General features: G+C 47.1%; 2 protein-coding genes across 7 annotated transcripts; both read left to right on the top strand.

Moving 5' to 3' along the window:
* Positions 1-8,307: 8,307 nt before the first annotated feature.
* LOC134352643 (gastrula zinc finger protein XlCGF8.2DB-like) lies at positions 8,308-27,469 on the top strand. Of its 3 annotated transcripts, XM_063059975.1 has the most exons (4): positions 8,328-8,345; positions 14,546-14,870; positions 20,744-25,510; positions 25,992-27,469. In XM_063059975.1, exon 3 carries the CDS (start codon positions 21,573-21,575, stop codon positions 22,629-22,631), a length of 1,059 nt encoding a protein of 352 aa, XP_062916045.1. In that variant the 5' UTR covers positions 8,328-8,345; positions 14,546-14,870; positions 20,744-21,572; the 3' UTR covers positions 22,632-25,510; positions 25,992-27,469. The 3 variants fall into 3 exon arrangements, with proteins under 3 accessions (XP_062916043.1, XP_062916044.1, XP_062916045.1); XM_063059973.1 differs by lacking the exon at positions 14,546-14,870 and having other exon boundaries at positions 8,308-8,345; XM_063059974.1 differs by lacking the exon at positions 14,546-14,870 and having other exon boundaries at positions 8,308-8,345; positions 26,304-27,469.
* A 23,807-nt stretch (positions 27,470-51,276) lies between these two features.
* Positions 51,277-71,692, top strand: LOC134352647 (zinc finger protein 420-like). Of its 4 annotated transcripts, none has more exons than XR_010019430.1 (3): positions 53,097-53,136; positions 62,291-70,434; positions 70,911-71,692. XR_010019430.1 is itself a non-coding variant. In XM_063059980.1 (2 exons), exon 2 carries the CDS (start codon positions 62,843-62,845, stop codon positions 64,451-64,453), a length of 1,611 nt encoding a protein of 536 aa, XP_062916050.1. In that variant the 5' UTR covers positions 51,277-51,620; positions 62,291-62,842; the 3' UTR covers positions 64,454-71,692. The 4 variants fall into 4 exon arrangements, 2 of the variants coding, with proteins under 2 accessions (XP_062916050.1, XP_062916049.1); XR_010019431.1 differs by having other exon boundaries at positions 62,291-65,684; XM_063059980.1 differs by lacking the exon at positions 53,097-53,136 and adding an exon at positions 51,277-51,620 and having other exon boundaries at positions 62,291-71,692.
* The last annotated feature ends 120 nt before the right edge of the window (positions 71,693-71,812 follow it).

Consider the following 71,812-nt stretch of genomic DNA (forward strand, 5'->3'; position numbering starts at 1 on the left):
GTGACCTGTCACAGGAATACCGTCTTCAAAGGGGGTTACCACACAACATACCCAGGCAAGGGTTAACACAAGCGGTCCCCCAAGATATTCCAAAATCCGCTCCTATGGATTATCCGAAGTAACAGCCACACACATTCGTTGCAGTTCCGTGATCAACTCACCCTTGTGGGTATGGGAGAGTTCCAAGCCCCAGCTGCGACAAACTGAAGCTATCAGCTTTTCTTCTCTCCCTCTCTCTCTCTCTCTCCGTCTGTCTCTCTCTCTCTCTCTCTCTCGCGCGCGCTTTCTCTCTCTCGCGCGCTTTCTCTCTCTCTCCCTCTCTCTTTCTCCCTCTCTCCCCCTCTCTCTCTCTGTCTCTCTCTCTGTCTCTCTCTCCCCCCTCTCTCCTCGCTCTCTCTCTCTCTCTCGCTCTCTCTCCCTCTCTCTCTGTCTCTGTCTGTCTCTCTCTCTCTCCCTCTCCCTCTCTCTCAGTCTTTCTCTCTTTGTCTCTCTCTCTCTCTCTCCCTCTCTGTCTCTCTCTCCCTCTCTGTCTCTCTCTCTCTCCCTCTCTCTCTCTGTCTCTCTCTCTCCCCTCTCTCTCTCTCTCTCTCTCTCTCTCTCTGTTAAAAATCAGAAGTGAGCCGAGAAAGCTGGCGCCTGACGTCACAGTAAGTCCCGCCTCCCTCAGCCGCTCTTAAAGAAACAGTCACGGGACGACCGCAGGCTTGGAACAGCTGATAGGTGAGAGTGGGAGAGGGGGAATGGTGAAATAAAGAGCTGGGAAGTTGACTGGTGAATGAGATAAAGGGCTGGAGAAGGGGGAATCTAATAAGAGAGGATAGAAGGCCATGGAAGAAAGGGAAATGGGAGGAGAACCAGAGGGAGGCGATAGGCAGCTAAGGAAATAATGTGAGAGAGGGAGACAGGAATGGGGAATTACGAAGGGGCAATTACCGGAAGCTCAGGAAATCGATGTTCATACCATCAGGTCGGAGGCTACCCAGACAGAATATAAGGCTTTGCTCTTCCAACTTGAGGAGGCCATGGCCTGACATGTCGGAATGGGAATGGGAAGTAAAATTAAAATGGAGGGCTACTGGGAAATCCTAGTTTTTCTGGTGGACGGAGTGTAGGTACTCGGCGAGGCGGTCTCCCAATCTACATCAGTTCTCACCGATATACAGGAGGCCACACCAGGTGTACCAGACACAGTATATGACCCCAACATACTCACGGGTCAGGTGTTGCCTCACCTGGAAGGACTGTTTGGGGCCCTGAGTGGTGGTGAGGGAGGACGTGTAGGGGCAGGGCTTGCACGGATCAGTGCCAAGAGGGAGATCAGGGGGGAGGGTTGAGTGGACAAGAAATTCACGGAGGGAGCGTAAAACGGGGCGGGGGGAAGGGATGGAGAGATGGTAAATTGGAGACCAAGAGATGGGATTGATGGGGGGTTAGGGGGAGGAAGGGTCTCAGCCGGATAAATAGGCATCCGTTAGTCTCGTGAGACCATGGGTTTGCGCCTTGGAAAGTTTTCAGGGCGCAGTCCTGGGCAAGGTTGTATGGAAGACCGGCAGTTGCCCATACTGCCTGCAAGTCTCCCCTCTCCACACCACCGATGTTGTCCAAGGGAAGGGCATTAGGACCCATACAGCTTGGCACCAGTGTCGTCGCAGAGCAATGTGTGATTAAGTGCCTTGCTCAAGGACACAACACGTTCCCTCGGCTGGGGCTCGAACTCACGACCTTCAGGTCACTATTCCGACACCTTAACCACCTGACCACGCGCTAAATCTGAGCCGAAAATATCAATGATTTATACCCCTCCACAGATGCTGCATGACTTCGTGTGTATAAATAGCATGCAGTCCTGTTGGTTGTGAATACTTGTAAGAATGTCACACAATTATATTCTATATATGCAAATAAGGGGTTCAAAGCTGCACAAGATTTCAATTGGTCAATCTCTATAAAAAATTGACAGTTCTGAGCAGAGGTTTCAGAGCAGCTCCCCGAGGGGCTATACTGTTGGCCTTGTGCACAAATAAATAAAGTTTAAGGGAAGAACGAGTTGACAGAGACCAGTCGGTTGGCGACGTCGCTTCTTCATCCCGAGTGGTGTCCATTTGGAACCCGTCACTCGAGGGGCAGCCGACGGGGATGGATTTAGGAGGAAGCTGAGTGAACAGCGATAGAGAAAAGAACATCACGACAGGGTGATGGGAGGAGATGGAACAGAAACACCGGTAGGGACCAGAGGGGCGGAATAGCCTCACTACTGTACACAGAGTCAGAATAATGTACTTGTGAGGTATTCTTTGGTACGACAGAACATGTAGGGTTTATGACTGGGGGAGCCTGTGTCTGACCAGAGTGGTAAGAGCAGGAAGGCAGATTACTATCTGAATGATGTCAAGTTAGGAAAAGGGGAAGTACAACGAGATCTGGGTGTCCTTGTTCATCAGTCACTGAAAGTAAGCATACAGGTACAGCAGGCAGTGAAGAAAGCTAATGGCATGTTGGCCTTCATAACAAGGGGAGTTGAGTATGGGAGCAAAGGGGTCCTTCTGCAGTTGTACACGGCCCTGGTGAGACCATACCTGGAATATTGTGTACAGTTTTGGTCTCCAAATTTGAGGAAGGACATTCTTGCTATTGAGGGAGTGCAGCTTAGGTTCACGAGGTTAATTCCCGGGATGGCGGGACTGTCATATGTCGAAAGATTGGAGCGACTGGGCTTGTATACACTGGAATTTAGAAGGATGAGAGGGGATCTGATTGAAACATATAAGATTATTAAGGGATTGGACACGCTAGAGGCAGGAAATATGTTCCCGATGTTGGGGGAGTCCAGAACCAGAGGCCACAGTTTAAGAATAAGGGGTAGACAATTTAGAACGGAGTTGAGGAAAAACTTTTTCACACAGAGGGTTGTGGTTCTGTGGAATGCTCTGCCCCAGAAGACGTTGGAGGCCAATTCTCTGGATTCTTTCAAGAAAGAGTTAGATAGAGCTCTTAAAGATAGCGGAGTGAAGGGATATGGGGATAAGGCAGGAACTGGATACTGATTGTAGATGATCAGCCATGATCACAGTGAATGGTGGTGCTGGCTCGAAGGGCTGAATGGCCTACTCCTGCACCTATTGTCTATTCTCTATTATCTCGAGCCCTGTAGCCGGCTGATTCAGAACAAAGAGACTTTAGTTGCAAACTCTAATCTGCAAGAAGGGCGAGAAATCGATGCTGAGTTGGACAGAGCCAAAGGGGAGCTGACACATGTTAGTCCAATAGACCACAGCCAGCAAGATCGAGAAGCAACATTTAAACTGATGAGGGGTGTATAAAAGCGAGGGGCTTTGAATACAAAGCAGCGAGAACTCCGAAGACTAACACCACCACCCCCCAACTCCCAAGGGCTGGGAGAAAAAGGATCAATCATTTGGCCAACGGGAGATCCTCTGTTTCGGTGTTGTGAATTGGAGAAGTGACTTGAATGAGTATCAGTACAGAGACAATAAAGTGTGAGCTTCGATTAATTACGAGTTGCGTAGTGAATTGCCTAACCTAGATTAATTATTAATAGTCAACATTCACCGACCTTCCGCTGAGGTACGCTGCCTTCCCCTTTCCCCTTCACTCACTCCGTCCGCATCTCTGCGAGGCCCCTTCCCCTCCACGCATCGCTTGGGCGCCCACGCACACTCTCCTTTGACCCTGCGTCGCCCACTTCCCTACACTCAACTCCCCCGCCACCACCGGGCCCGCCACTCTCACACCCTCGCCCCCGTCGCTGAGACACCCCTCCACTCGTCCCAGGGACCTGCCCTACCCCCTTCCCCCAACTCCGAAACGGCCTCTCGCACTTCCCCCTTCCCCTCCTCACTCCTCACCCTCAATCTGGGAATGCTTCCCAGCTCGAGGACGCTTCCTTTATTTTCCTGTCTCTCCCCCACTCTCTCTGGGACGCGCCCCTCCGCCAACAGCCCGCCTCCCCACCGTCTGGGACACCCCGTTCTCCTACCCTTCCATGATACCAGGTGTACAGGGGACTGTCTTGTCTCCCTTTCTCTTCACCATTTACACCTCGGACTTCAACTACTGCACAGAGTCTTGTCATCTTCAGAAGTTTTCTGATGACTCTGCCATAGTTGGATGCATCAGCAAGGGAGATGAGGCTGAGTACAGGGCTACGGTAGGAAACTTTGTCACATGGTGTGAGCAGAATTATCTGCAGCTTAATGTGAAAAAGACTAAGGAGCTGGTGGTGGACCTGAGGAGAGCTAAGGTACCGGTGACCCCTGTTTCCATCCAGGGGGTCAGTGTGGACATGGTGGAGGATTACAAATACCTGGGGATACGAATTGACAATAAACTGGACTGGTCAAAGAACACTGAGGCTGTCTACAAGAAGGGTCAGAGCCGTCTCTATTTCCTGAGGAGACTGAGGTCCTTTAACATCTGCCGGACGATGCTGAGGATGTTCTACGAGTCTGTGGTGGCCAGTGCGATCATGTTTGCTGTTGTGTGCTGGGGCAGCAGGCTGAGGGTAGCAGACACCAACAGAATCAACAAACTCTTTTGTAAGGCCAGTGATGTTGTGGGGATGGAACTGGACTCTCTGACGGTGGTGTCTGAAAAGAGGATGCTGTCAAAGTTGCATGCCATCTTGGACAATGTCTCCCATCCACTACATAATGTACTGGTTGGGCACAGGAGTACATTCAGCCAGAGACTCATTCCACCGAGATGCAACACAGAGCGTCATAGGAAGTCATTCCTGCCTGTGGCCATCAAACTTTACAACTCCTCCCTTGGAGGGTCAGACGCCCTGAGCCAATAGGCTGGTCCTGGACTTATTTCCTGGCATAATTTACATATTACTATTTAATTATTTATGGTCTTATTACTATTTAATTATTTATGGTGCAACTGTAACGAAAACCAATTTCCCCCGTGATCAATAAAGTATGACTATGACTACGACCTCCTTCCAACTAACACACACAAAGCTCCGGAGAAACTCGGCCGGCCAGGTTGCATCTACGGGGAGGGGAGACAGAAACGCAAGGAGAGTCGGGAGGCCGCAGAGATCCCAGAGGGGGAGCAGTGAGAGAGGGATTCACCGAAATCCCGTCGGAGGAGAGATTTAAACTTCTTCAGGGTAGGCATCCCTGGAAGAGACTTCGCAGTGTAGTAGTCCGATCACAAACAGGAGAAAATCTGCAGAATTTCTAGCACAAGAGATTCTGCAAAAACACACGTAAAGTGCTGGAGGAACTCAGCAGGTCAGGCAGATGGAAAAGAGTGGACAGTCGACGTTTCGGGCCGAGACCTTTCAACGGGACGCTTTTATCCGTTTCTGGGACAACCCATAAACCACCCCCTCCCTCCCCCCAGTCCCCGGGACATGTCTCAGGTGCTTACTGTCTGTATCACGCACGCAATAAAGGCAGCCTCAAGTGACTCTTCCAGTAGGGAGGCCACTGTGTCCTGCTGGTCCCTGTTTGTGTCGCTTTTTTCGCACACCAGCTCTATTAAACCCACTCCTGTAGTTCACGTCTCTCTCTCCCTGCGGTGATGGGTTCCGAACAGTCGCCAAAGTGCGAGTGAAGAGGTTTCCCTTGACGTTTCGACAGGACCCTCTGCAGACCATAGAAGACGTTTTTTTTAAACTTCTTTCCCTACATATTCCTTAGGGCTCCAGGCCGAGGAAGTTGTCTCTTTTTTCCCTGCTGCTTTCAAAATTATGGTTCATTTTCACTATTTCCAACGGTCTGAATTCCACACAGCTGGCTCGTTCCAGTAAATGTGAGGAGAGAGTGGGTAATTGTTAGGAAGATTTCGATGGAGCAGCGTCAGAAACCAAAGCTGGTGTTGGAGGGGGCGGGGAGACAGCGCAGGGAAGCGCTTTAAGGCTACGTCTACACTGGACCGGATAATTTAGAAAACGCCGGTTTCTTTTTTTTTGTAATTTATTTTTTAATTGAAGTTCATCATCAAACAAAACTTTCCATAAGATATATTTCAGATACTGTACATGCCGGTTTCGCGTAAAAACGATTGGCGTCCCACACCAGGCGTTTTTGAAAATACCTCCGTCCGTATTAAAACGGGTATTTGGGCGAATCTCCTCCTACTGGGCATGCGCAGGACACATCTACAGAAAACAAGCGAAGAGAAAACGGTATACTTGGTGCGTGTTTGTCCAGTTACAGACTAGAAAAACTTAAAAAGGAAATTGTCAAACGACGGACAGCTGTTGGCTCTCGCTCAGGAGGACTTAAAACTGAAAAAACAAATACTGAAGCGCATGGAGGCAACCAACAGAGAGTTCACGGACAGTATGACCCGGCTGACGACGAACCTTGAAAGACTGACTAACTCTGTTGCAGAGGGATTTGCAATGATGGCTCCCCCCAGGACTTTTCACTGCCACAATACCAGCCTCACAGCCACTACAATAGCTACACATACAGACACACAGACCCCCGGGTGACCCCACCAGCATCTTCTCCACTCCCACAGAGGGGTCACCCTGGAAACATTTCCTACAGCCATAGTCTCTTCACCGATGAAAGGGACGACAGCTACAACTAATTGTAATAAGGCTTGTTACTGGGCAAAAGTGAAATTTGCTGCTACCTTATTTGTTACCTCAAAGCAGCTGATTGGGCAATCGAAAATTGAAAAACTTAAACAAATAAAAAGGGCGAGGGGGGGTTGCTCAAGTGGAGTGGCCATTGAGTGAGTGGGGCCAGTGAAGGAGTGGAGCTTTGAGGCTTTGGCTGAGGCATCTTCGGCGAGAAGAGGCGGAGGACGAGCAGTGAAGTAAGGCCGGGTAAGTTTCTTTAATTAATTTAATTAACTTAGGAGTAGTTAATGAGGGCAGTAGATAGGGCAGTCCAGTGCTCCGATTGTAGGATGACTACACAGCAAAAGGTGCATCCAGCTGCAGCTCCTGACAAACCGAGTTAGGGAACTGGAGCTGAATGAATTTTGGATCATTCGGGAGGCAGAGGCAGTAATAGACAGGAGTTACAGGGAGACAGTCACCCCTAAAAGTCAGGGGACAGGTAGCTGGGTGACTGTCAGGCGAGGGAAGGGGAATAGACAGAATGTGCAGAGCACTCCTGTGGCCGTACCCACCAATAATAAGTATACCATTTTGGATACTGTTGGTGCGGACGACCTACCAGGGACAAGTTGCGGTGGTTGCGTCTCTGGCACCGAGACTGGGCCCTCAACTCAGAAGGGAAGGAGGGAAAAGAGGAGAGCAGTAGTGATAGGGGATTCGATAGTTAGGGGGACAGATAAGAGGCTCTGTGGAAGAGATCGAGGATCCTGGATGGTCTGTTGCCTCCCTGGTGCCAGGGTCCGCGACACCTCGGATCGAGTTCTCGGTATTCTCAGGAGAGAGGGTGAGCAGCCGGATGTTGTGATCCACATGGGGACCAATGACGTAGATAGGAGTAGGGATGAGATCCTGAAGAAGAAATATAGGGAGTTAGGAAAGAAATTAAAAAGCAGGACCTCAAACGTGGACGTAGTCTTAGATTCTTTCCGACACTGCTTTCTGGCGACTGAGTGTCGGAAGGGGGAATTAGACCGGGAGGACGTGGGAACGAATGGCGGATCAGCGACATTTGGAAACTGGGGGGGGGGGGGGGTGACTGTTGTATTATCGCTGCAAAATGCTGGAGGAACTCGCCAGGTCAGATAGCATCGTGAAAAGTCTCGGCCTGAAACGTTATTCGCCTCCACAGAGGCTGCCCGACCTGCTGAGTTCTTCCTGCAACACTCACGACACGCTGGAGGAACTCAGCAGGTCGGGCAGCATTCGTGGGAACGATGAGTCGACGTTTCGGGCCGGAACCCTTCGTCCGGACACAGGTCTTCCTGCATTGTGTGTGTGTGTTGCTCTGGATTTCCAGCATCTGCAGACTATCTTGTTCGTTTGTTTTTTCCCTGTGAGTATGTTGGGCTTTGACTATTAAAGCACTGCGTGACTGTTGTTAATTATAGTATTTTGGATCTTGCTGTGTTAAATTAAGCGCTAAGTTCTCCACATTTAAACATTGACGGATTTGAGGCGAGTGGCAGAGGGGAGCCGGTGCTGGCAGACACGGTTAATTCATTTTCACAGCAACTCACACAAACTGCTGGAGGAACGTTTCATACCAAGACTCTTCATGCAATTCAGTTTCAACCCCCATTAGCTAGAAATTAAGGCGCTTCAGAACTCGCCTTTGGGGCGGGGGGGGGGGGGGAGCCGGCTGCCGATCAGGCGCGCATGCGCCGAGTGTAGCAGTTTGTGCCAGAAAGTCGCGCATGCGCTCGGCTAACAAAAAGCTCCGGAGGATCGGCGGCAGGTAGGAGCGGGGCTCTGGGTCGGGGTTTGAGATCGGGAGCGGCGTCCGCACCCCGACTGGGGGCAATTGCTGCGAGTTCCGGACAGGCAACCATTACCCTACACCCTAGACCCAGTCTTTTCCCACCCGCTCTACCCTACATTCCACACCCGGGCCCTGGGGAATGTTCGACTGATAGAGCCAAGTGCTGGTGCTGGGTCCGGGGCGGAGAGACGATTCCCTGGCTTGTGGGCATTTTTGGGGGGTGTAAAGGCACCCATGAGTGACTCTTCCAGCTCTCCCCGACCCCCTCAGCTCCGCAGGGGTTTTTTGGAAGCACAGGCGGAGGGATCTCCCAAACACTGTCGAGCTTCAGGTATCTAAGTGCAAGGATTTGGAACTCGGAGTAAAGATACAATTCCGATCTAATCCCGGATGGAGAACTTCTGACTGTCTGCCGGTTACGCCGGTAGTGTTTAGGGCAGCAGTGAAGGTCCCTCCATATCTGGCGGTGTCCGGGGCTTCCAAAACAGGTTCAAAGTTTCATTTATTAAAGTATACAACTCTGAAATTCTTCTCCGGGTAGCCATGAAACCAAGAAAGAAAAGAAAGGCAGCACGATCATCAACCCCAAAAATCCACCCTCCTCCACGCACAAAAACCCGAACAAAAGCGCAACAGGCATTTCAAATACAAGATTCCTCCTCCCACACAAAAAAAAATATGGAACAGGCACATCGACCCCCAAATCCCCCTACCCCACAAAAAAACAAGAAAGCTTGGGTGAAAAAATGCAGAATATAAAGAACGTTTAAGACTGGAAAAAAAAAGTCTACAGTACAAGTCCACATCCAAAACGTAGAAAACCTGGGGAACACTCTCCGGGCACGGCAGCAAGCTCTCCCCTGTCCGGTAGCTGGCGTTCACCCTCTGCATCGCCTCGATGCTTCACTCTCCCCCGTCACTTTAATTGGCGAAATGGAGTCAAACATCTGCTCGCGCCCCATCTCGCAGTCCGCCCACCACAAGGTTTGCGTATGCTGCCCTGTCTCACGGGATCCCCTCGGAGACTGTAGAGCGCTGAAGCACCCAAACGATCTCCGAGCGTCTGCATTCGCCTTCTGTGTTTCAATCTCCCTTGTCGCTTTAATCGGCGAAATGGAGACGAAGAGCATCTTGCACCCCGTGCTGCAGCCTGCCCAACATGAGGTTCCTTCATCGAAGCTTCCCCTCGGTATCCACTACTGTCAGTCACACAAATCCCGGGTGGAGACTCAGGAATACCGTCACACTCAGATGTAGAAGGATTCTTCGTTGTCGTTTCCGTAACAGTTTTGTTTTGCCAGTCAGGGTTGTTAGCCCTGAGCCGAACCCCCGAACCTGGTGGACCACTCTTGGTCTGGCCTCTACCCTTTGACCTGTTTAGCATGGGTGACCCTACCAAGAGCTAAAGCCTGGACTCCAGCCAACGGCTCTCCGGGTTGTTGAGGCAAGCAAGCCTCCAAACCTTCAACAAGGTTGTGGTCCTCTTGGAGAATGGAGAACTTCTAACACAAGAGACTCTGCAGGTGCTGGAAATCCAGAGCAATACACACACACACACACAAAACACTGGAGAAACTCAGCAGGTGAGGAAGTGTGTATGGAAATGAGTAAGCAGTCGACGTTTTGGGACGAGACCCTTCAGGACTGGAAAGGAAGGGGGAAAAAGCCACAGTAAGAAGGTGGCGGAGCAGGAGAAGTAGAAACTAGAAAGTGATGGGTGAGTCATGAAGAATCCCGAAACGTCGACTGTTTGTTCATTTCCACAGATGCTGCCTGACCTGCTGAGTTCCTCCAGCATTTTGTCTGTGGTGCCATGTAATAGGTGAGTTGGGAGGCGATAGGCGGAAAAGGTAAAGGGTTGGAGAAGAAGGAATCTGATAGGAGAGAAGAGTGGACCATTGGAGGAGGAGAGGAACCAGAGGCAGGTGATAGGAAGGAGAGAAGAAGAGAAGTGGCCACGGGCCAGAGTGGGGAATTGTCGAAGAGGGTTAAGTGAGGGGGAATAGTCAGTGGACCTTGGAGAAGTCGACGTTCGTTCCATCAGAATATGAGCGGTTGCTCCTCCATCCAGAGAGAGGCCTCATAGTAGCATTAGGAGAGAGTGGACTGTCATGTTGGAATGGGAGCGGGGATAGGAATTAAAATGGTTGGTCACTGGTAGATCTTGCTTTTTGTGGGTGAGGTAAAGGTACTTGACAAAGCAGTCCCCCAATCTGCAACGGTCTCATCGGTGTCAGAATCATAATCAGTTTTAGACCAGAAGGTATAGGAGCAGAATTAGGCCATTTGGCCCATCGAGTCTGCACTACCATTTCATCATGGCTGATCCAACTTTCCTCTCAGCCCCGCTCTCCTGGCTTCTCCCCGTATCCCTTCATGGCCTGAACAATCAAGAATCTGTCAACCTCTGCCTTAAATATACATAAAGACTTTGCCGCCACAGCGGCCTGTGGCAAAGAATTCCACAGATTCACCACCTTTTGACTGAAGGAATTCTTCTGCATCTCCCTTCTGAAAGGACACCCGTCTATTCTGAGGTTGTGTCCCCGGTCTTAGACTCTCCCACCACAGAGAACATCCTCTCCACATCCACTCTATCGAGGCCTTTCACCATTCGATAGGTTTCATTGAGGGCACCCCTCATTCTTCTGAATTCCAGTGAATACAGGACCAGAGCAATTAGATGCTCTCTATATGACAAGCCTTTAAATCCCAGAATCATTTCTGTGAACCTCCTTTGAACCCTCTCCAGTTTCAGAACATCCTTTCTAAGATCAGTTGCCCGGACCAGCTCACAATACTCCAAGTGAGGCCTCGCCAGTGCTTTGTAAAGTTTCAACATTACACCCTTGCGTTTACATTCCAGTTCTGTTGAAAAGACTTAACCTGTAAATTAACCTTTGGGAATCCTGCACAAATTCCAAATTCCTTTGCGCCTTAGACTTTTGTATTTTCTGTCCATTTAGAAAATAGTCAACTCTTTCATTTCTTCTACCAAAATGCATGACCATACACTTCCCAACACTGTTTTCAATCTGCCATTTCTTTGTCCATTCTCCTAATCCTGTAGCTTCTCTACTTCCTCAGAACTACCTACCCCTCCACCTATTTTCATATCGTCTGCAAACTTTGCAACAAAACCATCAATTCCATCATCAAATCATTGACATATAATGTTAAAAGAATCGATCTGAACGCAGACCCCTGTGGAACACCAATAGTCCCCGGCAGCCAACCAGAAAATACTACCTTTATTCCCACTCTTTGCCTCCTGCCAATCAGCCACTGCCTTATCCTTACTACAATCTTTCCTGTAATACCATGGGCTTAGTAGCTTGTTAAGCAGTCTCATGTGTGGCACCTTGTCAAAGGCCTTCGAAAATCCAAGTACACAACATCAACCAGTTTTCTTTTGTTTATCCTGATTGTTACTTCTTCAAAGAATTCCAGCAGAATTGTCAGGCAAGATTTTCCCTTGAAGAAACCATGCCTACCACCTATTTTATCATGTGACTTCAAGTACACTGAGACCTCATCCTTAATAATCGACACCAACATCTTCCCAACCTCTGAGGTTAGACTGACTGGCCTATAGTTTCCTCTCTTCTGCCCCTCTTGAACAGTTTAATGTCACTGACATATGTTGTGAAGTATTTTGTTTTGCAGCAGCAATACATAGTAAAAAAAAGAGCTATAAATTACAATAAAGTATATAAATAAAATAAGAGAGCAAAAAAAAAGGAAAATTCAAACTGAGGTAGTCTATAAGGATTCATTGTTGGTGGTAGGGGAGCTGTTCCTAAAACTTTTGAGTGTGTGACTCCAGACTCTTGTACCTCCTCCTCAGTGGTAGCAGTGAGAAGAGGGCAGGTCCTGGGTGACTGGGGGTCCACAGGCATGGATGCTGTCTTTTTGAGGCATCGCCTTTTGAAGGTGTCCTCAATGTTGGGGAGGCTGGAGCCCATGATGGAGCTGGCTGAGTTTACAACTTTCTGATCCTGTGCAGTGGCCCCTCCATACCAGAAGGTGATGCAGCAGTTAGAATTATCTCCATGGTACATCTGTAGAAATTGTAGAGTTCTCACCAGTGAAGGGGCACCTCTCCTGATGTTCCTCCTCCTTCCCTTTCTTCCACGGTCCACTGTCCTCTCCTATCAGGCTCCTTCTTCTCCAGCCCTTCACCTTCACCACCTATCACCTCCCAGCTTCTTACTTCATCCCTCCTCTCCCACCCACCTGGCTTCACCTAGCTCCTTCGAGCTTGTCCTCCCTCCCCTTCCCCCAACTTTCTTATCCTGGCTTCTTCCCCACACTTCTTTTCCAATCCTGATGAACAGTGTCGACCAAGGGTTTCACTCATTTATGCATTTCAGTAGATGCTGCCTGACCTGCTGAGTTCCACCAGCAGTTTGTGTGTGTTGCTGAAGAACCTTGAAGGCTCCTTTGGGCAAGTGGGTTCGCAGTTTTACACCAACTGAATCACAAACTGAACACTGCACTGAGATCAGGTTTGGTGATCAGAATTAGCTGATTACCAAACCTTGGTAGTTAACTCAGTCGTAATTTTCACTGCACGTACTTCATTTCCCTAACACTCTTGAACGTCCAGTAAACTGCAGATGTCTTCCACTGTGAAGACTGATGAAAAATACGCATTCAATTCCTCTGCCATCTCTGCGTCTATCATTACAATATCTCCAGCTTCATTTTCTATTGGTCCTATATCTACCATCAACTTTCTTTTACCCTGTATATACTTAAAAAAAGCTTCTAGTATCTTCTTTGATATTAGTTTCCAGCTTCCTTTCATAATTCATCTTTTCCTTCCTAATGACCTTCTTAGTTTCCTTCTGTAAGTTTTTAAAAGCTTCCCAATCCTCTAACTTCCCACTAGCTTTGGCTTCCTTGTATGCCCTCTCTTTTGCTTTTACTTTGACTCTGACTTCACTTGTCAGCCACGTAGTGTCCGTCTTCCATTCAAAAATTTCTTCTTGTATGGAATATATCTATCTTGCACTTCCCTCATTTTTCGCAGAAACTCCAGCCATTGCTGCTCTGTTGTCCTTCCTGCTAGTGTCCCTTTCCAGTCAACTTTGGCCAGTTCCCCTCTCATGCCATTGTGATTTCCTTTATTCCATTAGCATTTAGTTCCTTCTCAAATTTCAAAGTGAACTTGATCATATTGTGATCACTGTTCCTTAAGGGTTCCTTAACCTTCAGCTCTCTTCTCACCTCCAGATCATTGCACAACACCTAGGCCAGCACAGCTGATCCCCTAGTGGGCTGAACAACAAGCTGTTCTGAAAAGCCATCCCTTAGACATTCTACAAATTCTCTCTCTTGAGGTCCAGTACTGGCCTGGTTTTCCCAATCCACTTTTAGGAGCCAAGAGGTAATGTTGCAGCTATATAGGACCCTGTTCAGACCCCACTTGGAGTACTGTGCTCAGTTCTGGTCGCCTCACTACAGGAAGAATGTGGAAGCCATAGAAAGGGTGCAGAGGAGATTTACAAGGATGTTACCTGGATTGGGGAGCATGTCTTATGAGAATAGGTTGAGTGAACTCGGCCTTTACTCCTTGGAGTGACGGAGATGAGAGGTGACCTGATAGAGGTGTATAAGATGATGAGAGGCATTGATCATGTGGATAGTCAGAGGCTTTTTCCCAGGGCTGAAATGGTTGCCACAAGAGGACACAGGTTTAAGGTGCTGGGGAGTAGGGACAGAGGAGATGTTGGGAGTAAGTTTTTTACTCAGAGAGTGGTCGTGCATTGAATGGGCTGCTGGCAACGGTGGTGGAGGTGGATACGATAGGGTCTTTTAAGAGTCTTTGGATAGGTACATGGAGCTTAGAAAAATAGACGGCTATAGGTAAGCCTAGTAATTTCTAAGGTAGGGACATGTTCGGCACAACTTTGTGGGCTGAAGGGCCTGTATTGTGCTGTAGGTTTTCTATGTTTCTATGTTAAAATCCTCAAACGATTATCGTGACATTGCCCTTCTGACATGATTTTTCTATCTGCTGCTGTAATTTGGCTGCTGTTTGGAAGCCTGTATACAACTGCCATTAGGGTCCTTTTACCCTTGCCATTTCTTAACTCAACCCACAGAGACTCTACACCTTCCGATCCTATGTCATCCTTTTCTAATGCTTTACATTTATCTCTTATACACAGGGCCACAGCACCCCCTCTGCCTGCTAACCTATCTTTCCGATGCACCGTATATCCTTGGCCACTCAGCTCCCAATGGCAGCCATCCTGTAGCCAAGTTTCAGAGATCAGGTCGATCAAGATTTGAATAGCTCAGACTCAGCAGAAAGCAGCTGATTGGGCAGTCGAGGTCAGGTGACCAAGCAGTTTGATTGAGCAATTGAAAATTGAAAAGCTCAAACAAATAAAAAGAGGGATAACTCAAACAGGGAAGGAGTGCAGCTTTGACTTGAGAGGCTTTGGTGAGCAGAAGCTGAGGACGAGCTTGCTCCCAGTGAGGTAAGGCTGGGTAAGTTTATTTAATTAATTTGATTAACTTAGGAGCTGGTAATGGAGGCAGTGGATAGGGCAGTCCAGTGCTCTGATTGTAGGATGTGGGAAGTCAGGGACAGCACAATCGTCCCTGATGACTACACCTGTAAAAGGTGCATCCAGTGGCAGCTCCCGTCAAACCGAGTTAGGGAACTGGAGCTGGATGAACTTCAGATCATTTGGGAGGCAGAGGCAGAAATAGAGAGGAGTTTCAGGGAGATAGACACCCCTAAAAGTCAGGAGACAGGTAGCTGGGTGACTGTCAGGAGAGGGAAGGGGAGTAGACAGAAAGAGCAGAGCACCCCTGTGGCCGTTTCCATCAATAATAAGTATACTGTTGGTGTGGATGACCTACCAGGGACAAGTTGCAGTGGTCACGTCTCTGGCACCGAGACTGGACCCTCAGCTCAGAAAGGAAGGAGGGAAAAGAGGAGAACAGTAGCGATAGGGGATTCGATAGTTAGTGGGACAGATAAGAGGTTCTGTGGGAGAGATCGAGAATCCCGGATGGTCTGTTGCCTCCCTGGTGCCAGGGTCAGCGATATCTCTTACTGAGTTCTCGGTATTCTCAGGAGAGAGGGTGATCAACCAGATGTCGTGGTCCACGTGGGGACCAATGACATAGATAGGAGTAGGGATGAGGCCCTGAAGAAGGAATATAGGGAGTTAGGAAAGAAGTTAAAAAGCAGGACCTCAAGGGTGGTAATCTCGGGATTGCTGCCTGTGCCATGAGACAGAGAGGGTAGGAACGGGAAGTCATGGCAGATGAATGTGTGGCTGAAGGGTTGGTGCAGGGGGCAGGGGTTCAGATTTCTGGATCATTGGGATCTCTTCTGGGGAAGGTCTGACCTGTACAAAAAGGACGGGCTGCACCCGAATTGGAAAAGTACCAATATCCTGGCGGGCAGGTTTGCTAGAGCTGTTGGGGAGGGTTTAAACTAGTTTGGCGGTGGGGGGTGGGAATCAGAATGTGAGTGCAGAGACTAGGGTAGAAGGACAAGGGCATGATGCTATGTGTTCTGAGTTGGTGAGGAAGGACAGGCAGGGGACAAAACATAAATGTAGCTAGTTTCAGGGGTTGAAATGTGTCAATTTCAATGCTAGGAGTATTAGGAATAAAGGGGATGAACTTTGAGAATGGATCAGTACGTGAAACTACGATGTTGTGGCCATTGCTGAAACTTGGCTGGAGGAAGGGCAGGATTGGCTGATGCAGGTACCGGGGTTTAGGTGTTTTAAAAGGAATAGGATGGGAGGTAGAAAGGGGGTGGGGGAGAGTAGCATTACTGGTCAGGGATAGTATCACAGCTATAGAAAGGGAGGACGCTGCAGAGGGAGTGTCCACTGAGTCGGTGTGGGTGGAAGTCAGAAATAGGAAGGGATCAATCACTGTGCTGGGAGTAGTCCATAGGCCCCCAAATAGCCCTCGGGACACCGAGGAGCAGATAAGCAGGCAGATTTTAGAATGGTGCAGGAAATACAGGGTTGTAGTTATGGGTGATTTCAATTTCCCTCATATTGACTGGCACCTCCTGACTGCAAGGGGGATAGATGGGACTGAATTTGTCAGGTGTGTTCAAGAAGGATTCCTGACACAGTATGTGAACCGGCCGACGAGAGGAGAGGCCATACTGGATCTAGTTCTGGGGAATGAACTGGTCAGGTGGCAGACCTCTTGGTGGGGGAGCATTTTGGTGAGAGTGACCACAACTCCCTTAGCTTCAGCATAGCTATGGAAAGGGATAAAAACAGACAAAATCGGAAAGTGCCTAACTGGGGAAGGGCTAACTATGAGGGGATGAGGCAGGAACTAGCGAGGAAAAATTGGAAACAGATGTTCAAGGGTGAAAGCACAGAAGTAATGTGGAGGAAGTTTAGGGACCACTTGTGCTGGGTTTAGGATAGGTTTGTCCCACTGAGACAAGGACAAAATGATAGGAAAAGGGAACCGTGGCTGACGAAACACATGAGGCAACTCGTCAAGAGGAAGAAGGAAGCATATGTTAGATATGAGAAGCAGGAAGCACGAGGGGCTCATGAGAAATACAGGGTAGCCAGGAAGGAGCTTAATAAATGACTTGGGAGAGCTCGAAGGGGGCATGAGAAGGCCCTGGCATGTAGGATTAAGGAGAACCCCAAGGTGTTCTATGCGTATGTGAAGAACAGAAGGATGACAAGAATGAAGGTGGGGCCGCCAAAGGATAAAGAAGGCAACATGTGCCTGGAGGCTGAGGAGGTTGGGGAGGTCCTAAATGAATACTTTGCTTCAGTATTCACAAGTGAAAAGGACTTTGATCAGGGTGAGGTCGAAATAGAACAGGCCTGTGTGCTGGACAATGTGGAGATTAAGGAAGAAGGGTTGGGTCTTCTTAAAAACATCAAGATTGATAAATCCCCAGGGCCGGACGTGTTATACCCCGGGTTGCTGTGGGAAGTGAGAGAAGAGATCGCCGGAGCAGTAGTTATGATCTTTGAATCCTCTTTGGCTGCAGGGGAGGTGCCGGAGGATTGGAGAATGGCAAATGTAGTTCCCTTGTTTAAAAAAGGTAATAGGGAGAATCCTGGGAACTATAGACCGGTGAGTCTTACGTCGGTGGTCTGCAAACTATTGGAAAGGATTCTTAAGGATAGGATCTATGAGCATTTGGAGAAGTACAGTCTACTCAAGGATAGTCAACATGTCTTTGTGAAGGGAAGGTCGTGCCTCACGAGCCTAATTACGTTTTTTGAAGAGGTAACAAAAGAAATTGATGAGGGTAGGGTGGTAGATGTGGTCTACATGGATTTTAGCAAGGCATTTGACAAGGTCTTTCACGAGAGACTCATCCAGAAAGTCATGAGGCATCGGATCAGTAGAACCTTGGATGTTTGGATAAAAAATTGGCTTACAGGAAGAAAGCAGAGGGTGATAGTGGAAGGAAAGTATTCTGCCTGGAGGTCGGTGACTAGTGGAGTGCCACAAGGATCTGTCCTGGGACCCCTGCTCTTTGTGATTTTTATAAATGACCTGGATGAAGAGGCGGAAGGATGGGTGAGTAAGTTGGCGGATGACACGAAGATTGGAGGAGTTGTGGATGGAGCTGTAGGTTGTCGAAGGTTACAAGAGGATATAGACAGGATGCAGAGCTGGGTACAAAAGTGACAAATGGAGCTCAATCCGGGTAAGTGTGAGGTGATGCATTTTGGAAGAACAAACCAGAAGGCTGAGTTCAGGGTGAATAGTCGGTTACGTAAGAGTGTGGATGAACAGAGGGACCTTGGGGTTCAAATCCATACATCCCTCAAGGTCGCTGCACAGGTTGATAGGATAGTTAAGAAGACCTATGGGATGCTAGGCTTCATTAATAGGGGGATTGAGTTCAAGAGTAGAGAGGTCATGTTGCAACTCTACAAATCTCTGGTGAGACCACACTTAGAGTATTGTGTTCAGTTCTGGTCACCTCATTATAGGAAGGATGTGGAAGCTATGGAGAGGGTGCAGAGGAGATTTACCGGGATGTTGCCCGGATTGGAAAACAAGTCTTATGAGGCAAGGTTAGCAAAGCTGGGACTTTTCTCTTTGCAGCGTCAAAGGATGAGAGGGGACTGGGTAGAGGTCTACAAGATTATGAGATGCTTTCTCCTTTTAATCTTTAGTCCCAGACCTGTGCACCACCTCCTCCCTTGTAGCTCTCCAACTCTCAATTGGTGCACTGGTTTTGCTGCATTCTGTGTGGGCTTGTATTGATATTCTCAGAGGGCTGGTGAAGGAGTCACCTGCTCCCAAATGTGGCCAAAACCAGGGAGGTGGTGATTGACTTTAAGAGGAAGAGGACTGTGACAAGTCCTGTATACATTCTGGGAGAAGTTGTGGTGGCAGAGGAGTACAAATACTTGGGGGTTCGCCTCGACAACAGACTTGACTAGAAAACCGACACCTAGGCTGGTTACAAGAAGGGGATGAGCAGACTCTATTTTCTAAGGAAGCTGAGATCCTTCAATGTGTGCAGCCGGATGTTGGAGATCTTTTACCAGTCTGTTGTAGCGAGTGCAGTCTTCTTTACGGCTTTATGTTGGGGGAGCGGCATTGGTGATGGTGATGCAAGAAGACTAAATACACTCATCAAAAAGGCTGGATCCATCCTTGGCTACAACCTGGACTCTTCTGAGTTAGTAGTGGAGAGGAGGTCACTAAACAAACTGTTATCCATTACGGACAATCTGATACATTCTCTCCACGACCCACTGAATAAGCAGTGGGGCATCCTTTCATACAGACTCACTCAACTCCACTGACACGAAGATCGTTACAAAAAATCTCTCCTACCAAATGCAGTAAGCATAGACAACAGTTCATCTCTGAGTGACAGGAGAACACACATCATAGTACAATAGTCTGTTTTATTATTTTGTACATTATTATTGAACATTATTGCACATTGGTAAATTTTTATTGTGTATATTAATATTCAGTACTTTATTATTCGTTATGTCTGCACACTGCTAAGTGTGTTTTTAAATGCTGCTGTAATGAAAGAATTTCCCACAGGATCAATAAAGTACTTATTATTATTACATAGTCATAGTCATACTTTATTGATCCCGGGGGAAATTGGTTTTCATTACAGTTGCACCATAAATAATAAGTAGTAATAGAACCATAAATAGTTAAATAGTAATATGTAAATTATGCCAGTAAATTATGAAATAAGTCCAGGACCAGCCTATTGGCTCAGGGTGTCTGACCCTCCAAGGGAGGAGTTGTAAAGTTTGATGGCCACAGGCAGGAATGACTTCCTATGACGCTCTGTGCTGCATCTCGGTGGAATGAGTCTCTGGCTGAATGTACTCCTGTGCCCAACCAGTACATTATGTAGTGGATGGGAGACATTGTCCAAGATGGCATGCAACTTGGACAGCATCCTCTTTTCAGACACCGCCATGAGAGATTCCAGTTCCATCCCCACAACATCGCTGGCCTTACGAATGAGTTTGTTGATTCTGTTGGTGTCTGCTACCCTCAGCCTGCTGCCCCAGCACACAACAGCAAACATGATCGCATTGGCCACCACAGACTCGTAGAACATCCTCAGCATCGTCCGGCAGATGTTAAAGGACCTCAGTCTCCTCAGGAAATAGAGACGGCTCTGACCCTTCTTGTAGACAGCCTCAGTGTTCTTTGACCAGTCCAGTTTATTGTCAATTCGTATCCCCAGGTATTTGTAATCCTCCACCATGTCCACACTGACCCCCTGGATGGAAACAGGGGTCACCGGTACCTTAGCTCTCCTCAGGTCTACCACCAGCTCCTTAGTCTTTTTCACATTAAGCTGCAGATAATTCTGCTCACACCTTGTGACCATACAGACATCTTTCTCTGAGGTAACAAGTGACATATAACATTTTACATTGCAAAAGTGCCACACTTTAACAATCTGCATCACAAAGATCTGATCTCCCCTTCGTATTCACACTGCGGTCAGTGAACTTACTACTGGCAAGCATCTGATGATTGGTCGGGGTAATTAGACAGACTCCGGGATCTTCCGTGTAGTCTGATGTGCTCTGCGTATTGCTGTGAGACGTGCCCAGAATGTGAAGTCGTACTAATGGGGAGAGACAAGTTGAGCCAAGCCGCAGATTGATGACGGGCAGAAATGACGCGTCCCGATACAGACAGAGAATTTGGTGTTGTGCCTGTTTGGCTGAACTGTGCTCAGTTAAAGGTGAGGAGTCGTGCCTCCGACTTGGGTTAAGCGTGGATATAACGCTGTTTTATGCAAGATTCACCGTTGCAACTAAACTTATCTCATCTTTAATGCTGTCCTTCAGAAATTGATTTTTTTTTTCGTTCTGTTAATCTTTTTACAGGGTAGAAAAGGCAAAGGATTTGTAGACGCAAAGCTTGAACACACCAGCACGTCAGATCCACTGTATCGACCAGTTCACCAGCGCTTGAGTACCATCAGTCTCTGATTATGGAGGATGCTTAAGGAGAGAGATTTGGGTGAACCAGCCTGGAGTTTGTCTTATGAAGGAGCGACCAGTTATTCCCTTTGTGACACCGATATTTCTGGTGCTGATCCTTGGAGCAGACGATGCATCTCGTCCCAGCTGGAAACGTGCTTTGTGTCTAAAGTCTTGTGCTTTAGCTCAGCAGAGTCCACTGGAGCCGGGGTGCTGAGAACCCTCCGGCATCTGTTCACCGGAGATCAGCTCTTCAACTGCATTGACTGTGCGAGGGATTCACCACACCAGGTCTCACTCGCTGAATCGTCAGAGGATTGACAGCAGGGAGAGAGAAATCAGCGACTCTCCACGACGTAAAGATCACTCGCCTGCTTTCAGTGCGGCAGGCGATTCACTCTGTCAGCCCAACCTCAAGCACAGGAGTGAGTTAACACTGGGGTGAGGCTCTTCACCTGTTCCGTGCGGAGGAGGGCATATACTCAGTCATCCCAGCCTGAGGATAATCAGTAAGACTCTGAGACATAGGGACTGTTCTGGCTGTGGGGAGCGACTCATTCTCGCGTCCTAGCTGAAGATAATTCCAAAAGAATTCACTGCGGTGAGAGGGTGTGAGGAGATTCACTCGCTCCTACATCCTACTGACACGCCAGCGAGTTCACGCGAGAGAGAGAGAGAGCGAGGGAGGGGTGCCGTTCGACTGTCAACAGGATCCGCCAGCTCGTCCCGCGCGATGAGTCTCCAGCGAGCCCGCTCACACGCCAGGCTGTTCACCTGCTCCGACTGCGGGAAGGGATTCACCCGGTCCTCCCACCTGCTGGCCCACCAGACGGTCCACACCGGGGAGAGGCCGTTCACCTGCTCGGAATGCGGGAAGGGGTTCACCGAGCCGTCTCACCTGCAGGCGCACCGGCGCGTGCACACCGGGGAGCGGCCGTTCGCCTGCTCGGTGTGCGGGAAGGGGTTCACCCACTCCTCCCACGTGATGAGGCACCAGGTCGTTCACTCCGGGGAGAAGCCGTTCAGCTGCCCGGACTGCGGCAAGGCGTTCACCCAGTCGTCGTCCCTGCAGACGCACCAGCGGATCCACAGAGGGGAGAGGCCGTTCGTCTGCTCCGACTGCGGTAAGGGGTTCACTCAGTCGTCCGAACTACTGAAGCACCAGAGGGCTCACTCTGGGGAGAGCCTGTTCACCTGCTCCGAATGTGGGAAGGGATTCACTCATACCTGCTACCTGAGGAGGCATCAGCTGGTCCACTCGGGGGAGAGGCCGTTCAGTTGCTCAGACTGCGGGAAGGGGTTCACTCGGTCCTCTCACCTACTGGCCCACCAGACGGTTCACACCGGGGAGAGGCCGTTCACCTGCTCGGACTGCGGGAAGGGGTTCACCGAGTCATCCCACCTGCAGGCCCACCAGCGAGTTCACACCGGGGAGCGGCCATTCACCTGCCCCGTGTGCGGGAAGGGGTTCACCCACTCCTCCCACGTGGTGAGGCACCGGCGGGTTCACTCCGGGGAGAAGCCATTCACCTGCCCGGACTGCGGCAAGGCGTTCACCCAGTCGTCCCACCTGCAGGCGCACCAGCGGATCCACACGGGGGAGAGGCCGTTTATCTGCTCCGTCTGCGGGAAGGGGTTCATCCTGTCGTCTCAGCTGCTGAGACACCAGCGGGTCCACACCGGGGAGCGGCCGTTCACCTGCTCCGAATGCGGGAAGCGATTCACTCAGTTGTCTCACCTGGGAAAGCACAAACGCATTCACGCTGAGAGGCCACACCCCTGTCCCGTATGAGCAAAGAGGTTCACGCGGGCAATACGGTGCTGCTGATAGACTAGCGAGGTTAGTCAGGGCGTTCGGCTGCTCAGACAGTGGGAAACAATTTACTGTGTCATCTTGTGAGGGTCACTAGCATCTCACATGCCGGAAGGGAGGCTTCAGCATCTAAGACAAAACTCAAGACTTCTTACAAAATTCAACTAGGAAAACTAACAAGAGGTCAGACAAACAATGCAGAATCTTGAAGAACTGAAGTCACTGACAATACACAGAGGAACTCTGTCCAAGTTTCACCAGACAAGGGAGCAAAATGACCCTACAAAGAGAGGCAGGCATGCGCCCTTGAAACACACCATGGAGCATGCTAATTAATTAAATTGTCCCAAATTGAATAAATGTGATAAATACAAGGAGAGTTTAACAATCCCCACGATCCTACATGAGACACCTGTAACACATGAAAACCCAGAGCTGGTCCAAAGACAATTAGACATAAAAGGTAAACAGTCCAAAGACAAGGCATATGCAGTAGGTAACCCCCCCAAGAAAATACAGTCCGTATACTAACTGACAATGAAAATCTCTTTTTATAAATAATCTGATTGTGACACATCTCACCTGCAGACCCACTAGTGAGTCCACAGTGCAGTGAGACTGGTTATCTGCTCGGTGTGTGGGGAGGGATTCACTCACTCAGCTCACCTGCGGACACACCAGCAAGTTCACACTGGGAAAGAGGGCATTTGGCTGCTCTGTGTGGGAGGGGATACACTCAGTCATCTGGCCTGAAGATGCATCGGGGACCGTTTGCCTGTTCTGTCTGTTGGAAGCGATTCATTGAGTTGTCTGGCCGCAGGACGGATCACAGAGTTCACCCTGGAGAGTGGTCGTACCACTTGTTCTGAGCGTGGAAGGGGTTTCATTGGATAATCACAACGGCTGAGTCACCAGCGAGTTCACAGAGGGGAGAGGCCATTCACCTGCTCTGGATGTGGGAAGGCATTCACTCAGTTATCCCACCTCTGAAAGCAATCACAGTGAGAGGCCACTGTGTGAGCAAAGAGATTTATTTGATTGCCACTGTTAGGGTGTATTCTGGGGTTAGGATATATAACAAACATGGATTGTAGATTAAATTTAAAATGCAGCCCTGAACAATAGTTTTCCTGGAGTTGACTGCAAACCAGGCAATGGTGATTAACATTCATTTTGGGTGTCTGGAGCGTGGGTGCAACGAAAGAGGCGCGTGAAAACTATATGTAATTCACAGGAAGCATTGTAGATACATTGTAACTATAGAATTATTCTGCTGTCATCTTTGATCTTCAGCATATAAAAATGTCATGTTATATTGGGTCAAACAGCCCTCTTCCTCCGAGAGGGTCTCATTTTGTTGAATAAAACACTTCTGTATCCACTAGCTTCAGTGTGCCTCCGGTGACTTTGGTCACATCGCAACTGTCCCATCTGCTGAAATGCGAGCAACTTCACACAAGGGAGGACGTGCAAATAAGCTATCTGTTAAGTATTTAACCATCGTGATGACTGAATCCAGTCGCAGATTCCCAAGGGGTTGTTGATGTCAGGTTTTGTGGTTGTTGTGGCTGCTCACACATCCGGGACTGAACCCTGGCCATTCAGCATCGGAGGGGTTCTGCTAATGCCGGCCTTAAATGAGACTGACGTTTAATAATGTGCATCTGTGACAAACAAATTTCTGTTTCATATCCTGAGTTTCAGTTGCTTGCTGTTCCGGCCACAGGTCCAATATACAGTCGGGAAGCCACTCAGCCCGGCTGGTCCCTGCCCGTTTCTCTGTACCATGTCAGTCCTTTTAAATCTATCCCTGTCGTTCATCTCTCACTCTCCCACCGGGTCACCGCTCTTGTGTGGGGGTGAAGTGGTTACCTTGAATTTTATCTCCGACATTCCCAGACGGGCGAGCTCACTGGACTTCAAGGAACTGTGCCTCAGAAAGGCGGCACCCATTCATTAAGGACCCCTCCCCCTTCACCCAGGACTGTTACCGTCGGGAAGGAGGTACTGAAGCCTGAAGACCCACACTCAGCGGTTCAGGAACAGCTTCTTCCCCTCTGCTATCCGATTCCTAAATGGACAGTGAACCCATGAACACTACCTCATTTTTATTATTTCTGTTTTTGCACTATTTTTAATTTAACTGTTTAATATACATAAATATTCTTACTGTAAATGATTTACTGTTTTTTTTAATGTTTTCCATTGTAATGCTGCCCCAAAAGTTGACAAATTTCACGACACATGCCAGTGATATTAAACCGGATTCTGATTTTGTCTCAGATATTCTGCGTTTTCTGAAGGCTCCGGACGAGCGGAGAATATCGTGGGTTGTTAAACTCGAGTCTCACACACCTGCTGGCTGGAGTCCGACAGCGGAATGGACAGTCATTAGGTAGATAGACGAAAACGAGGAGGGGCCAGCACGGGGCAGGCTTGGGCTTCAGACCAGGAGTATGTGGCAACAAAAGGTCGATTGATAACATTTCCCGAGGAAGGGCCTCGGCCCGAAACATTAACTGTTTAATCATTTCCATAGACGCTGCCTGACCTGCTGAGTTCCTCCAGCATTTTGTGCGCATTGCTTTGATTTCCAGCGTCTGCAGATTTTCTCTGGTTTGTATTAGCAACATCTGGAAGCTGACTGGCTGAATAAAAATATTTTATAAGTGCAAAATGCTGGAGGAACTCAGTAGGTCGGGCAGCGTGGTGCAGAATCTTGGCACGAAATGTCAGCTGTCTGATCTGCTGAATTTCTCCGGCATTTTGTGTGTATCGCTCTGGATTTCCAGCATCTGCAGAATCTCCTGTGTCTTTTTCGTATCTGGGAGCGTGTTGGGCTGGCTTTTGACACACAGGTATTGAGTACATTGTTTTTGGGAGCTTGTTATGTTACGTTATCCGCTTTGTTCTCCGCCTGACGGATTTTGAGATATGTTGCAGAAGGGAGCGAGCCAGCGTCAGGCACGGTCAGAAACAAGAGAGAATCTGCAGATGCTGGAAACCCAAGCGACACACACAAAATGCCGGAGGAACCCGGTCGGTCGGGCATTTCCCCCGGTATTTTGAGCGCGTCGCCATTGATTTCCCAGCCTTTGTTAATCAGAAAAGCTCGCCTGCCGACCGGGTGCGCATGCGCCGAGAGTCGCCGTTTAGGCCGGAAAGTCGCGCATGCGCTCAGTGGATACTGAGGGTCTGGAGGGGCGGCGGCGGGTACGAGCGGGGAACTTTCCTGCGAGTTCCGGGCACACGGGGACATTCCCGGCCCTTCCCATCTCCCTGTTCCCTACGATCCGCAGACGGGCCATTCCTGTGATACATACTTTTCGCCCGATATAGAGACCGTTCGGGCGCTTTCCCCTCCAGTCTGCCGAGCGGATGGATCTCCCAGACACTGCCGAGCTTTCGCTATCTAAATCCACGATTTGAAACTCCGAGTTCCCATTTGATCCCCTGTGAAGAACGTCCAGGGCCTTTCCAATAAGTGGATGTTATGGCAGAAACGCAAGGCGAACACTGAGATTAGGTCCGGTGTTCAGAAACAGCTGATGTCCAAATCTTGGTAGATAGTTGAGACTGAGGTCCAAAATACAGTTATTATCAAAGTATGTATACATAACGTATCCAACCTTCAGATGTGTCCTCTTGCAGGCAGCCTCAAAACAAGTAAACACCGTACAACCTATTAACCCACAGAACAGAGAACGGTCGAACTCCCTCTGTGCAAACAACACAAAGACCGCGACCGCAGTGTCTCCAAAAATGAGTCCACGAGCTCAGCGCCGAGGCAAGTGCTGGGGTTTGCAGGCCACAGCTGCAGTGTGGAGAGCTGCATGGAAAAAAAAACCAGACAAAATCTTTACATCTGCTTTCGTTCTCTCGAAATCCATCTTTGTTCAACCTCCTCTGTCTGTGGACCTCTCTACCGACCAGAACGTGTTTTTTTCCTCCATTCTCTCTGGGAACATGATTGATATCAGACATTTTTCTCCAGGGTAACGAGTGACCTGTAACATTTCACATGGCGAAAGTGCCACACGTTAACAATGTCTTTCATGAAAATTGAATCACCTCCCCCTTTGGCTTCATATCGCCATCAGCGTCAAATTTTCCGACTGTCTGCATCAGAATGAAATGAAATATCTTTATTGTCATTGCATAGTACAATTTGTCATGCACCAATACAGCGAAAATGAGTTTGCAACTCTCGTACTCCATGCCATAAAACAACAAATAAAATAAATAAACAATAAATAAAACCAAGTAACCAGCCAGTACAAGCAACGTCCAGCAGTACAAAAGCACAACTCAGATGCAGGACAGCCATAAAACCGGTATTAAAGTAGCAATATAACAAATTTATGAATGATGCTTGATCGATCGGTTCAGAGCAATTATAGCTCTGGGGAAAAAGCTATTTTCAGTCTGGAAGTGCGGGCATAGAAAATCTTATAACGTCTGCCAGATGGAAGAAGTTCAAACAGATGATTGCATGGGTGTGTATTGAGGAAGAGGATTCCTTGGAACGTATGCGGGATAGTTTTCTGAACCAACATGTCAAGGAACCAACTAGAGAGCAGGCCAATCTAGACTGGGTATTGAGCAATGAGGAAGGGTTAGTAATCTTGTCGTGCGAGGCCCCTTGGGTAAGAGTGACCATAATATGGTGGAATTCTTCATTAAGATGGAGAGTGACATAGTTAATTCAGAAACAAAGGTTCTGAACTTGAAGAGGGGTAACTTTGAAGGTATGAGACGTGAATTAGCTAAGATAGACTGGCAAATGACACTTAAAGGATTGATGGTGGATATGCAATGGGAAGCATTTAAAGGTTGCATGGATGAACTACAACAATTGTTCATCCCAGTTTGGCGAAAGAATAAATCAAGGAAGGTAGTGCACCTGTGGCTGACAAGGGAAATTAGGGATAGTATCAATTCCAAAGAAGAAGCATACAAATTAGCCAGAGAAAATGGCTCACCTGAGGACTGGGAGAAATTCAGAGTTCAGTAGAGGAGGACAAAGGGCTTAATTAGGAAGGGGAAAAAAGATTATGAGGGAAAACTGGCAGGGAACATAAAAACCGACTGTAAAAGCTTTTATAGATATGTAAAAAGGAAAAGACTGGTAAAGACAAACGTAGGTCCCCTACAGACAGAAACAGGTGAATTGATTATGGGGAGCAAGGACATGGCAGACCAATTGAATAATTACTTTGGTTCTGTCTTCACTAAGGAGGACATAAATAATCTTCCAGAAATAGTAGGGGACAGAGGGTCCAGTGAGATGCAGGAACTGAGCAAAATACATGTTAGTAGGGAAGTGGTGTTAGGTAAATTGAAGGGATTGAAGGCAGATAAATCCCCAGGGCCAGATGGTTTGCGTCCTAGAGTGCTTAAGGAAGTAGCCCAAGAAATAGTGGATGCATTAGTGATAATTTTTCAAAACTCGTTAGATTCTGGACTAGTTCCTGAGGATTGGAGGGTGGCTAATGTAACCCCACTTTTTAAAAAAGGAGGGAGAGAGAAACCGGGGAATTATAGACCGGTTAGCCTAACATCGGTGGTGGGGAAACTGCTGGAGTCAGTTATCAAAGATGTGATAACAGCACATTTGGAAAGCGGTGAAATCATCGGACAAAGTCAGCATGGATTTGTGAAAGGAACATCATGTCTGACGAATCTCATAGAATTTTTTGAGGATGTAACTAGTAGAGTGGATAGGGGAGAACCAGTGGATGTGGTATATTTGGATTTTCAAAAGGCTTTTGACAAGGTCCCACACAGGAGATTAGTGTGCAAACTTATAGCACACGGTATTGGGGGTAAGGTATTGGTGTGGGTGGAGAATTGGTTAGCAGACAGGAAGCAAAGAGTGGGAATAAACGGGACCTTTTCAGAATGGCAGGCGGTGACTAGTGGGGTATCGCAAGGCTCAGTGCTGGGACCCCAGTTGTTTACAATATATATTAATGACTTGGATGAGGGAATTAAATGCAGCATCTCCAAGTTTGCGGATGACACGAAGCTGGGTGGCAGTGTTAGCTGTGAGGAGGATGCTAAGAGGATGCAGAGTGACTTGGATAGGTTGGGTGAGTGGGCAAATTCATGGCAGATGCAATTTAATGTGGATAAATGTGAAGTTATCCAGTTTGGTGGCAAAAATAGGAAAACAGATTATTATCTGAATGATGGCCGATTAGGAAAAGGGGAGGTGCAACGAGACCTGGGTGTCATTATACACCAGTCATTGAAAGTGGGCATGCAGGTATAGCAGGCGGTGAAAAAGGCGAATGGTATGCTGGCATTTATAGCGAGAGGATTCGAGTACAGGAGCAGGGAGGTACTACTGCAGTTGTACAAGGCCTTGGTGAGACCACACCTGGAGTATTGTGTACAGTTTTGGTCCCCTAATCTGAGGAAAGACATCCTTGCCATAGAGGGAGCACAAAGAAGGTTCACCAGATTGATTCCTGGGATGGCAGGACTTTCATATGATGAAAGACTGGATCAACTAGGCTTATACTCATTGGAATTTAGAAGATTGAGGGGAGATCTGATTGAAACGTATAAAATCCTAAAGGGATTGGACAGGCTAGATGCAGGAAGATTGTTTCCGATGTTGGGGAAGTCCAGAACAAGGGGTCACAGTTTGAGGATAAAGGGGAAGCCTTTTAGGACCAAGATTAGGAAAAACTTCTTCACACAGAGAGTGGTGAATCTGTGGAATTCTCTGCCACAGGAAACAGTTGAGGCCCGTTCATTGGCTATATTTAAGAGGGAGTTAGATATGGCCCTTGTGGCTATGGGAATCAGGGGGTATGGAGGGAAGGCTGGGGCGGGGTTCTGAGTTGGATGATCAACCATGATCATAATAAATGGCGGTGCAGGCTCGAAGGGCCGAATGGCCTACTCCTGCACCTATTTTCTATGTTTCTATGTTTCTATGTTATTTGTTTTTCTGCAAGGAACATTACACCCATGATTGATCTCAAGGTATATGGTAAAACTCTTAAGAGTTCGTGGTAAAGTTTCTAGGTAAATAGATGGACACAAGGCTAACATGGAATGTGCATGCGAATAAAATTCCAGAGAGCTGTAACAAAACCCTGCTGTGCTCAGGTGCTAAATTGGGTGGATTGGAGTGCGAGTTGGAGGTCACTTCAGCATATGTGTATTGTTTTAATCAGATCTGTCTTTGATTTCGGATGTGTTGCTTGTGGGCCAGCCTCACCAGTGATCGTGCAGCACCTAGATAAAATTCAAGCTTGAGCACTGAGCCAATAGGCTGGTCCTGGACTTATTTCCTGGCATAACTTACATGTTATTATTTAATTATTTATAGTTTTATATTGCTATATCTATACTCTATTCTTGGTCGGTGCAACTGTAACGAAACCCAATTTCCCTCAGGATCAATAAAGTATAACTGTGACTATGACTATTACGTTGTGATGGTGTTAAATAATCCCCAATTCCGGTATTACTAGTAGAAATGGGTAAAGTGCCTTTACATCTACGCAGGTTACAGTTAGTAATAGTTGATTGGAAGAGGACATAAAATTGGTCATCCAATATTGGCAACGTTGGTAGAGCGTTGGGAGCAATGCATTCATCAGGTCTTCAGTTTTGGGTGGGTGGGAAATGTACGGGCACAAAACCTTAGGTAGTTCAGTGTGGGTTGTGGTCCCAGTGTATCTCTTTCTATCATTCCTCTATAGTGTTTCCCTTTGCCTGTGGTTGATTTAACCTTCCAGAAATAGATCAAGATGAAGGTCCATTGTATATCAGTGACCAAGGAAGTTAAGCAATATATTCAAGGCAGATATTATAGAACATAGCAATCTACAGCACATTACAGGCCCTTCAATGTTGTGCTGACCATGTAACCTACTCTACAAACTGCCTAGAATTTTCCTACTGCAAAGCCCTCTATTTTTCTAACGTCATGTACCTATCTAAGAGTCTCATAAAAGACCCTACTGTATCCACCTCCACCACCATCACCAGCAGTGCATTCCACACACCCACCACGCTCTGTGTGAAAAACTTACCCCTGACATCCCCTCTGTACCTATTCCCTTGCACCTTAAAACTATCCCCTCTCGCGTTAGCCATTTCAGCCTCTAACTATCCACATGATCAATGCCTCTCATCATCTTATACACCTCTATCAGGTCACCTCTCATCCTCCGTCGCTCCAAGGAGAAATGGCCAAGGACAAAGGATTATGGCCTCTTGTGTATTTATACAAATGGTTGAAGTGATCCAGTGACAGGTTATTCAGGTGTTTCGGTTTATGTTTCAAAGTTTCAGGTGACTATTCAGAAAAGTTTATCAGACAAAGTGTCAGTATTCACATCTGAGATGGTTGAGATCCTTGTAGCCTTGGAATGGGTTGACAAACAACGCCCTGATTACGTACCTCTGTGCTCTGATTCTTTGTAGGTTTTGATGTCCATCAAAGCTGTTACTTCAAATTGTAGGCCAGGCATCCTTCTTGAGATTGGAGAAGATCTGTTGAGGCTGCAAGGTCTAGGCTTGTGTTTCCATTTCTTATGGGTTCCTGTCCATGTTGGTGTGAAGGACATTCTAGCCAAGCAATCACTTAAAATCTAGGATGTAAACATTGTGGTGCCTTTGCATAAGGGGAAGGTGAAAACCATAATTAAAAAGTCTATTCAATCACTGTGGCAACAGAGTTGGGATAAAGAAAAGGAAGGATGGCATTTATATAGAATTCAGAGGATGGCAGGAACTCAACTGGGAGATGGGTATAAAAGCAGGAATGAAGTTTTACTAACAAGAGAAAATCGGCAGATGCTGGAAACCCAGAGTGACACACGCACACACACAAATGCTGGAGGAACTCAGCGAGCCAGGCAGTATCTATGGAAAAAGGGAAACAGTTGACATTTTGGGCCAAGCCCCTTCATCGGGGCTGGAAAAGACGGAGGAGGAAGTCAGAGTAAGGAGGTGGGGGGAGGGGAGGAAGAAGTACAAGGTGGCAGGTGACAGGTGAAACCGGGAGAGGGGGAGGGGGTGAAGTAAAGAGTTGGGGTGCTGATTGGTGAAAGAGATAAGGGGGAGAGGGGGGAATCTGACAAGAGAGGTCAGAAGATCATAGAAGGAAGGAAGGAGGAGCACCAGAGGGAGGCAATGGGCAGGTAAGGAGATGAGGGAGGGAAACAGGAATGGGCAATGCTGAAGGGGGGGGAGTCCAGTTGGTTACACCCACACGCTCACATATTGGACGTACTATGCGGAATAATTCCCTGTTCAGGCTTTTGTAGGGAGTGCATTTGTCAAGAAACAGTGCAGCATATTGTTTGAGTGCAGTTCTGATGAGGTGTAAAGGAAACGTCTCATTGTTAAATTGAGACCTTTGAGACAGACACAGTGTAACGTAGAAAGATTGTTGGGGTATCACTGCCACTGTATTGTATGTAAGTGTGAATTTGACCTTCTGAAAAGCATCACACTTTTTATATTAATTGAGGGTTTTTTTTTACTTCCTGACCTTTGCCCCACACTTTACCTCAGTGGGTGGCGGTAATGTGCCTCGTGTTCCCCTGTCGATGATCACAAGGTAACCGAGGAAGAAGAAGGAAGGAGCAGGACTCCATGCTGGGGCTTCACCAGACTGGCATCTGCGCCCTGACTGAGGGAAGTTGCTATGATCCCCGGACATACCTTGGTGCTGCGCCTGGGGTATTCCCAGTTACCTGTGTTCTTTTCTCCCTGCATCCCATGATCCAACCTGGGTCCCAGGGAGTTTCTGCTGATGTGCAAAAGTGCTGGTGACATTTCTGTGGCACACATATATAGCTGAGACCACGAGCAATCACGACAGGCACCATTACGTTTATGTGCTTGACTTTAAATGATTGCTGGCTTATAGTTGTTTATGGATATTGAAGCCAACATGGGTGACGCTTCGAGTGCTTTCCCCGCCAATCTGCAGGGCATGCTTGGAAGCACAGGCAGACGGAATGGGAGTAGATGGACGTCCCAGACATTATCAACCTCCAGCTATCTAAATCCAGGGATTTCAAACTCAGGACAAATATATACTTCTGAGTTGGTCACAAATGACGATCATTGAAGGTAGCTTTCGGACAAGACTCAGTCCTTCAGAAGATGCTCTCTGCTCTGCCTTTAATCGTGTATTGTTCTACCTGTGCACATGTTTTGGCCCATTCTCTCTGGGTGGATAATGATATCAGAATCAGAACCAGAATCAGAACTGGAATCAGAACCAGAATCAGAATCAGAATCAGAACTGGAATCAGAACCAGAATCAGAATCAGAATCAGAACTGGAATCAGAATCAGAATCAGAATCAGAACTGGAATCAGAACCAGAATCAGAATCAGAACTGGAATCAGAACCAGAATCGGAATCAGAACCAGAATCAGAACTGGAATCAGAACCAGAATCAGAATCAGAATCAGAACTGGAATCAGAATCAGAATCAGAATCAGAACTGGAATCAAAATCAGAATTAGAACCGGAATCAGGTTTAATATCACCAGAAAATATCATGAAATTAGTTGTAAATATTAAATAGTATTAGTTGTAAATTATATTAAATAGTTAAATTAAATAAGTAGTGCAAAAACAGAAATTAGATAAATAGTGAGGTAGTGTTCATGGGTTCAATGTCCATTCAGAAATCGGATGGCAGAGGGGAAGAAACCATTCCTGAGTTGTTGAGTGAGTGTCTTCAGGCTTCTGATGGTAACGATGAGAAGAGGGCATGTCCTGGATGATGGGGGGCCCTTAATAATGGATTGCACCTTTATGAGGTATCGCTCCTTGAAGATGTCCTGGACACTACAGAGGCCAGTGCCCACGGTGGAACTGGTAAGTTTACAAACCTCTGGTGCTTATTTCGATCCTGTGTAGTAGCACCCCATCTCCACCCCCATACCAGAGGGTGATGCAGCTAGTCTGGTTGCTCTCCACGGAACATCTTTAGAAATTTGTGAATATTATGTTGACATAACAAATCTCCTCAAACTCCTAATGAAATATAACCACAGTAGCACCTTTGCCCTGGGGAACAAGTGACCTGTAGTTTTCATTTTGTAAAAGTGCCAGACATGAACTATTTCCATTGAGAAAGTTGAATAACTCCCCCTTTGTATTCATTGGTATTGCTACTGGCGAGTTCACCTTTGTCAATCGCCTGGTGAGGGCGGGAGGGGGTTGGAGTCACAGTAATTATAAAATCTCCAAGAGCAGACATGTAATATGATGACCATCATGGATACCTGCCTCCATAGTGTCCAGGGCATCTTCAAGGAAAGGTACCTCAAAAAGGTAACCACCCAGGACATGCCTTGTTCCCATTGCTACCATCAGGGAGGAGTATAGAAGCCTGAAGACACACACTCAGTGATTCAGGAACAGCTTCTTCCCCTCTGCCATCCAATTTCTGAATGGACATTGAACCCATAAACAGTACCTCACTAATTTTTTTATTTCTAGTTTTATACTCACCACTCTTTGGCTAAAGAAATTCCTCCTCATATTAAACCCGATTCTGGTGTGATCTTTGTAGCACTGTAGGACATGTCCAGAACTTGAAATAATACTAATAGAGGGGGTGCCTAACTGTTGATGGGCAGACATGGGCCATTCTGATAGAGACGGGAAGACAGTCAGAGAACTTAATGTTCTGTCGGGACACCTGGTTAATGCCCACCCAGATTGTTCCTCCAAGTTGGGCTGAACTTCATTGTAACAGCGTGATGTCGGAACTCACCACCGGGACAAAAATTATCTCAGCTGAAGTGCTGTCCTTCACCCATTGGTGTCTTTTGTAAATCTTTTTTGCAGGGTAGTAAAGGCAAAGGACTTGTGTTTGGGAAGCTCAAACATATCAGTTTTTGTGTTACAAACAGTTCACCAGCTCTCGAATGTCACCAATCCTTTAATCTGGGGGAGGCAATGATTGAGAAGATAGTACACAAGGGGTGTTCAGAGTAGAGGTGATATTCGGATGAATGCACCTGGAGATAAACCGTGTAAATTATCTTCATGTCAGCGAAGGAGTCAGCAGTCATGGATTCTTGATTACCTGACTGGCAGACCACAGTACGTGTGCTTGCAACACTGTGTCCGACAGAGTGATCAGCAGCACTGGGGCTCCACAGGGGACTGTCTTGTCTCCCTTTCTCTTCACCATTTACACCTCGGACTTCAACTACTGCACAGAGTCTTGTCATCTTCAAAAGTTTTCTTGCCATAGTTGGATGCATCAGCAAGGGAGATGAGGCTGAGTACAGGGCTACGGTAGGAAACTTTGTCACATGGTGTGAGCAGAATTATCTGCAGCTTAATGTGAAAAAGACTAAGGAGCTGGTGGTAGACCTGAGGACAGCTAAGGCACCGGTGACCCCTGTTTCCATCCAGGGGGTCAGTGTGGACATGGAGGAGGATTACAAATACCTGGGGATACGAATTGACAATAAACCGGACAGTTCAAAGAACACTGAGGCTGTCTACAAGAAGGGTCAGAGCCGTCTCTATTTCCTGAGGAGACTGAGGTCCTTTAACATCTGCCGGACGATGCTGAGGATGTTCTACGAGTCTGTGGTGGCCAGTGCTATCGTGTTTGCTGTTGTGTGCTGGGGCAGCAGGCTGAGGGTAGCAGACACCAACAGAATCAACAAACTCATTCGTAAAACCTGTGATGTTGTGGGGATGGAACTGGACTCTCTGACGGTGGTGTCTGAAAAGAGGATGCTGTCCAAGTTGCATGCCATCTTGGACAATGTCTCCCATCCACTACATAATGTACTGGTTGGGCACAGGAGTACATTCAGCCAGAGACTCATTCCACCGAGATGCGGCACTGAGCGTCATAGGAAGTCATTCCTGCCTGTGGCCATCAAACTTTACAACTCCTCCCTTGGAGGGTCAGACACCCTGAGCCAATAGGCTGGTCCTGGACTTATTTCCTGGCATAATTTACATATTACTATTTAATTATTTACGGTTTTATTACTATTTAATTATTTATGGTGCAACTGTAACGAAAACTAATTTCCCCCGGGATCAGTAAAATATGACTATGACTACTACTATATTTTCCTTGTAAAGCCAATATATGTCAATCCTTGAAGGAGAAGCTGTATCTCATCCAAGTTGGAAACGTGCTTTGTCTCGCGGGTGCTGAGAACACACCACCTTTTGTTCGTAAGAAATCAGTTCTTCAACTGATAGTGGAAGGGATTCACTATGTCTGACAACTGACTTGAATGGCCAGAGAATTGATAGCAGGGATATATTGTTCCCCTTCTGTCTGTGTGGGAAGGGATTTACCCGTCTGCAGATACACAAGTGAGTTCAGGCTGAAGGGGGGTCATGCACCTGCTCTGTGCGAGGGAGGGGATAAACTCAGTCGTCCAGCCGGAAGATATATCGGGAAGTTCACACCATCGTGACATGGTTCACCTGTTCTGACTGTGGGAAGCGATTCACTCTGTCTTCCAAGCTGAAGATAGATCGGAAAGTTCAAACAAGTGAGAGACCTTTCACCTGCTCCATTGTGAGAAGAGATTCACTCTCTCAGCCCACCTGCAGGCATACCAGTGAGCGCACGAGGGAGAGAGACCATTCAAGTGTTTCGTGCGTGGGAAAGGATTCACTAATTCATCCCATACAACGGGACACCGGCAAGTTCTCTCCGGGGAGAGGCCATTCACCTGCTCAGACTGTGGTGAGGCGTGTATACAACCATCTCTCCCGCAAACACATCAGCGAGCTCGCAGAGGCTATTTATCTGCTCCGTGTGTGGGAAGAGATTCATCCTGTCATCGAATCTGTTGACACATGAGAGAGTTCACACTGGGGAGAGACGGTTCACCCGCCCAGACTGTGGGAAAGCATTTACTGCATCATCAAACATGACGAGACATGCCCAGGATGTGAAATTGTACTAATCGAACGAGACAAACTGAGCCAAGGCACACATTGACGACGGGGAGACATGACCCATCCTGAATCGGACAGGAAGACAGATTTCAAAAGTACATTTATTATCAACGTCCATACATGTCGCCAGATACAACAATGAGGTTCATTTCCCTGTACTGCAGGATTCTCTAGTTCATCCCCATCCCCTAATGAGACGTCAGCAAGTTCACTTGGGGAAAAAGACGATCACCCGCTCAGAATGTGGAAGGAGATTTACTGTGTCATTTCAATGCATACCAACCAGTTCACACCGGGGAGAGGCCGTTCTTCTGTTCTGAATCTGGTTGGTTCTGTCCCTTCCTGTCCCTTGCCTCCGTTGACTTCACGGACCGGACCATGACAGTACCCCCCACTCTACGGGAGCCTCCTGGCGACCAAACAGGCTATCCAGACTATGGACGACCCGGGCGGGTGGGAGGGTATTTAACAGAAGAGAACCCCGGGTGGCTAGAGGAAAACGACAGTGTCTGCGTCGCTGGGTCCATGGTTGACTGGATCGTTCTGTCATAAGGTGGTGGCTGGGAACGGACCCAAGTGCAAGACACAGACACTGAAGTACTAGGGACAGGACTAGGATACAGGGTGAGGGCTAGGACATGGACACAAAAACCGGGAACACGGAACGGGACTGGACAAGAGAGCTAGGAGCCCGGGCTTGGACTCTGAGCCAGAGACTGGACAAAGACCAAGAATCTGGGTCTTGCCTCTGGCTCGGACCCCAGAACTAGGCAAGGACGTGACTTGGCTGGCAGGCAGGACGAGGCTGGAGTCTTCAGGCTTGAGGCGAGACTGGAGACCTGAGACTTGGGGCGAGACTGGAGACCTGAGAACCAGAATGCAGACTTCACAGACTGGACCATGACATACTCGAATATCATCAATTTTTGAAAAGGCAAAAAAAAAATGTGCATGGGAATCTCAAATACAACTCATCAGTTTGCTGTGAATGTCAGTTCACCAGCATTTCAATACTTCTCAACCATCAGGCTCTTGAACCAAATGGGGCCACAACACTCAGTCTCCTTCTAGTGACCCCACAACCAATGATCTCACTTTAAGCACTTTTTATCTTGTCATTGCGGGTTCTCATTATTAATCGCTGTCTATCTGCATAAGCATTTGCACAGATTGTTAGGAAACTTTGTCACATGGTGTGAGCAGAATTATCTGCAGCTTAATGTGAAAAAGTCTAAGGAGCTGGTGGTGGACCTGAGGAGAGCTAAGGTACCGGTGACCCCTGTTTCCATCCAGGGGGTCAGTGTGGACATGGTGGAGGATTACAAATACCTGGGGATACAAACTGACAATAAACTGGACTGGTCAAAGAACACTGAGGCTGTCTACAAGAAGGGTCAGAGCCATCTCTATTTCCTGAGGAGACTAAGGTCCTTTAACATCTGCCGGACGATGCTGAGGATGTTCTACGAGTCTGTGGTGGCCAGTGCGATCATGTTTGCTTTTGTGTGCTGGGGCAGCAGGCTGAGGGTAGCAGACACCAACAGAATCAACAAACTCATTCGTAAGGCCAGTGATGTTGTGGGGATGGAACTGGACTCTCTGACGGTGGTGTCTGAAAAGCGGATGCTGTCCAAGTTGCATGCCATCTTGGACAATGTCTCCCATCCACTACATAATGTACTGGGTGGGCACAGGAGTACATTCAGCCAGAGACTCATTCCAGCGAGATGCAACACAGAGCGTCATAGGAAGTCATTCCTGCCTGTGGCCATCAAACTCTACAACTCCTCCCTTGGAGGGTCAGACACGCTGAGCCATTAGGCTGGTCCTGGACTTATTTCATAGTTTACTGGCATAATTTACATATTACTATTTAACTATTTATGGTTCTATTACTATTTATTATTTATGGAGCAACTGTAACGAAAACCAATTTCCCCCGGGATCAATAAAGTATGACTATGACTATGTTGTCATCTGCACGCTAGTTGATCTTTCATTGATCCTGTTATGGTTACTGTTCTATAAATGTGCTGAGTATGCCCGCAGGAAAATGAATCTCAGGGTTGTCTATAGCGACATGTATGTACTTTGACAATAATATTTACTTTGAACGTTCTCATTCTATGCCTGCTATCAGTGTTTCCCGACCGGAGTGCGAAAGCCGCCCGCGCAGGAGGCGGAGGTCGGTGGTCGGTGGTCGGTGGTGTCCCGTTGGAGGTCTCCACTATTCAGCCAGGCGAGCCTAGGTGTTGCTGGACCTTGGACATCCTTCCCAGGGAAGGCGGCTTTCTATCGGCCAGCGGCTGTGCACGGCGAAACCCGTCGGATTCGCACCACCTCCAGAACAGCTCATCTCCTCTGAGAGTGCAGCCTTCCCTCGGCCGCACGCAAGGAACTTCTGCACAGAAGTCTGCAACCAGTTTCCTGGAGTTCGGCCCGAGGGCATTCGCCGTGGTTTGGGGGTGGGGGGCTGCTGAAATTAGAACAGCGTAGCCCAGCCCTTCCCTTTCTGTCCGACCCTACTTCCTCAGTCCGGAACCGTTCCTCCACACACACTCTTTTTCTCTTCCTGTCTCACTCCCGCTCTTTGACCCCACTCCCACTTTGTGGCCCCTTGTCTCTGTCCCCCCTCCCCCCTCTCTGTCCACCTGCCCTCATTCAGTCCCCTCCCTGCACTCTTTCTCTCACAGTCCCCTCTCTCTCTACATTAACCCACTCGTGCTCTCACACTGCCCGGTATCTGCACGCCAACCTCCCTTTCACTCCCATCCCTGTCTTCGCAGTCAATCACATCCTTTCCTCGCACCTCCACGCCCGTTCACCGTCGAGAGAGAGAGAGCGAGGTCGCCACTCAGCCGGATGTCCGATCTCCCTCCGCTAAACCGACTCATTATCAACCAGAGCCCGTTTAACAACAGCTGGCGAATTTGTTCGCCCGTTAAAGGGGCTGTTCAATCTCCCCGAATGGAGAGCAGTTCCGGTAGTGCTGGAGGACCCTGTGGAGTTGTTACAGAGCAGAAGAGCGTCACGGTAGCGTAGGGGTTAACGCGACGCTATTACAGCTCGGGGGTGTTCCGGAGCCGTTCTGTAGGGAGTCTCTGCTCGTGGAGTGCTTGGTTTTTCTCCGGTCTCTTTCCGCAGTCCAAATCCACGCTGGATTAACCTAGTTTACCGTAACTGGTCTTTGGTTAGGATAGGGTTAATCGGGGTTGTGAACTGAACTAACAAAGGGGCTTGCCAGCAAATGCAGATTCTCCCTGTGCCTAACTGATGATTGTCATGAGGACTTAATCCCTGTAACAAAACAAACAACGTCCGCTGATTCTCCTTTGTCTATTCTGCCTCTTGTTTCCTCACAGATTTGTCAGATGAGAGTTCCTTTTAAGGAAACCAGCCTGACATTGGCCTATTTTGTCATGTGTCTCCAAGTACCCGGAGCTTCATCTTTAATATTTGACAATAACATCTTCCCAACTACAGAAGTCAGGCTGACTGGTTTATAATTTCCATTTTTTTGCCTCCCTCCTTTCTTATAGAGTGGAGTGACATTTGCAATTTTCCAGTTCTCTGGGACCGTTCCAGAATCTATTGTTCTTGAAAGATCATTACTAATGCCTCCACAATCACTTCACCTACCCTTTTCAGAATGCAAACACAAGGAATTCTGCAGATGCTGGAAATTCAAGCTTGCTGGTGGAACGCAGCAGGCCAGGCAGCATCTCCAGGAAGAGGTAGAGTCGACATTTCAGGCCGAGACCCTCTGTCAGGAATGTAGTTCATCTGGAGCAGGTGACCTATAGCTCCTTTCAGGTGCTTCAGCTCCCTAAGTACCTTCGCCTTAGCAACAGCAGCATTTTCACTCACTTCTGCCCCTTGACACTCTCCAATTTCTGGCACACTGCCAGTGTCTTCCACAGGGAAGACTGATGCAAAATACTTGTTAAGATTGACCACCATTTCTTTGTCCCCCATTACTACCTCTCCAGTTTCATTTCCCAGTGGTCTGATATCCACTCCTGTCTCTCTTCTACTCTTTAAATACTTGAATAAAAAAATTATTTTATCCTCTTTTATATCTTTGACTCGATTGCCTTCGTATTTCATCTCTTCTCTCCCTATTGCATTTTCAGTTGTCTTCTGTTGATTTTTAAAAGCTTCTAAATTTCCCATTTATATTTGCTCTATTATATGCCCTCTTCTGTTATGTTGTCTTTGATTTCCCTTGTCAGTCATGGTTGCATCACCCTCCCTTTAGAATGCTTCTTCTTCACAGACGCGCACACACAGACGCGCACACGCAGACGCGCACGCACAGACGCGCACACACAGACTCGCACACACAGACTCGCACACACAGACGCGCACACACAGACGCGCATACACAGACGCGCACACACAGACTCGCACACACAAACTCGCACACACAGACGCGCACACACAGACGCGCACACACAGACTCGCACACACAGACGCGCACACACATACTCGCACACACAGACGCGCACACACATACACACACAGACGCGCACACACAGACGCGCACACACATACTCACACACACAGACGCGCACACACAGACGCGCACACACATACTCACACACACAGACGCGCACACACAGACGCGCACACACACACTCACACACACGCAGGCACACGCCAAAATAAAAGAATGCTTCTTCATTGGGACCTATCTATCCTGTGCCTTCCAAATGGCTCTTCTGCCGTCATCCTTGCTAGTGTCTCCTTCCAATCAACTTTGGTCAGCTCCTGTCTTATGCTTCTGTAATTCCCTTTAGTTTAAGAGGCTACTAGACAGGTATATGGAGGAATTTAAGGTTGGGGGGGGTTATATGGGAGGCAGGGTTTGAGGGTCGGCACAACATTGTGGGCCGAAGGGCCTGCAATGTGCTGTACTATTCTATGTTCTATGTTTACTCTACTGTATTACCGATATGTATGACCTTAGCTTCTGCCTTTCAAACTGCGGGGTGAATTCTATCATATTATGATCAATGCTCCCCCAGCAGTTCCTTTACCTTAACCTCCCTAATCGAATCTGGTTCATTACAGAACACCCAGAATTGCCTTTCCCCGAGTAGGCTCAACCATAGGCTGCTCTAAGAAGCTGTCTCGTGAGCATTCTACAAGTGCCACCTCTTGGGATTCAGCACCAACCTGATTTTCCCCATCTTCCTGCGTATTGAAATCTCTCACTATGATCGTAATGTTGCCCTTGTTACATTCCTTGTCTATCTCCCATTGTAACTTGTACCCCACATCCTGGCTGCTGTTCAGAGGCCTGTGTTTAGCTCCCATGAGGGTCTTTTTACCCTTGCAATTTCTTAACTCTACCCACAAGGATTCCACATCTTCCGATCTCATGTCACATCTTTCTAAGAATTTGATTTCATTTTATGCCACGTCACCCCTTGTGCCTACCTGACTGTCCTTTTGATACAATGTGTACCCTGGATGTTTTTTTTTAGATTATGAGAACACTCAGTCCTCTTTTATTGTCATTTAGAAATGCATACATGCATTAAGAAATGATACAATGTTTCTCCGGAGTGATATCACAGAAAACAGGCAAACCAAAGACTAACACTCACAGAGCCACATAATTATAACATATAGTTACAACAGTGCAAAACAATACCATAATTTGATGAAGAACAAACCACGGGCACGGTAAAATAGTCTCAAAGTCCCCGAGTTGATCGACTCCTGAGTCCCCGATAGCAGGCTCCCTGCCATAAACCTCCAGGCATCGTCAACTTGCCGATGCCTTGGAAGCAGCCGACCACAGCCGACACTGAGTCCATCCCTCCGAAAACTTCGAGCTTCCAACCAGCCTGTCCGATACAGCCTCCCGAGCGCCATCCTCTGCTGAGCGCCTTCGACCCCGCCCCGACCGTTGAAACGTGCAAAGCCGAGGATTTCGGGGCCTTCAGCTCCGGAGATTCCGGTTACCACACAGTAGCAGCGGCAGCGAAGCGGGCATTTCAGAAGTTTTCCAGATGTTCCTCCGAGCTCTCACGTCCGTCTCCATCAAATCAGAATTGTGCACGGTCCCCTAATTGACAGATAACAGATATCATTCACCGGAGAGGCCTCGCGCACTGCCGTCGCACCACCATCTCCTCCTCCTTCTAAGCTCCCAACTATGATCTTCTTTCAGCCACAGCTCACTGATGTCCAGAACGTCATACCTGCCAATCTCGAACTCTGCTACAAGATCATCTACCTTTGTCTGTATACTGCGTGCATTCGAATACTGTATAACTCCTGTACTCAACACCCTTTTCAATTTTGTCTCCATGTTGCACTACAACTCATACCACTGATTGCAATTTTGCCTTACTGTCTTCACGACCTCTCTGCACACTGCATCTATTTGTATACCAACCAGCCCATTCTCAGCCCTGTTACTCTGGTTCCATCCCCCTGCCAAATTAGCTTGAACCGGCTCCAAAAGCTCTAGCAAACCTGCCCATAAGGATATTGCATCCCCCTGGAGTTCAAGTGTAACCCGCCCATTTTTTCCCAGGTCGTGCCTTCCCCAGAGGAGATCCCAAACATTAGCTCCTACGGTACAGAGCTGCTCTATACTGGCCCCCTATTCCCTTTCCCTTTCCTGACGATGCTTGACCGCAAGACGTTCTAGGCCAGGGGCCGGGTGAGCAAGACTGAGGCAGAACCATCACGTCTGCGCACAACGAAGAGTTAACCATGAAGCACAGCCATTGAAAGCGATCCCAGGAGAAATCTGAAACCCTGATTCCTGCTCCAGTTCCTCAGGCACGCATTCCTCTGCCAAATCATCCTATTCTTATCCTCACTGGGGCTTGCCACGAGCATTAAACAAGCTATTACTACCCTTCCGCTTCTACATGTCATCTTGATACAGGTATCAGCCTTCATAAATCAAAGGTATTGAGTACAGGAGATGGGATGTTATGTTGAAGTTGCATAAGACATTGCTGGGGCCTAGAGTATTGCATGCAGTTATGGGAAAGATGTAAATAAGGGTGAAAGAGTACTGAAAACATTTACAACAATGTTGCCAGCTCTGGAGGACATGAGTTATATGGAAAGATTGAATAGGTTAGGACTTTATTCCTTGGAACGTAGAAGATTTGAGAGAGGTATACAAAGTTATCAGGGGTATAACCAGTGTAAATGCAAGTTGGCTTTTTTCCACTGGGGTTGGGTACAACGAGAGATTATGGGTTAAGGGTGAAAGGTGGAAAGTTTGAGGGTAACATGAAGGGAAATCTTCACTCGAGGGTGGTGAGAGCGTGGAATGGGCTGTCAGCACAGGTGGTGCATGCGAGCTCGATTTCAACATTCATGAGGTTTGGATAGGTACATGGATGATGGGGGGTACAGATGGCTATGGTGTGGGTGCAAGTCGCTGGGAGCAGGCAGTTTAAATGTTTCAGCATGGACTAAGTGGGTCGAAGGGCCTGATTCTGTGCTGTACTTTTCTGCGACTCTATGCATAAGAGTCTGCACTCGGAGTACAGTGTGGAGTATTGATCACTCTGTTATAGGGGAAACCGTGTTGATCCAGAGAGGGTGCAGAAGAGATTTACGAGGATGATACTGGAACTAGAGAGGCTGAGTTATAGTCATGCTGACTTTTTATTCCTTGGAATGTACCAGAAGGAAATCCACGGCAGGGGAGGGGCTGGGCTTCAGGATTAATTACCCCCATAAACAGCCCGAACCTTTCCTTGGGATAAGCCACTCTGCCAATTATCCCCCATTTTCATTCAGAGGAGCCACGGGGAGGGCACTCAGGCCGGTCCCGTTATTCAATACGACCACGGATGATCTACGCTGATCCCAGCTGCAGTGCTCGTTCCGCTCAAGCCTCAGTTCCTCGCTAATTCACATATTTAACTACCTCCACCTCAGATATACCCATCAATCCGGCCTCCCTGCCCTTGGGTCTAGAGTATCCCAGAGAACGTACAGGCAGTCATAGAACTTCTGAAATTTTCACATGTCTCCATTCAGAATGAGCGGCCCCTTATTTTGCAACAGTCGACCCCTGTCCACAGCTCTGATGATGAGAAACACCCTATCAAAATACTCAACAGACTCCCCATCAAGCCCCCTTGCGATCACGTCTGACTATATTATAAACTCAGGTCTCAGCACCACAGGTAACCATCCAATAAATTACCCCGGTGAATCTCCTCTGGACTGTCACCAATGTAACTCTTGTCGTGTCTTTTAGCTCGGGGAACCAAATCTGTGCATAGAATTCTAGTTAACACGCACAGCCCGAAACATCGACTGTTTATTCATTTCCATAGATGCTGCTTGGCCTGTTGAGTTCCTCCAGCATTTTGTGTGTATTGCTTGGATTTCCAGCATCAGCAGATTTTCTCTTACTTGTGATAGAACTCTAGGTGCTGCCTCACCAACACCCTGTACAAGGAGAAACGCCACCCTGTTTCTAAACTCCGCTCCATGTGCAGTAAAGGCCAAGGTGCTGTCAGCCATCTTAACCTCCTGTTGGGCCAGGATGCTAACTTTTTTTTCTTACCTTCCTAGGCTGGAACAGCCAATCCATCTGAACTTCTGCACATTTGCAGTTTGTCTCCAGTTAGATAAAAATCCGCCATTTAATTTCTCTTGCTGAGTTGCATTTGATATTGCACGTTTACTCCATTTGACAGCCTCTTGCCCACTCACTCAGCTGACCTGTATCCTGCTGCAGAATCACAACACTATCGTCTGATTCCCTTCCACTGCTACTGGGTCATAAGCAGGCTTGGACATCTCACACCTTGTTCCTGTCCTCCTGGTCATTAAGCAGGGCTACTCCTAGTGTCACCTCCTTCTGGCTGGAAAATGACCCACATGCAAAACACCAGAGGAACTCAACGGCTCAGGCAGCGTCTATGGAGGGAAATGGACAGTAGACATTTTGGGTTGAGATCTGGTCCATCAGAAATGTCAATTGTTCATTCCCCTCTACGGATGCTGCCTTCCCCGCTGAATTCCTCCAGCATTACACATGTTCCTCCAGATTCTAGTATCTGCAGTCTCCCATGTCTTAACTAATTCGGCTCCTTTTTGCATGAACCATTTGCCTTTCAGACAATTCTGACATAGTCCCTCCAATATTGGGGCTTCTAAATTTAGACCATAAGGCATGGGTATTCAGCCCTTCCAGTTTGGGCAGAATTAGGCCATTCAGCCCATCTAGACTGCTCTGACATTCCACCATGGCCGGTATATTATCCCTCTCAACCCCATTCCCTGCCTTCTTACCGTAATATTTGACACCCTGATTAATCAATAGCCTATCAATCTATGCCGTAAATATACCCACTGACTTAGCCTACACAACTGTCTGTGGCAACTAAGTCCACAGATTCCCCACCATCTGGCTAAAGAAATGTTTCCTTATCTCTGATCTAAATGGACGCCCCTCTATCCTGAGGCTTTGCTGTCTGGTCCTAGACTCCCCCACTATAGGAAACATCCACTCTAAACCCACTCTATCAAGGCCTTTCAATATTTGAGATCTCCTTTCATTCTTCTAAACTCCAGTGAGTACAAGCCCAGAGCCATCAAATGGGCTCATATGTTAACCCTTTCACTCCTGAGATCATCCTTGTGAACCTCCTCTGGACCTTGTCCAATGCCAGCATATCTTTTCTTAGGTAAGGGGCCCAAGTGCCATCTGACCAATGCCTGATAACATCTCACATCCTTGCTCATATATTCTAGTCCTCGTGAAATGAATGATAACATCAAGTTTGTTTCCTTACCAACTCAACCCGTGTAGGGAATCCTGCACAAGGACCCCCAAGTTCCTTTGCAGCTCTGATTTTTGAATTTTCTCCCCTTTTAGAAAATAGCCCACACCCTTATTCCTTCTACTAAAGTGAATGACCACTATATTTCATCAGCCACTTCTTTGCCCATTCTCCCAATCTGTCTAAACCCTTCTGAAAACACCCTGTTTCCTCAACACTACTTGCCCCTCCACCTTTCTTAGCATTGTCTGCAAACTTGGCCACAAAGCCATCAGTTGACATATAATGTGAAAAGAGGTGGTCCCAACACCAAACCCTGCAGCACACCACTAGTCACCAGCAGCCAACAAGAAAATGCCCCTTTGCCTTCTATCTGTCAGCCAATCTTCTATCCATGCTAATTCCTTTCCTGTAATACAGTGGGCTCTTGTGTAGCACCTACTCAGAGGTCTTCTGAAAACGCAAGTAAATAACATCCACTGACTCATCTTTGTCTATCCTGTCTGTTATTTCCTCGAAGAATTCCAACGGATTTGTCAGGCGAAACTTCACTTGAAGGGAACCATACCGACTATTTTGTCATGTGTCTCCAAGTACAACAAAACCTCAGCCTTAATAACAGACTCCAACATCTTTCCAGCCACTGAAGTCCGGCTAACTGACCTATAATTTCTTTTCTTCTTCCTCCCTTCCTTCTTAAAGAGAGGAGAGACATTTGCAATTTGCCGGTCCTCCAGAACCGTTCTAGTATCTTCTGATTCTTGAAAGCTCATTAAAAATGCCTCCATAATCTCTTCACCTACCCTTTACAGAACTTTGGAGTGCAGTCCATCTGATCCAAGTGACTTATCAACCCTCAGACTTTTCACCTTCCTGAGTATCTCTCCTTGGAATTAGCAACAAAGCCCACTCCTGACCCCTGACACTCTTGCATTTCTGGCATTTGGCTAGTGTCTTCCACAGTGGAGACTGATGGAAAATACATATTAAGTTTGTCCTCCATTTCTTTGTCCACCATTACTACCTCTCCAGCATCATTTTCAAGAGGTCTGATACCAACTTTCTTTTACTCTCCTGGTTTACAAAACGGTGCATTGGCCTTCATCAATCGTAGGATTGAGTTTAAGAGCCGAGAGGTAATGTTGCGGCTATAAAGGACCCTGGTCAGACCCCACTTGAGAGTACTGTACTCAGTTCTGATCGCCTCACTACAGGAAGGACATGGAAACCATAGAAAGGGTGCAGAGGAGATTTACAAGGATGTTGCCTGGATTGGGGAGCACGCCTTATGAGAATAGGTTGAGTGAACTTGGCCTTTTTTCCTTGGACCTGATAGAGGTGTACAAGATAATGAGAGGCATTGATCATGTGGATAGTCAGAGGCTTTTTCCCAGGGCTGAAATGGCTAGCACGAGAGGGCATAGTTTTAAGGTGCTTGGAAGCAGGTACAGAGGAGATGTCAGGGGTAAGTTTTTTACGCAGAGAGTGGTGAGTGTGTGGAATGGGCTGCCGGCGGCGGTGGTGGTGGAGGCGGATACAATAGGGTCTTTTAAGAGACTCCTGGATGGATACATGGAGCTTAGAAAAATAGAGGGCTATGGGTAAGTCTGGGTAGTTCTAAGGTAAGGGCATGTTCTGCACAGCTTTGTGGGCCGATGGGCCTGTATTGTGCTGTAGGTTTTCAATGTTTCTTTATATATCTAAAAAAAAGTATCTTCTTTTATATCATTGGCTTGCTTAGCTTCATATTTATTTTCCTTTTAATGGCTTTTTAGTTGCCTTCTGTTGGTGTTTAAAAGCTTCCCTTACACAGGCAAATGTGCAATATCCCTATCATCCATTTTAAATCACTATGTTTGCTATTTCAATTCATAATTCAAGCCAGAATAACTGATGCCAAGATTAAGGAAGCTTTGTTGGTCCACAAATCAAAGAGGTCATCAATGTCAGGCAATTCGAAGAACTTCTAGTGGAACTGGAGAAAATCATATGGAAGGCATTCAAAGATGTTACTGAAAAATTTCTTGGCAACTACAGAGCACCAAGCTATGTGCAGCTGGTTGACAACTTGCTTCAAGCACACAAAACCATGAAGTGGAACATGTCGCTAAAGATTCATTTTCTGCATTGCCATTTAGACTTCTTCCCTGCAAATCTTGTCACTGTCAGTGACAAGCTCGGTGAAAGGTTTCACCAGGACATCGCGGTCATGGAGAAACGGTATCAGGGCAACTGGAATCCATCAATGCTGGCTGATTATTGTTGGACACAAACGAGAAGCCTCAGATATGGAGTACAAACGAAAATCATCAACAAAACATTTTTTAACTTAGTGGAACTATTGGAAAGTCATGCAATCAAATATATTATATTCAATAAAAATTAATTTCTTGTTTCTCCAAATTCCTACATGATCCATGTAGTCTGAAATTACATTTGTGTTCAGCTTCAAGCGGTCTATGTTAAGCCAAAAAAAAAAATTCCGAGGAAGCAACACTTCGGAAAAAAATTGTTGCCCAGTGTAATTAGTGTTTCCTGTGTTTGAATGTGTTACTTGAACAAATAAATTGCTCACATCCGACTGCGCTCAGAGTTTGCGCTCTGTTCTGATTAGAAGTTGTTTATTCCCCACACTTTTGGTTATCACCAGTCCCGAGTCCCATTTTCCATCTCGCGTTTTTCACACAGCTCGATTAACCCGCTAGCGCATACGTCCGTGGGCCATGGGAGGAAACCGGAGCACCCGGGGAAGCCACGGGTCACAGCGAAACTACACACACACACACACACACACACAATACAGACACACACACACACACAAACAATACACACACACACACACACACAATACAGACACACACACCCACACACACACACACAATATACACACACACACACACACACACACACACACACACGCACCTCAGAGGAGGCTGGGATCGAACCCCGGTCGCTGAGTCTGTGAGGGCGAGTCTCTAACCGCTGAGTCACGGGGCCGTCCCTCGGGCTCTGGACGTCACTCCTGACGAGGGGTCTCGGCCCAAAACGCCGACTGTTCACTCTTTTTCCACAGATGCTGACTGTCCTCCAGCGTTTTGTGTGTGTGACTCCGTACACAGGCAGTCACGTAACCGCAGCTCATGTTACCGGGAGAAATTGCAATCGGAACGGAATGTTAAATATTTTAAATAGTTGGCTGGTAAGGGCGTGGTAATCCTCCATCTGTCCCCTGGAGTGAAAATTTACAGACAGAAAGGCACATAGATAGGCAGGGAGACGGACACACACACACACACACACACACACACACTCGCACACAAAGAATGAGAGAGAGAGAGAGAGAGAGGGGAGAGAGGGGGAGAGGGGAGATGGGGGAGAGGGGAGAGAGGGGGAGGGGAGAGAGGGGGAGGGGAGAGGGGGGAGGGGAGGGGGAGAGGGGGAGGGGAGGGGGAGAGGGGGAGGGGGGAGAGGAGCAAGATGGGGGAGAGAGAGGGGAGATGGGGAGGGGGAGGGGGGAGGGGCGAGGGGGGAGAGGGGGAGGGGGAGAGAGGGGAAAGAGGGGGATAGAGGGAGGGGGAGAGGTAGGGGGAGAGGGGAGAGGGGAGGGAGAGAGGGGAGATGGGGGAGAGGGGGGAGGGGGGAGAGAGGGGGATAGAGGGAGGGGGAGAGGTAGGGGGAGAGGGGGAGATTGGGGGATAGAGGGGAAAGAGGGGAGAGAGGGAGAGGGGGAGATAGAGGAGAGAGGGGAGAGAGAGGGGGGAGAGGGGAGATGGGGAGATGGGGGAGGGGGCGAGGGGGAGAGAAGGGGAGGGGAGAGAGGGGGAGAGGGAGGGGGAGAGGAGCAAGAGGGGGGAGAGAGAGGGGAGATGGGGAGGGGGAGGGGCGAGAGGGGGAGGGGGCGAGAGGGGGAGGGGGAGAGAGGGGGAGGGGAGAGGGGGGAGGGAGAGAGGGGAGATGGGGGAGAGGGGGAGGGGGAGAGGGGGATAGAGGGAGGGGGAGAGGTAGGGGGAGAGGGTGAGGGAGATTAGGGGATAGAGGAGAAAGAGGGGAGAGAGGGAGAGGGGGAGATAGAGGAGAGAGAGGGGGAGATAAGGGGGAGAGAGGGGGGAGAGGGGAGATGGGGAGATGGGGGAGGGGGGCGAGGGGGGCGAGGGGGCGAGGGGGGAGAGAGGGGGAGAGAGGGGGAGAGAGGGGGGAGGGGGAGAGAGGGGGAGGGGGAGGGGGAGAGAGGGGGAGGGGGAGGGGGAGGGGGAGGGGAGAGAGGTGGGAGAGGAGGGGAGAGGGGGAGAGAGAGAGATAAAGAGGGGGGAGAGAGAGGGGGGAGATAGAGGAGAGAGGGGGAGAGAGAGAGAGGGGGGAGATAAGGGTTAGAGAGGGGAGAGGGGAGAGGGGAGAGAGGGGAGAGAGAGGGGGGAGAGGGGGAGAGAGAGGGGGACAGAGGGGGAGAGAGAGGAGAGGGAGGGGGAGAGAGAGGAGAGGGAGGGGGAGATAGGGGAGAGAGGAGAGAGAGGGGAGAGGGGGAGAGAGAGGGGAGAGGGGGAGAGAGAGGAGAGGGAGGGGGAGAGGGAGGAGGGGGGGGAGAGGGAGGAGGGGGGGGGAGAGGGAGGAGAGAGAGATGTTCACTGATTGACAAAGGAATACGAGGTAAAGTTCACACAGACATAGTCACATTCGGAGAGACTCACACACACAGGACTTAAGGAGACAGCACACCAGTCATGGCAAGGAGAACCCGGACATGTGTTCGGTGTACGGGTGAGATTTTGACGAACCAACCTGGAGGTAAAACCTGAAATTTGCCTCCAGTTGGACCAAGGCCCTGAGAACACACCATCATTAGAGAGCAGGTGCTCAACAGCTTTCAGTGCGGGAGGGATTCACTGCACCCTGGTCTGACCTGGAATATCGCCGTAGAGTTACTGGCGCTGGAATGTCATTCATTGGCCCGCACTTTAGAAGAGATCCGCCGACTGGGACATCGAATCTGCACATACACCAGCGAGTTCACACCGGGAAGAGGCTTTTCACGTGCTCTGTGTGTGGGAAAGGACATACTCTGTCAGAGTCTGAAGATACTTCAGCAAGGTCACGCTGCAGAGAAGCTGTTCTCCTGTCCTGACAGGGGAAAGAATTCATTCAGCTGTCCAACGTGAGAGCGTACCCGAAAATTCACACTGGAGAGCGGCTGTTCACCTGTTCCTACTACGGGAGTCACTCAGCCGTCCCAACTGCAATCACATCAGTGAGTTCACATTCAGAGTAAATTTTATTATCAAAGTACATGTAAGTCACCATATACAACCCTGAGATTCATTTTCCTGCGGGCATACTCAGCAAATCTATAGAATAGTAACTATAACAGGATCAATGAAAGATCAACTAGAGCGCAGAAGACAACAAACTGTGCAAATGCAGATATAAATAAATTAGAACAAATAACGAGAACATGAGATAACGAGTCCTTAAAGTGAGATTATAGGTTGTGGTAGCATTCAACTGCTTTCCGTGTGGGAAGGGTTTCATTTGGTCAATGTAGCTATGAAAGCACTACGAAGTCCACAATGGAGCGAGGCCATTTATTTATCGCGAGTGTGGGAAGGGATATATGAACTCACCTGAGCTACTGAAATATCAGCGAGTTCACAGAGGGGAGTCCCTCTATACTTGTTCTGAGTGTGGGAAGGCATTCAGTTAACCCACCTTAACATGCTCCAGTGAGTTCACAATAAATAGAAGCCAGAGCGAGCAAAGAAATTTATGCAGTCACCCCACCTGCTGAAACACCAGCTACTTCACGTTGAGGAGGAAGTTCAAATAAGCTGTACGTTAAAGTTTTAATCATCACGGTGGCTGAATCCAGTTGCAAGTTCACTGGGGAAACGTCAACTGCTTATTCCTCTCCATCAATGATGTCTAACCCAGTGAGTTTCTCCAGCATTTTGCAGAAAAAGAGCATTTATTTTTAGTCAATGTTTCTAATTGTTGCTGATCTTTCATTTATAGACACATCCCTCTGGTCTGATTCCCTCTGCCATCTCTCTGTAGACTATTCCCCACTCAGCCCTAAAGCCCTGCCCAGTGCTTTCTGACCCTGCTCCATTGTGTGTGTTCCTCCACATTTCCAGCATCTGCAGAATGCTTTGTGTTTTTATCTGCATTTGTAAGCGGGTTGGACTTTGACTTTTGACATACGGAATGCCTGTTGACATATTGTTGAATATATTGTCTGTGGGCGCTTACTGCATTAAAGTAACTCCTGAGTCCCCCACATAAAAATACTGACTGGTTTCAAGGCATGTGGCACAGGGCAGGGGAACCGGTACTTCCAGTCACTTGAAATGGCACCCTACTTACTTACTGCCCGATACACCGCTGGTGTTCAGAACAGCAAGGAAGGCTGTCTCCTAGAGGATCACAACCTTGCTGTAGGGTTTGGAGGCGTGTGCCTCAATGGCCTGGAGAGCTATTTGGCGTTCTGGTTTGACTCTTGGTAGGATTACCCACGCCAAGCAGGTGAAAGGGTAGAGGCCAGACTAAGAGTGGTCCACCAGTGCTCCAGCTTTGGGATTTTAGCTCAGGGCTAACAATCCTGGTTGCTCAAGGGAAATGGCGCCTTGCTTACCCAGAAGTCTCCGGGGTGCCAGAATTCGCCTGCTGCGACCCACTGATCAAATGCGCAGGCGTAAAGTTCGCCGGGAGTTCCGGAACACCGCGCATGCGCGCTTAGTGGACAACAGGCTCTGGAGGATCGGCAGTCGGTAGGAGCGGGGCTCCGGGGGGGTGAGGGCGATCGGGACGCTGAGCTGATCGACTCTCATTTTTTCTTTTTTTTCCGCGTTGACCTAGACTCTGAAAATGGCCCCGAGGGTGTGTACGCGGCCAGGATACGGCGGAGCTGGTTGCAGAATTGGGGTGGCTCCCACAAAAGGACGGAGCCTGCGGCTGGGACTGGCTGTCAGGCCGGAAGTGGGGGGTGGGTAGCGGTGGCAGGAAGTGACGGAGAAGGCGGAAGTAGCGAACGGGAGGGTGACTGGGCTTGTATGCGGGAAGGCAAAAGGCAGATTCCTGGGAAAAGGGAAAATTCAGCGGCTTATCAACCATTGTAGTGGGTTATCGTCTAGTGATGAAAACAATCGACAGCACTAAATAAAAGGAAGGAAGAGTTTAACCTTTTGTTGAGTTTTAAATGTGGACCTGTTTCAGATGTTAAAAAATCCAATTAGATTAACTAGGGATTTGAGAGAAAGAAGCATTTGGAGATATTGTGGGGCATTCTTAGTATCTTGCGAAGAAAGTAAACGTTGTGAGAAAGCTTTGGGATTAAAGCTGTGGGAAGGAAGGAAAATGCCTTCAAGGAATTATATTCAGTAACAGTGGCTTTGGGGAATATTCTCCAGATGTCTCAAAGTCAGAATCAGGTTTAATATCGCTGGCATATGTCATGAAATTTGTTGTTATGTGACAGCAGAACATTGCAATACATAACAGAAACTGTAAATTGCAGTAAATATATATATATATTTAAAAAGTTATATAGGTAGAACAAAAAATAGTGAGGCAGTGTCTGTAGGTTCAGTGTTCATTCAGAAATCTTGTGGCAGAGGGGAAGAAGTTTTCCTGAATCGTTGAGTGTGTGTCTTTAGGCTCCCTGTACCTCCTCCCTGATGGCAGCAATGAGAAGAAGGTGTGTTCTGGGTGATGAGGGTCTTCAGTGATGGATGCTGCCTTTTTGAGGCATCGCTGCTTAAAGATGTCCGGGATACTACGGAGGCTGGTGCTCATGATGGAGCTGACTGAGTTTACAACTCTTGGCAGCTTTTTCCAATCCTGCTGCTGCCCATACGAGGTGGTGATGCAGTCAGTTAGAATACTCTCCATGGGTGCATCAGTAAAAATTTGCAAGTGTCTTTGGTGACATAACTAATCTCCTCAGACTCCTAATGAAATATAGCTGCTGTCATACCTTCTTTGTAGCTGCATTGTTCTGTTTGGCCCAGGATATATTCTGTGGACCAAATTAAAGCTGATTTGGCTGGGGTGAAAAGTTGCTAGATGTTTATAAGGGTTTTGTGGTGGAGTAAGAACAGGTAGCTTATCATTGTTGGTTGAATTTGATAGAAAAAAGTTGCTGGATAAGGTTAATTTAGGTTATATGGTTGAAGTCTGTGCTGTTTTCTCTGCTGTAACTGATGTGTTTTTAGTGCCAGAGTTTGCTCATGTAGGGGTTAAATGGGGCATGGTCGAGGTGGTGGAGAACATGATTATCAATAGGTTTCAACAGATGCATTTGATGTCAGAGAAATGTATACGATATACTTCCTGAAGTTCTCTTTCTTCGCAGACAGTCATGAAAACAGAGGAGTGCCCCAAAGAATGAATGACAGTTAAAACGTTAGAACCCCAAAGCCCCCCCCCCCAGCTTCCCCTTCCCACGCTCAAGCAGCAGCAAGGAAACGACCCCCCCTCCCCCACCAGCAAAAAAGCAGCAGCACCCTCCACCAAGCACTCAAGCATGCAGCAAGCATTAATAAAGACACAGGCTTGCAGTACCCCAAAATCTGCTCGTTCACCCGATAATTCGACATACCACCAGCTCTCTTGGTATCTTGCAAAGATAGTAAATGTGAGAAAGCTTTGGGGTCAAAGGATATAAGGGGAAAATGGTTGTCTCTGTTTCACAGCGAGACAGGAGACGTAACAAGCAACACGCTGATATACGATGTTAAAAATCTGTTGCGTTGCTTTTTCCGAGCTCTGTGCCCAACAGAGTCGGCACCAGCAGGGCGCAGCTGTCCGGACACACAACCCCTAGCGGCTAACCCGCTGCTCCCGATGTTCCGTGTTCTCCCGTGACGCTCCAGCCAGGGGCACCAGCCTAGAATCGGCATGTCCCCAGAGCCATGAAATCCCTGAAGGTGTGCTCACTATGGCAATTATGAGGAAACCGTTAGGCTAAAATGTAGCAGCTCTGGAGGGGAACATAGCTGTGCCTATGCAGGGTGTCCTATTGATCCCGACGAAACCAGACTTCCCTCGGGATCAATAAAGTATGTCTATGACTATGACTGTATATAAGAAAGCTGTGGAAGTACAGTGTGTTAGGCAGGAATGGGCATTTCATATGCAGAAAGCACAGAACACTGTGTCAATGGAAAGTTCATATCCAAAGTACAGAGATGTTAAAGGCATAGCGTAAAGTCCAGGATCTATAACAAAGGATTTGATGATTTTTTAAAATATATAAACCAAAGTTGCTCATTTTCATGGCAGATGTGGTAAATGGTCCAGCATGAGTAAAAGTAGAAGAGAAAAATTATATTAAAAGTCACACAGTAGCGTAGTGGTTAGCACACCTTACAGTACTGTGCCCCAGTTCAATTCCCGCCACTATCAGTAAGGAGTCTGTACATTCTCCACTTGACCGTGTGGGTTTCCTCCGGGTGTTCCCATTTCCTCCCACAGTCCAAAGACGTACCAACTGGTAGGTTAATTGGTCATTGTAAATTGTCCCGTGATTAGGCTGGGATTAAATCGGGGGCTGCTGGGTGGTGTGGCTTGAAGGGCTGGAAGATCCCATTCTGCACTGTATCACAATTAAAAAAATTAAAATTACAGGATAAAGGACTTTACTCTTGAAGTTATAAATTACGCTTTACAAGGTGGAGTCATTAATGTTCAGACTTGTTAGCTAATGATGAAGAAGTTAAGAAATGTATTGAAGAGATACCAGATAAACCTGATGTTATATGTGTACGTTGAAATCATCTGTAAGTTTATGATACAAGGTTATGTTGTTATGAGACGTGATTGGAGAATGGGTAATGGAGGAGGAATGGCTACCTTTGTCAAAAATGGGATAGCACACAGAGGTATGGAACTTGGGGCTGTTTATGAGTCGATTGTGGTTGAAATTTGGGGAAAGAACAGTAAAGTACAGATAATTTTTTTATAACCCTTGTGAAAGGTTAACACTTGATATATTGGAAAGTGTGGGTGGAAATGGGAAATGGAAGGTTATACGGTCTGGAGATTTTAATACTCGTGATACTATGTGGGTTTGTAGTGGGACGGTGGTGGATGACTTTCCGGGAGACAAAGTGGTGTGCTTGAATGATGGTAGGAGTAAATATTGAACAACACTGTTTCTGCTATAGATCTTACGCTCTGTATCTAAGGGTACAGCAAGTGTGTGTGACTAGGAAGTGTATAGTGATACAGCAGTGCGGAGTGATCATTTCCCCGTTATCTGTACAGTGGATCCGTATCTGAGGGAAGTTTCTTGTATCCCCAGATGGAATTAAAAAAATAGACAACTTGGGATCTGTTTGATGATTTATAAGTAAGTAGGTTTCCAGATCATTTGGTTTTGGAGGATGTAAAGATGAGTAATACTGTCTTAAGTCCTGTACTCAACTCAATAGCTGAGGCAAACATAGTCATAGTCATACTTTATTGATCCCGAGGGAAATTGGCTTTCGTTACAGTTGCACCATAAATAATTAAATAGTAATATGTAAATTATGCCAGGAAATAAGTCCAGGACCAGCCTATTGGCTCAGGGTGTCTGACCCTCCAAGGAAGTTTGATGGCCACAGGCAGGAATGACTTCCTGAGTCTCTGGCTGAATGTACTCCTGTGCCCAACCAGTCCATTATGTAGTGGATGGGAGACATTGACCAAGATGGCATGCAACTTAGACAGCATCCTCTTTTCAGACACCACCGTCAGAGAGTCCAGTTCCATCCCCACAACATCACTGGCCTTACGAATGAGTTTGTTGATTCTGTTGGTGTCTGCTACCCTCAGCCTGCTGCCCCAGCACACAACAGCAAACATGGTAGCACTGGCCACCACAGACTCGTAGAACATCCTCAGCATTGTCCGGCAGATGTTACAGGACCTCAGTCTCCTCAGGAAATAGAGACGGCTCTGACCCTTCTTGTAGACAGCCTCAGTGTTCTTTGACCAGTCCCGTTTATTGTCAATTCGTATCCCCAGGTATTTGTAATCCTCCACCATGTCCACACTGACCCCATGAGAAACACGAGGAATTCTGCAGATGCTGGAAATTCAAGCAACACACATCAAAGTTGCTGGTGAACACAGCAGGTCCTGACAAAGGGTCTCGGCCCGATACGTCGACTGTACCTCTTCCTAGAGATGCTGCCTGACCTGCTGCGTTCACCAGCAAATTTGATCAATAGCTGAGGAATCAGTTGCCTAGATCGTTGGGTTATAGTAAAAGGAGGGCTATTCCCTGGTGGATGGATGGTTTGCGATGGAGCGGAATAAACCTTGTAGGAAAGTTGAGCAGTGTTACTCCTATTCATCTTTCATACAATATAAAAGAGCTCAAGTTATAGTTAGAAAATTTGTGAGAAAGGCAAATAAAATGTATTGGAGAACATACTATGATGGTATTGGGTTACAGAAGTTTGGGGCATGATACAGAAAATAGGAGTTAGAAAACTTGGTGTATTCCTGGTTTTAGCAGGGAGAAGGTTGAAGTAACTGACTCTGAAAAAGCAGAATGATTAGCAAAAACAGATGTCCATGTACAGGTGTTCTGATGTGGAGGTTGGGATTGAACTCTGGTTGCTGGAGATGTGAGGCAGAAGCTCTAACCACTGGGACACCATGCTGCCCTTCAGACACCGTGAAGGGTCTCAGCCCAAAAACTCCATTTAGAACAGAGTTGAGGAAAAACTTTTTCACACAGAGGGTTGTGGTTCTGTGGAATGCTCTGCCTCAGAAGGCAGTGGAGGCCAATTCTCTGGATTCTTTCAAGAAAGAGTTAGATAGAGCTCTTAAAGATAGCGGAGTGAAGGGATATGGGGAGAAGGCAGGAACAGAGTACTGATTGTGGATGATCAGCCATGATCACAGTGAATGGTGGTGCTGGCTTGAAGGGCTGAATGGCCGACTCCTGCACCTATTGTCTATTAAAATGTCAACTGTTTACCCTTTTCCATGGATGCTGCCTGGCCTGCTGAGTTCCTCCAGCATCTTGTGTGTGTTACTCTCATTTGCAGCATCTGTAGATCTTTCCTTGTCAGTTACATAGTTCAGTCAGTTTTAGTAATGGAGAGAGGTCTTATACAAAACCAGCTTTTGCAAGCAATCCTCAGATTTCTGAGAAGAAAGAACGTTCCACTTCTTGCTTGGATATTGAATTTACATTGTGTGAACTTAAAAGGGGCTATTAATAGTGCTGGTCAGACAACACCAGGAAAAGGTGAAGTTTGTTATAATATGTTTACACAGTTGTCAGATTTGTAACTTGCATTGGTTTTGAAATTTTTTAATATAATATGGGTTGTAGGGTGACATCCTGCTTCCTGGAAATTAGCGGTTGTTAACCCTGTATAGAAACCTGGTAAGGAGCAATGGAATCCTTCCATTTATAGATCTGTTTCACTCATTTCACACATATGAAAGATAATGGAATGAATAGTTATAGCAAAGTTTTCTTATTTTGTGGAAACTAGTGGAAGATTAGCTGTATACCAGTCTGGATTTCGTAAAGGGAGAATGGACTTGGACTCAGTGTTAAGTCTGGAATCTGATATTCGTAAGGCCAAAGTTAATAAAGAATCAGTGGTAGCAGGTTTCTGTAATGTAGAGCAGGGGTCCCCAACCTTTTTTGCACCGCAAACCGGTTTAATATTGACAATATTCTTGCGGACCGGCTGACCGGGGTGGGGGGGGGGTGGTGTTCAAGTAGAGTTAAACTCACCTCAACATGTCTTTTACAGTTAGGGTTGCCAACTTTCTCACTCCCAAATAAGGGACAAAAGTAGCAGTCAAATCCCGGGACACTTTACCCCAGGAAAGACTACAATGACCATGAAGCCTTGCATGGGCACCTGTGTGCGCACATGTGCCGTACGTGCTGATTTTTTTCCCCACAAATGGGTTTTGGCTTAATCTTCCCGACTACTCTGTACATACATTATTTCTACTTTATATAGGCTGTGTATTTATTATATCATTCCTGCTTTTACTATATGTTAGTGTTATTTTCGGTTTTATGTGTTATTTGGTATGATTTGGTGGTTATTTTTTGGGTCTGGGAACGCTCAAAAATTTTTCCTATATAAACGAATGGTAATTGCTTCTTTGCTTTACGCCATTTCAGCACGGAAGGTTTCATAGGAACGCTCTACCTTAGCAGGGGGAAGTACGGGACAAGGGGTTGTATGGGACAAACCAATTTAGCCCAATATACGGCATGTCCCGGCAAATACAGGACAGTTGGCAACCCTGTGTTCAAGTTCAACAGTGCGTGACAGGGAATAGTCATAGTCATAGTCATACTTTATTGATCCCGGGGGAAATTGGTTTTCGTTACAGTTGCACCATAAATAATTAAATAGTAATAAAACCATAAATAGTTGAATAGTAATATGTAAATTATGTCAGGAAATAAGTCCAGGACCAGCCTACTGGCTGATGAGGAAAGGTGCAGCTGACTCATATCGTTTCCTCGCGGCCCGGCGGTTGGGGACCGCTGATGTAGAGAAAGCTTATGATATGTTATGGACATAAGGATTGCTGCTTAAGCTGGAAAAGATGGGAGTAGGTGGTAGATTGTAACATCAAATCAGTGAGCTGTTGGCCTGCCCCCCCCCCACCCCACTTGCTGTGAACAGGAGCGATACCTCTCCCACCCTCATTCATGAGAGAGAGAGAGAGCCTGTGAGATGTCGACGTGTTGGGATCGACAGTAGTTTTTGATGGACTCCAGATCACGGTCTCTGGGGGCTGTGCTATTGCTTACATGGTGGATGGGGGGTGGGGAAGGGGTTGATGCTTTGCTGCTGCTTGTGCATGGCAGGGGGGGGCTTTGGGGTTCTAATGTTTTCTGTCATTTGGAGGTTTTCGTCTGTTTTAATAGACAATAGGTGCAGGAGTAGGCCATTTGGCCCTTCGAGCCAGCACTGCCATTCACTGTGATCATGGCTGATCATCCACAATCAGTATCCAGTTCCTGCCTTATCCCCATAACCTTTGATTCCGCTATCTTTAAGAGCTCTATCCATCTCTTTCTTGAAAGCATTCACAGACTTGGCCTCCACAGCCTTCTGGGGCAGAGCATTCCATATATCCACCACTCTCTGGGTGAAAAAGTTTTTCCTCAACTCCATTCTAAATGGCCTACCCCTTATTCTTAAAGTGTGGCCTCTGGTTCTGGACTCACCCATCAACGGGAACATGCTTCCTGCCTCCAGCGTGTCCAATCCCTTAATAATCTTATATGTTTCAATAAGATCCCCTCTCAGCCTTCTAAGTTCCAGAGTAAACAAGCCCAGTCACTCCAATCTTTCGACATATGACAGTCCCGCCATCCCGGGAATTAACCTTGTGAACCTACGCTGCACTCCCTCAATAGCAAGAATGTCCTTCCTCAAATTTGGAGACCAAAACTGCACACAGTACTCCAGGGCCCTGTACAGCTGCAGAAGGACCTCCGTGCTCTTATACTCAATTCCCCTTGTTATGAAAGCCAGCATGCCATTAGCTTTTGTGGATGTCTGAAGAGTTAGGAATTTCAGATTGTATACCATATACATTCTCTGACATTAAATTGAACCATTGAAAATGTTCAATTGGATTCAAGAATTTTTGTGTGACAGGAAGATGGAGGTTGGGGTGAAAACAACGTTCTCTATAAGAGTATGAGATAGAGAATGGGACTCCGCAGGGGAGTGTGTGTAGCCCACTCCTTTTCAATGCTACGATTAATGATATTTTCTCAAATGTTGGCTCAGATATTTCCAAATCGTTACCTGCTGATGTTGCAGTGTGAAAGAGAGGCAGGAATATAAATTATGTGGTTAGGAAAATGCAGGCAGCTTTTAATGAAGTAGAGGAATGGGGACATCGGTGGGGATTTAAATTTTCCGTTGCAACGACTCAAGTTATTTGTTTTTCTCAAAGGCACATTACACCCACAATTGATCTCAACTCTTAAACAAGAGTCAGTGGTAAAGTTTCTAGGTATATGGATGGACACAAGGCTAACATGGAAGGTGCATGAGAATAAAATTCCAGAGAGGTGTAACAAAACCTTACTGCGTTCAGGTGCTAAGTTGGGCGGATTGGAGTGAAAGTTGGAGGTCACTTCAGCATATGTATATCGTTTTAATCAGATCTGTCTTTGATTTCGGATGTGTTGCTTATGGGCCAGCCTCACCAGTGATCGTGCAGCACCTAGATAAAATTCAAGCTCAAACATTGAGATTACGTTGTGATGGTATTAAATAATCCCCAATTCCGGTGTTACTGGTAGAAATGGGTGAAGTGCCTTTACATCTATGCAGGTTACAGTTAGTATTGGTTTACTGGGTTAACGGAAGAGGGCATAAAGTTAGTTATCTAATATTGGCAACGTTAGTAAAGTATTGGGAGCACTCTACTACGAAGTTATACTGACACATTTCCAGATTGGACGTGCTAGGTTGAAAAATTTGTTGTTCAGAATTAATATGCATGATATGAGCATTTGTATGGAGTGCTTTTCTCAAGAAACGGTGCAGCATATATTGCTTGGGTGCAGTTCCGATGAGGTGTAAAGGCAACATCTAACTGCTAAACTGAGATCCTTGAGACAGACAGAGTTAGGGTGTCACTGCCATCGTAATATATATGTCTGTATTTGACTGTCCAAGCTTGTGGATATTATTTGAGGGGATTGGAATTAAAGCGAGTGTACTTGCTGTCTCTTTGATGCACACTCCACCTCAGCAGGTCAGTTTGGATGCCTGATCCTTCAGTTAACAGATGAGTTGCTCATTTGGTTTGAAACTCGTAACAGTGTGATGACAAATCTGGCTCACCATAGAATCTAAAATTCTCTCAGCTGAAATTCTGATCTTCGCCCTTTAACGTCTTTTGTAAATCTATTCACAGGTTAGAAGTGGCAAAGAATTCGTGTAAAGGAACCTCAAACACAACACACCTCTGTTCTGCTGTGTCGGTCCAGATTTTTAAGGAGTGGCCAGATATTTCCTTTGTAACAACAAAATACCTGTTGTCGATCCTTGGAAATGAAGAAGCATCTCATCCCAGCTGGACACATGCTTTGTCTCTGAAATGTTGTAAGTCGGTGAGATCCACTGGAACCGGGTTTGTTCAGCATTTGTTCACTAGAGATGAGTTCTTCAACTGCATTGATTGTGCAAGGGATTCACTGTGTCTGACATCTGACTTGATAAATTGCCGGAGAGCTGATAGCAGGCAGGTATCATTGACCTGCTCTCAGGGTGGGGAGGGATTCGCTCACTCAGCCCTCCTGAAGATACATCAGCAAGTTCACTCCACAGTGAGACGGTTCACCATTTCCGTGTGTGGGGAGAGATCACTCAGTCAGCCCTCCTTCAGACACACCACTGAGTTCACGAGGCAGAGGGACCATTCAACTGTTCTGTGTGTGAGAAGTGATTCACTCATTCATACCTCGTGATGAAGCAACAGCCAGCTCACTCCGAGGAGAGGCCGTATGTCTGCTCTCAGTGTGGGAAGGGATTCACGCGATCATCCTACCTGCAGACACACCAGTCCGTTCACAGTGGGGAGAAACCTTTTGTCTGCTCCGTGTGTGGAAAGAGGTTCACTCGGTCATCTGATCTGCTGACACACCAACGAGTTCACACTGGTGAAAGGCCGTACATCTGCTCTGATTGTGGGAAGGGATTCATTCGGTCATCTGATCTGCAGACACACCAGCGAGTTCACACTGGGGAGAAGCCGTTCACCTGCTCAGACTGTGGGAAGGGATTTACTCAGTCATCTCAACTGAAGGTACATCAGCGGGTTCACACTGGGGAGAGGCCGTTCACCTGCTCAGACTGTGGGAAGGGATTTACTCGGTTATCACACCTGCAGACCCACCAGACAGTTCACACTGGGGAGAGACCGTTCATTTGCTCTGAATGTGGTAAAGGATTCACTCGGGCATCCCACTTACGGACACACCAGTCAGTTCACACTGGGGTGAGACCATTCACTTGCTCTGAATGTGGAAAAGGATTCACTCGATCGTCTGACCTACTAGCACACAAGTCAATTCATACCGGGGAGATGCCATTCACCTGCTTAGACTGTGGGAAGGGATTCACTCAGTCATCCCAGCTGAAGGTACACCAGCGAGTTCACACTGGGGAAAGGCCATACACCTGCTCTGAATGTGGGAAGGGATTCACTCGGTCATCCCACCTACAAGCGCACCAGTTAGTTCACACTGGGGAGAGACCATTTACCTGCTCTGAATGTGGGAAGGGATTCACTCGGTCATCTGACCTACTGGCACACAAGTCGGTTCACACTGGGGAGAAGCCGTTCTCCTGCTCAGACTGTGGGAAGTCATTTACTCAGTCATCTCAACTGAAGGTACATCAGCGAATTCACACTGGGGAGAGGCCGTTCAGCTGCTCCGAATGTGGGAGAGCATTCAGTCGGTTATCCCACCTGCAGACACACCAGGCAGTTCACACTGGGGCGAGACCGTTCACCTGCTCGGAATGTGGGAAGGCATTCACTCGTTCATCCCACCTTCAAACACACCAGTCCGTTCACACTGGCGTGAGACCGTTCACTTGCTCTGAATGTGGGAAGAGATTCACTCGGTCATCTGATCTACTGGCGCACCAGTCAGTTCACACTGGGGAGAAACCGTTTGCCTGCTCAGACTGTGGGAAGGGATTTACTCAGTCATCTCAGCTGAAGGTACATCAGCGAGTTCACACTGGGGAGAGGCCGTTCACCTGCTCTGAATGTGGGAAGGGATTCACTCGGTCGTCCCACTTGCAGACGCACCAATCGGTTCACACTCGGGAGAGACCATTCACCTGCCCCGAATGTACAAAGGGATTTTCTCAGTCGTCCCACCTGCAGACAGACCAGTCAGATCACACCGGGGAGAGACCATTCACCTGCTCAGACTGTGGGAAGGGATTCACTCAGTTATCTGACCTACTGGCACACCAGTCAGATCACACTGGGGAGAGCCTGTTCATCTGCTCTGAATGTGGGAAGGGATTCACTCAGTTATCCCATCTTGTCAAGCACTGTTGAGGTCACACTGCGGAGGAAGTTTAAATAAACTGCGTGTTGGATATTTGCCCCTCATGGTTGCTGTATCCAGAAGTTCAAAAGCGGCAGTTAATGTCAGACTGCAGTTATTGCTGTTGCTCGTCATACTCAGTGCTCCACCCTGGTCACTGGGAACGGGAGAAGTTTCTTCTGCTGATTTTCACCTTTAATGGGACTGGAGTTTAATATTCTGCACCTGTGACAAACAAATAAATAAATTCTATTTTAAACTCTGTCTCAGATATTTAGAGAACCTCCAACACACCATGTGTACAGTAGGGGGTCAACTCAGCCCAGCTGATCCCTGCCAGTGTTCGTGTTCCACGACAGCCCTTTTCAATCCATCCCTGCTGTCCACCTCTCCCTGTGGCAAAGGGTTCCAAATGGTCACCACTCTGCGGGTGAAGAGGTTTCCCTTGAATTTCCTGCATGACTTTCTGCAGACTGAAGGAGAAGATGAGTTCACTGCAATTATGTCTGATGTTCTTAGTCCCTCAAGATCTCTGGGCTGAGGAAGAATGACATTGGTTGTTAACCTCCTTATTCCCTTCTCTTTTCTAAGGATTTGGGACTCAGAGCAAAATTATAATTCTGAGATGAAATACAGTTAACGTATCTATCAGATGAGTAGATAATCGATTTCCTACCAATTGAAGTGGAACAATGAGATCAGGTCCGATGACCATACCTCGGTAGATAAAGGGAATATTTCAGACTGAAGCCTGAAAGGAAGTCCTGGATCCGACTTCCAATGCATTAAAATGCCAATTGGAGCTGCATGGGAAATGCAAACTCTTTGTGTCACTTTTGGTTCTTTAGCAAATCGCCTTTGTCGAATATCATCTGCTTCTGCACCCTTCTGCGGAGTGAGGCCTTGCTTCTTCTACTCTCCCTGGGTGCATGATGTAGAGATTTTGGGCGACGAGTGACCTGTAGCATTCATACTGGAAAAGTTTCATACATTAACAATTTCCAACACGGATGTCTAATCACCTATCCTTGGCATTCATTAGCATTGCTGTGGCTGAGTTCAATCAGTCTCCTCAGGGTCACACTGATCAGAAAGTCTCCAGGTCTGGCTGTAGAAATACTGTTAGCTTCTCGTTGGGTACTGGGACATACCAGAATTGTTAGACTGTAACAATGGACTGAGCCAAATCACGGATACTGCAGGCAGGATTGACCCATTGTGAGACATTCAGCGAATTTGATGGTGAGTACAAATGCTCGAGCCATGACCAGGTAGACGATGAGGATTTGTTCTCTTAACTAGCATGGAGTCTCACCGTAACAGTGTGATGTAAGAGTTTACCTTAGAGACTCTGAAATTATCTCATCTGAAATTATGCCCTTCGCCCTTCAATGCCTTTTATAAACTTTTTACAGGGTGAAAAAGGCAAATGATATGTGTAAAGCAGTCTCAAACACAAGAACACATCAGTCCTGCTGTAAAAGTCAGTTCACCATCGATCTTTGAATGCGGCGGTGGATTTGCTAGATAGCATCTAGATCGATACCACACCAGTCGCAGCAGGGAGAACCTGGACATGTGTTCAGTGTAAGGGTGAGATTTGGATGAAGCAACTTGGAAATAAACGTTGTAAATAGCCTTTGAGTTACTGAAGGGAATGAACAAATATTTCCTTTGTTACACTAGTATATCAGTTCTCAGTCTTTGGAAAAGAAAGCATGTGATCCCAGCTGGAAACTGGCAGGTTGCAATCAGCACAAGATTTATTAAGAGCTCGGGTGCTCTGGGAGCTTTTCATCAGGCTGCAATCATAATGATCTAATAGGCACTTGGCAGAGGCCAATAAAAAGAAGTGAGGTGTAAGCAGAGTGGCCATTGTGCAAGTGGGCAGTGTTAGAGTGGTTAGGTTTGGCCAAGCACAGGTGGAGGTTCTAAGTAAGTTTCTAGTAAGTTTTTTTTTGTGAGTGCATAGCTAGTGCACTGAAAATGTGTCCAAAGTTAGTGGCACGTTCCTTGTGTGAGATGTGGGAAAATTTGGGAGACCGCCTGTCTCCCTGATAACTACCTGCATAAAGTACATCGAGCTGCCGCTGGATGACTTTCTGCTCATAGGGAAAAATGAGGAGATGATAGATGGGAGCTACAGTCACTTTTGAGCTCCAGGAGGCAGGTACTTGAGTGACTTCAGGAGAGGGAAAGGGGATAGGCAGCTAGTGCAGAGTATCCCTTGGCTATTCCCCTGGATAATAAGTTCTGAGTTCCTCTCCGCATCTTCTGGCACTTTGGGTGGCAACCTTGCCCTTGCACTTTTGTGTTTTTCATGAGGCCGAGTTGCTAGCTCGGTGCTCAACACTGCACAGATGGAAAGCATGCAGGGAGATGGCCAGATATGAACCCAAGACCACTCACCTCACAGTCTGGTGTGGATGTCACTACACCACTGGCCAGCATCAATATTAAGTATACAGCTTTGAATATAGTTGGGTGGGAGGGGATGACCTACCTGGGAAAGCCATGGTGACCTTATCTCTGGCACTGTGGTTCAAAGGGAAGGAGGGAAAAGAATGCAGTAATGATAGCGGATTCCATAGAGAGTTTCTGAGGACGTGAAAGAGTCACGCGGTTGGTATGTTGCTTCCAGGTTGCCAGGTTAGGGATGTCTCAGATCAGGTCCATAGCGTCCTAAAGGGAGAAGGTGGACAGCTGGAAGTTGTGGTACGTATTGGTACTGATGACATAGGTAGCAAAAGGGAGTAGGACCTGCAGAGAGATTTAGAGTTAGGCTGAAAGCTGAAAAGGAGGACCTTCAGAGTAGTAATCACTAGATTGCTGCATGTGCCACGCGCCGGTGAGGGTAAGAATAAGTTGATTTGAAAGATGAATGCGTGGCTTAAGAATTAGTGCAGGGGCAGGGTTTCAGATTTCTGGATCATTGGGATCTCTTCTGGGGAAGGTATGATGTGTACAAAAAGGGTGGGTTACACCTACACCCAAGAGGACTAAAATCCTTCCAGATAGGGTTGCTAGAACTATTTGGGGGGGAGGGGGGAATATGGTTAAAGTAATATCGCAGAGGGATGGTAACTGGAGTGACAGGGCTGAGGAAGGGGCAGTTGGTATACAACTAGATGCAGTATGTAGTGAGACTTAAAAAAGACATGATAGGGCAAAATTGCAGACAGTGCAGTGCGCTTAAGTGTAACGAACAAAATCGAAAAGGGTGACGAATGCAGGACTGACGGTGTTCTGTTTGAATGCATACAGTATACAGAATAAGGTAGGCAATCTTGTGGTGCTTTTCGATGATTTTAAGTTCCCTGGCCCCCACCGCTTTATTTTCACCATGGATGTCCAGTCCCTATATACTTCCATCCCCCATCAGGAAGGTCTCAAAGCTCTACGCTTTTTGGATTCCAGACCTAATCAGTTCCCCTCTACCACCACTCTGCTCCGTCTAGCGGAATTAGTCCTTACTCTTAATAATTTCTCCTTTGGCTCCTCCCACTTCCTCCAAACTAAAGGTGTAGCTATGGGCACCCGTATGGGTCCTAGCTATGCCTGCCTTTTTGTTGGGTTTGTGGAACAATCTATGTTCCGTGCCTATTCTGGTATCTGTCCCCCACTTTTCCTTCGCTACATCGACGACTGCATTGGCGCTGCTTCCTGCACGCATGCAGAACGCGTTGACTTATTAACTTTGCCTCCAACTTTCACCCTGCCCTCAAGTTTACCTGGTCCATTTCCGACACCTCCCTACCCTTTCTAGATATTTCTGTCTCTGTCTCTGGAGACAGCTTATCCACTGATGTCTACTATAAGCCTACTGACTCTCACAGCTATCTGGACTATTCCTCTTCTCACCCTGTCTCTTGCAAAAACGCCATCCCCTTCTCGCAATTCCTCCGTCTCCGCCGCATCTGCTCTCAGGATGAGGCTTTTCATTCTAGGACGAGGGAGATGTCTTCCTTTTTTTAAAGAAAGGGGCTTCCCTTCCTCCACTATCAACTCTGCTCTTAAACGCATCTCCCCCATTTCACACACATCTGCTCTTACTCCATCCTCCCGCCACCCCACTAGGAATAGGGTTCCCCTGGTCCTCACCTACCACCCCACCAGCCTCCGGGTCCAACATATTATTCTCCGTAACTTCCGCCACCTCCAACGGGATCCCACCACTAAGCACATCTTTCCCTCCCCCCCTCTCTCTGCATTCTGCAGGGATCGCTCCCTACGCAACTCCCTTGTCCATTCGTCCCCCCCATCCCTCCCCACTGATCTCCCTCCTGGCACTTATCCGTGTAAGCGGAACAAGTGCTACATATGCCCTTACACTCCCTCCCTTACCACCATTCAGGGCCCCAAACAGTCCTTCCAGGTGAGGCGACACTTCACCTGTGAGTCGACTGGGGTGATATACTGCGTCCAGTGCTCCCGATGTGGCCTTTTATATATTGGCGAGACCCGACGCAGACTGGGAGACCGCTTTGCTGAACATCTACGCTCTGTCCGCCAGAGAAAGCAGGATATCCCAGTGGCCACACGTTTTAATTCCACATCCCATTCCCATTCTGATAATGTCTATCCACGGCCTCCTCTACTGTAAAGATGAAGCCACACTCAGGTTGGAGGAACAACACCTTATATTCCGTCTGGGTAGCCTCAAACCTGATGGCATGAACATCGACTTCTCTAACTTCCACTAAGGCCCCACCTCCCCCTCGTACCCCATCTGTTACTTATTTTTATGCACACATTCTTTCTCTCACTCTCCTTTTTCTCCCTCTGTCCCTCTGAATATACCTCTTGCCCATCCTCTGGGTCCCCCCCCCGTCTTTCTTCCCGGACCTCCTGTCCCATGATCCTCTCGTATTCCCTTTTGCCAATCACCTGTCCAGCCCTTGGCTCCATCCCTCCCCCTCCTGTCTTCTCCTATCATTTTGGATCTCCCCCCCCCCAACTTTCAAATCCCTTACTCACTCTTCCTTCAGTTAGTCCTGACGAAGGGTCTCGGCCTGAAACGTCGACTGCACCTCTTCCTACAGATGCTGCCTGGCCTGCTGCGTTCACCAGCAACTTTGATGTGTGTTGCTTGAATTTCCAGCATCTGCAGAATTCCTGTTGTTTGATCTTGTGGTGCAGTTAGAGCTTGACAGGCATGATGTCTTGGGCATCATTGACTCATGGCTGAAAGAAGATTATAGTTGGAAAAGATTCACATTGTATCGAAAGAATAGGCAGGTAGGCGGAGGTGATGAGTGAGCTCCACTGTTCCCTCTAAGCTGGGAGATTGTGCAGCCACACAGTAACGGAAATGCTCTTACACACATCGCCTTTGTTGCCACACGGATGGAATTTTCTTTTATGTAATGTCAATATTATTTTGAAATCTATGTTAATATAATTGTGAAATAGTGTGTAATTGTGTGTTAACGAATATAATCCATAAATATTCTAAATAAATGTACCACAACATTTACTTTGAAACATTTTAGAGCTTTAGCATATTTATATTGTCAATGTTTCAACTTACAGCGCTGTTACAAATTGTAACAATAAGCACAGAATGGAAGCCAGTAGCTCCTTGTTAATATACCGTCAGCCACTGAACACCAACGCCATCTAGTCAAAACATTTTATTTTTGCCATTGCATTTGTCAGTTGTTTTGACTGCTTGGCATCGTTTACTTGTGTTGTGGTTTGTGTTTGATGTGAAATTTTTTTGTAATCAAACTTTAAAAAAAATCAGCGTAATGAGAGATTTTTTACTTAAAATTGTTAGAAAAATGTAAAAACTTTTTTTATAAAATTGTTTGCATGACTAGTTATATTAAAATTATAATTTTTTCGGCTTACCTTGTTAAAATTTTCAAATAATAATTATTATATTTGTATTCTCTAATAATAATTATTATTTTTGAGTATCCTAAGGATGTCATAAAGAAAAGCTGAAGAGTTAAATGCTTTGAAGAACGAAGCTTGTACAAAATTTAAGGTAGAATTGCTTTTTTGCAGCTTGTAGATACAGAACTACCATCTTCACATCAAAAAAGAAAATTGACAATATTTTCACATAAGAAGATACTTGAGATGTATGCACTATTTGTGCAGCAGTGAAAGTAGAGGGTGAGCTCAGTGGTGGAAAGAAATTGGAAGAAGGGAAGCTAGATTACTTGAAACGTCTTAACCAGAGAATTCATATAGGTGCCATTATCAAATTACACAACCAGAAGAAATGTGGAATTTTGCACACGTTAACTGAAACTCCAAAAAAGTGTGAAGCAAGAGTGAAACAAGATGTTTGAAAGAAATCTAACTCTGATCTGGTCTAAGTGGTAGTTGATAACATCATCTTAGCAATTAAAATTTAATGTTTTATTCGGGAAATTCATGCTAATTTGGCTAAATCTGTTTATATCCAAAGAGTTGGCACAATGAGAATGTGTTGAGTGCATCAACTTTGTGTTTCAGAAACAGATAATGGAAGAATTGTGGAAATCTGCTTTCCATACACTAATTGCTGACTGAAGTACAGACATTTCTGAACTGAAAATGACAAATTTTTATTTTGTTTCTGCCGGAAAATGAAACTTCCTATGAGACTGTTGTGGGTATTTTGAAACTAACTGTATGTAACAGTATCACTATGGTTGAAGCAATCTTGATATTCTTATGTTTACATCAGATGGGGCAAATGTTACGCTTGGCAAGAATAATGATGTGACAATTCTTTGAAGCGAATGGCAGGGTTTTGACCCTGCTGCTATTGCAAACGCAACCAATTCTGAATGTTGTGAGACTGACAAAAGAATACTCAATTACTATTACAAACTATGACGAAAGTGTTGCATCGAAAATATTGCAGCAATACTTTGATTTCAAATTTGTCATTTCTGAGAAAGTTAAGACTGTTTCAATTAAGAAATTCACTGACATGTTGAACTGCGTGCTTAAAAATGAAGAATCTGAAGAACTGTCAATCCTTGTCGGAACATTTCAAGCTTCTAGTGCTAACTGTGAACTTGGATTCAGTCTTATCAATTCACTCAGTTGTAAATCCAGAAACAAACTAGAAGAGGAACATTTGGATGATCTAATGAGGATTGATATGTGTCTTTCATCTGTGAAGTTAACCGGACAGTGTTTATAGACTATGGATTTGTAGTAAAGATGGATGAGAAATAAGTTTACAAAACATGAAAGATTTTCTTTGTTGTACTGTATTTCATTATACCCTTCAATTAATAAATAAAATAAAATGTATGTGTTTTAAAAAATTTTCATTCTAAATATGCATGCATATTACAAAAAGAGTGACATTTAAAGTGCCGCGGTTACTTTATACTTTATTGTCGCCAAACAATTGGTACTAG

This window comes from Mobula hypostoma, chromosome 10, assembly GCF_963921235.1.
Source record: "Mobula hypostoma chromosome 10, sMobHyp1.1, whole genome shotgun sequence".
Classification (NCBI taxonomy): domain Eukaryota; kingdom Metazoa; phylum Chordata; class Chondrichthyes; order Myliobatiformes; family Myliobatidae; genus Mobula; species Mobula hypostoma.

Bases quoted from the DNA above. Each gene is read 5' to 3' on its own strand.
- LOC134352643 (XM_063059973.1), top strand. From the start codon at position 21,573: ATGAGTCTCCAGCGAGCCCGCTCACACGCCAGGCTGTTCACCTGCTCC.
- LOC134352647 (XM_063059980.1), top strand. From the start codon at position 62,843: ATGAAGCAACAGCCAGCTCACTCCGAGGAGAGGCCGTATGTCTGCTCT.